The sequence below is a fragment of the Schistocerca americana genome, chromosome 3 (genome assembly GCF_021461395.2).
Source record: "Schistocerca americana isolate TAMUIC-IGC-003095 chromosome 3, iqSchAmer2.1, whole genome shotgun sequence".
NCBI classification, from domain to species: domain Eukaryota; kingdom Metazoa; phylum Arthropoda; class Insecta; order Orthoptera; family Acrididae; genus Schistocerca; species Schistocerca americana.
In genome coordinates, this window is record NC_060121.1 from 122,827,166 (window position 1) to 122,899,254 (window position 72,089).

Sequence of the window (72,089 nt, forward strand, 5' to 3'; positions counted from 1 at the left end):
TACGGGCGACAGGTAGACAAACCCTAATTCACTGCTCACTAATAGGGTGATCAGATAGTGTATGTTGGCCATTATCCCTCCATATTACCTGAGGAAATTCGCCACAGTCATGGAAGATTTCGAGAAGAGCGTCGTGGAGCGAGCCCATCTAAAACCATTTGTTTCTACCGTCACGTGGATGATACGTTTCTCGCTTGGCCAGATGGACTAGACAGCTTACCTGAATTACTCCGTGACATCGACTCGCTTCACCCCACCATACAGCTTATCGTGGAGGTCGTACAGCATGACGTTCTCCCTTTTCTTGACATCGTATGAAACGGGAAGCAGAAACCAAGCAGGGACAAAATGTTTACAGAAAACCTGCACACACTGATCTGTATTTACACGCCTCTAGTAGTCACCGCAAGGCGTTTTACGCCCACTAGTCCACAGGTCGCGATCCATGTGCAGCAGGACAGACTACCAACTGAGCTGAGGCATCTGGAGACGACAGTCAGACAGAATGGGTGCAACAACAAGCAGATAAGGCGTGCGTTTAAAAAGGTTGTACCGAGACAACAGAAGGAAGAAAACGAAGAGCGCAAGTCAGTAGCGTGTACAGCGTTTGTCGCAAATAACTCCAGAAAAGTTAGCAGAGTGTTGGAACGACAGTGTCAAATGTGTATTTCGCCCACCGCCCAAGATTTTAACACAGCTAGGTTCGGTAAAGGATGATCTAGGCCTTCACAAACTAGGGGTACACTAATTCCTGTGTGGCAAGGTATACAACGGGAAAACCGTACTCAGGCTAGAAGAGAAGTGCCTTGAACATACGCTGGAGTGACAAAAGTCATGGGACACTTTCTTTTGCTCAACGTAGTGCAGCAATTCGAAGACTCAACTAGTCGCTGAGAGTCAACTAGTCGCGTTGAGTCCCGTGCAGAAACACCGAACCACGCTTCCTCTAGAGCAGTGATAATTGCGGAAGTGTTGGCGGTGCGGGATTTTGTGTACGAACTGATCTCTCGATTGTGTACCATAAATGTTCGAAGGGATAAATGTCGGGCGATCAGCGCGTCAAAATCGTTCGCTTGAATTGTCCAGAACATTCTTCAAAACCAGTCGTGAACAGTGGCCCGGTGAAATGGCGCATTGTCATCCATAAAAATTCCGTTCTTGTTTGGGAACATGAAGTCCATGAATGGCTGCAAGTGGTCTCCAAGTAGCCGAACATGATCATTTCCAGTCAATGATCGACTCAGTTGGACCAGAGGACTCGGTCATTCCATATAAACACAGCCCACACCATTGTCAGCTTGCACAACGTATTGTTGACTACCTGGGCCAATGGCTTCGTGGGGTCTGCACCACACTCGAATCTTACCATCTTCTCTTACCAAGGCGCTGCAGATGATGTAGTAGTGCTCTTAGCAAAGGTACTCGCGTCGGTCGTCTGCTGTCGTAGCCCATTAACGCCAAATTTTGCCACACTGCACTAACGGTTACGTTCGTCGTACGTTCCACATTGATTTCTGCGGTTATTTCACTCAGTGTTACTTGTCTGTTACCTCTGACAACACTACGCAAACGCCGATTCTTTCGGTCTGTGGTAAGAGGTCGTGCATGAAATTTGCTCTTCTAGGCACACTCATGAGACTGTGGATCTCGCAATGTTGAATTCCCTAATGATTTTCGAAATGGAATGTCCCATGCGTCTAACTCCAACTATCATTCCGCGTTGAGAGCGTGTTAATTTCCGTCGTGTGGCCGTAATGACGTTAGAAATCTTTTCACATGATTCACCTGAGTACAAATGACAGCCCCTCCAATGCGCTGCCCTTTCATACCTTGTGTACGCGACACTACCACCATCTGTATATGTGCATATCGCTATCCCATTACTTTTGTCACGTTAGGGTACAACAAACCCAACTTTTGGGACTGCGCGATTAAAGAGGCCATTGAAATTAGGGCCGAAGAACGAAGACAGCGGGCTACAGCTGAGGCAGGCGTGGAACCCTGCACTGAGCTGAGAAGAAGCAAAACGTTCCCGTGCAGTGAAGTGCGCTGCCGGCGGCGGTAGCACGGAGGTCAGAGGCCACAGCTCGAAGCCGGGCGCCGCCACCCCCACCACCCACCGCGGCGGCCGCACAGACACCTACGGCAGCGGAGTGATGGCAGTGGAAACGGCCAATGTATACTGCAGACCGACTCGAGCAGAGCCGCAGTTATCAGGAACCACCCGGAAATCGTGGAGAACTTACCACCTGACCTGATCAGTCATCTGAGAATTCCCAAAGAATACCAAACACATTGTTTAAGAAAAAGCCATGCAACTTACAATTGGCAAACCTATTTTACTGGTTAAAAGGACACTTCCAAATCTGCAATATGAGCATGTTGTTGTGGTCTTCAGTCCGAAAACTGACTTGCTGCTGATTTGCTTGACGCTAGTCTGTACTGTGCAAGCCTCTTCATCTCTGCATAGCTGCAAAAAACTACATCCATTTGCATCGCATACTGTGGTCAAGTTTTCATCTTCCTCTACACAATTTTTACCCGTAACCTCCTTCCGATACCAAAATGACGTCCCTTGGTGCCTCAGGATGTATGCTATCAACTGACCCGTTTTTAATGAAATGTGCCGTAAATTTTTCTGCCCTAATGATTCAGTACCTCTTCATCAGTTATCCTGCCTACTCATCTAGTCTTCAACATTATGATGTAACAACACATTTCAAAAGCTTCTATTCTAGTTTTGTCTGAACTGTTTATTGACCACGTTTCACTCCCGTGCAAGGCTACACTCCTTACAAATACCTCTAAACAGGCATCTTACACTTAAACTCACACTGCCTGACTCAAAAAATGAAACCTCCAAGAAGGGAACCAGGAAACGAAATGAAACCTAATGGGTTGAAAGGAGATGTGATGTTATTTCAGCGATTGCAGTATCGAGTCAGATTTACTAAGAACGTAATATGAACACAGATATCAGTACGACATTCCTCCCACTCCGGCCTGGGTACGTGCGCTAATTCGCTTCCGAAGGGTGTCATAGAACCACTGTATCCTCTGAGGCAAACTGGCCCACAACAGTGGTAACTGGTCCTTGAAATCCTGATACTGGCACTGAGACGGAGCTGATGTCCAGGCTGGTCCCACACATGTTCTGCTGGGGACAAAACATGGATCTAGTTGGCCACAAGAGTAGCTCGACATAGCGTAGATAGTTGGTAGAGACATGTGTCATGTGTCGACGACCACTGTCCTGTTGAAAAATGACACCACAATTGTGTCACATGAGAGGTAACACATGAGCACGCAGGGTGGCCGTGGTGCCAGGAGTAACATCGCTGTGCCTTTCTAAAAAAAATTGGAAGAATGAGACCCCCTGCCCACGTCGCCGCCGCACTCGCTAACAATGGTAGTGCACAATCGCGACTCATCACAGAGCTCAATGCGACGTTATTAATCAACAGTTCATTTTTCCCGGTCCCGGCACCAATCCAAACGCAGTCGTTTGTGTTGTGGTGTTAACGGCAGGCTAATCATGGAACGGTAATTCCCTAATCCGACTGCTACTAGTCTCCGACCAATGGTGCGGAATAACACGGAGTCCATTGCTTGTTCACGGGATGTGGAGGGATGAAGATGTGCCTGGCGACACAATATGGCGATCCCGCGTTGTGGTGGTCAGATGTGTTTGATCGGCACCACGATAACGAGTATTCTTGCTCTCGCATTCCAGGCAGTCTACAATCGGGTCACCGTCATATCCTAATGGTCCCCAAATCCATATATTATACAATTCGACCACCCAGCCAAATGGAGTTTCATAAAGAGGGCCCTTTCAAACGCTGTCTGGTACTGATAACACTGTCTCACGAGTATGCTGCACCTCCGTGTCGTGCACAGTGATCACTGAATATACGAGTGTGTTTACACCCCTTATATAGCCCGCCAGGGCTGGTATCGACACTAAACACGAACAGCGCTAATGCACTATGGTGTCCTTGTGTGTGCGTGAATTTTCATTGACATCTGTCCATGTCTTCTGGGTGCTTTACTTTTTAGGCAGGCACTGTTTATTGGATGTTAACAAATCCCTCTGTTTCAGAACTGGGTTTCTTGCTAGTGCCGGTCTGCATTTTATACCTCTCGACTTCGGTCATCGTCAGTTGTTCTGCTGCCCAAATAACAAAACTCATCTACTAGTTTAATGTCTCGTTTCCATACCTGACTCCCTCATCACTGCCTATATTCTATCATCCTCGTTTTACTTTTGTCGACGTTTACAATCTCTTTTCAAGCTGTTACACATTCCATTCAACGGCCCTTTCAAATCCTTTGCAATGACTGTCGCAATTATTATGTCGTTAGAGAATTTCAGAGTTTTAATTCATTCTTCTTGAATTTTAATTTCCTTCGCAAATGTCTCCTCGTTTTAATTCACACCTTGCTCAGTGTACAAATCGAACAACACTGAGACAGGCTGCAATCCTGTCCGACTCCAGTCTCAGCTGCTGCTTCCATTTCATGTCCTTCGAGTCTTACATCTGACGTGTGATTTCTGTGCAAGTTGCAGATAGCTGTTCGGTCCCTGTATTTTACCCCAGCTGCCTTCAACATTTCTAAGAATTTATTCCAGTCAACAGTGCCAAAACTCTTCCCTAAATCTGCAAATACTATAAGCTGTAGGGTTTCCTTTTTTCAGTCCACATTATAACACGTAGTGAAGTGACAAAAGTCATGGGATACCTCCTAACACTCTATCGGACCTCCTTCTGCCCTGCGTACTGCAGCAAATCCGTGGCATGGACTCAACAAGTCGTTGTAAGTTCCCTGCCGAAATGATGAGCCACACCGTCTGCAAGCGGCCATAATTTCGAAAGTGTTTCAGATGCGGGATTTTCTACATGTCGGGCGACCTGGCAGGCCAAATCATTCACTCGAACTGTCCAGAATGTTCTGACATGGCGCACTGTCATCCATAAAAATTCTATCGTTGTTTGGCAACATGAAGTCTATGAATGGCTGCAAATGATCTCCAAGTAGCCGAAGATATAACATTTCCAGTCAATGATCGGTTACGTTGGACCCGGTCCATTGCATGTGAATACAGCCCGTGCGCTGTGAAGCTATACCATAAGCTTGCACAGTGTCTTGTTGGCATCTTCGATCCATGGCTTCGTGGGGTTTGCGCCGCAGTCGAACGCTAACATCAGTTCTTATCAATTGAAATCTGGACTCATCTGACCAAGCCACTGTTTCCCAGACGTCTAGGGTCCAACCGATATACACTACCGCCCATTCAAAATTGCTACACCACGAAGATGACGTGCTACAGACGCGAAATTTAACCGACAGGAAGAAAATGCTGTGATATGCAAATGATTAGCTTTTCAGAGCATTCACACAAGGTTGGCGCCGGTGGCGACACCTACAACGTGCTGACATGAGGAAAGTTTCCAACCGCTTTCTCATACACAAACAGCAGTTGACCGGCGTTGCCTGGTTAAACGTTGTTGTGATGCCTCGTGAAAGGACGAGAAACGCGTACCATCACGTTTCTGACTTTGATAAAGGTCGGATTTTAGCCGATCGCGATTGCAGTTTATCGTATCGCGACATTGCTGCTCGCGTTGGTCGAGACCCAATGACTGTTAGCAGAATATGGAATCGGTGGGTTCAGGAGGGTAATACGGAACGCCGTGCTGGATCCCAACGGCCTCGTATCACTAGCAGTCGAGATGACAGGCATCTTATCCGCATGGCTGTAACGAACCTGGGTACACGAATGGCAAAACGTCAATTTTTCGGATGAATCCAGGTTCTGGTTACAGCATCGTGATGGTGGCATCCGTGTTTGGCGACATCGCGGTGAACGGACATTGGAAGCGTGTATTCGTCATCACCATACTGGCGTATCACCCGGCCTGATGATATGAGGTGCCATTGGTTACACGTCCCGGTCACCTCTTGTTCGCATTTATGGCACTTTGAACAGTGGACGTTACATTTTAGATGTGTTACGACCCGTGGCTTTACCCTGCATTCGATCCCTGCGAAACCCTACATTTCAGCAGGATAATGCACGACCGCATGTTTCAGGTCCTGTACGGGCCTTTCTGGATACAGAAAATGTTCGACTGCTGCCCTGGCCAGCACATTCTCCAGATCTCTCACCAATTGAAAACGTCTGGTCAGTGGTGGCCGAGCAACTCGCTCATCACAATACACGTGTCACTACTCTTGATGAACTGTGGTATCGTGTTGAAGCTGCATGGGCAGCTGTACCTGTACATGTCATCCAAGCTCTGTTTGACTCAATGCCCAGGCGTATCAAGGCCGTTATTACGGCCAGAGGTGGTTGTTCTGGGTACTGTTTCCTGAGGATCTATGCACCCAAATTGCGTGAAAATGTAATCACATGTCAGTACTAGTATAATATATTTGTCCAATGAATACCCGTTTATCATATGCAATTCTTCTTGGTGTAGCAATTTTAATGGCCAGTAGTGTAGTCACCAGCCCAGGAAAGACGCTGCAGGCGATGTCGGGCTGTTAGCAGAGACATTGGCGCCTATTGTCTGCTGCAATAGCCCATTAACACCAAATGTCGTCGCACTGTGCTAACGGATACGTTCGTAGTACGTCCCACCTTGATTGTGCGGTTATTTCACGCACAGTTATTCGTCTGTTAGCACTGATACCTCTATGTAAACGCCGCTGCTCTCGGTCGTTAAGTGAAGGCCATTCGCTCCCAGCATTGTGCGTGGCGTGCCTGAAATTTGGTATTCTCGGCAAACTGTTGACACTGTGGATCGCAGAATACTGAACTTCCGAAATGGAATGTCGCATGCGTCTAGCTCCAACAGCCATTCCGCGATCAAAGTTTGTTAATTCCCATGGTGCGGGCGTCATCACATCGGAAACCTTTAAACCTGGCATTTGTGTACAAATGACAGCTCCTCCAACGCACTGTCCTATTACACATTGTGTACGCAGCACTTCCGCCATCTGTATATCGCTATCCCATGATTTTTGTCTCTTCAATGAAAGTCTTAGGCTCCGAACTGCATCGCGTGTTTTTACATTTCTTCGAAACTCAAACTGATCTTCTGATGGTCGACCTTCTGGTATGAACGTAATTTTATTTCGTATCAAGAAGTGCTGATGAGCTACGTATACTATTGAAGTCTATTGTATGTATTTTGTCCAAACAACCGACGAAGAATGTTAATGCGAGCTTCGTACTTGTGCTGGGCGTGACGGAAGGAGAACGTCAGTTTGTTGACAGTAAGTCGGCCGGGACCTCGCCCCTCCACGCCGTAGTGAATATCGGTGGATAACGAAAATACCAGCGGCTGTGGAGGACGTATCAGAGAGGAGGGCGGCGGACCGTGTCTGACGCGGGCCCCACAGCCAGATAAGCGACCCCTGACCGGCGCGGCGATAGCGCGGCCCGGCCGAGGCGTGAGGCGCGCGGACCGACACAGACAGTCCGCGAGTCCTCAGCTGCGAGCCGCCACGAGGGAGCCATGGGCACGGTAGGTGCTCTCTTTCTCTCTCCTACTTCCCTGCAACGCGTAGCGTTCTCGAGATTTCGGAAATGGGCGTCAACAACAAATGAGTAGAGTGGTCGAAAAGGGCTCACCCCAGAGGCGGTGGTTCCCAACATGGGGAAGAACAAAAGGGTCCAATTACGTTCCTGTCTGGAAACTAAATTGTTAAGTTGCTGCAGAAGTTCATAGCGTTGTTGTTTTGCATGTTGGTATTCCAGTTGCTACGGGTTCATTTATCAATTGTCAAAAAAGAAAAAGGGTTCAAAATGTGTGAGAATTCTTATGGGACTTGACTGCTAAGGCCATCAGTCCCTAAGCTTACACACTACTTAAGCTAAATCATCCTAAGGACAAACACACGCACCCATGCCCGAGGGAGGACTCGAACCTCCGCCAGGTTCAAATGGTTCAAATGGCTCTGAGCACTATGGGACTCAACTGCTGAGGTCATTAGTCCCCTAGAACTTAGAACTAATTAAACCTAACTAACCTAAGGACATCACAAACATCCATGCCCGAGGCAGGATTCGAACCTGCGACCGTAGTGGTCTTGCGGTTCCAGACTGCAGCGCCTTTAACCGCACGGCCACATCGACCGGCCCTCCGCCAGGACCAGCCGCACAGTCCATGACTGCAGCAACCCAGACCGCTCGGCTAATCCCGCGCGGCTATCGATTGTCATTTTTTATTTGTAATTCACTGTTGCCATTTGAGATTACGTATCATCGTTTTCTCATTTGGAGATACTGAGTGGAGCTGTGGACGCTAGGAAAAGGAGTGCCAAGTGCAGAAATCTGAGTATTTCCCACACATCCCTTTGTTTGAGTTCAAAAGAATGGGACAACAGCGGAGGCGGCCAGGAAGATTTCCCCGTGTGTGGGGTAATTCCATTGGACACAGCACGGCAAGAAAATTGATTTCTTTGATTGGCGACTCTATAGAGTGCTGGGTGCACAACGACTATATACCTTAAATTAGAGAGAAGGTCAACATTTGCCGTAATATTGATGGTTTATTGATAGCAGAATCGATTTTCGATCACATAGTGATCATCTTCAGTGCTGTGGTGTATAAATTAAACTCGTAGGCACTGGTGTCAAGTTATCAGTAACCAAAGCTTATGAAACGATTACAATAATTGTGATCGTTTCATAAGCTTTGGTTGCTGATTACTTGACACCAGTGCAATCACAATAATTGTAATCGTTTCCTAAGCTTTGGTTACTGATAACTTGACACAAGTGCCTATGAGTTTAATTTCTACACCACAACACTGAAGATGATCACCATGTGAGTGAAAATCGATTTTACTGTCAATAAACCATCAGTATTACGGCCCACGCTGACCTTCTCTGTAAATTGATTCCTTTTATTAAGGAGGATCGTTTTGACATAAGTGACGCTTCACGTTCACGAATACCTTCGGAGTCTGACGAAGATCGTTTAAAGGCATTAATCCAAAATGATGCACGTGAGCGTATTCGAGAAACGACAAACTTGATGAACTGTGATCATTCCATCATCGTGCGACATTCGCATGCAATTTCGAAAATCGGGCGCTTGGGTACCGCATGCTCTAATCCAAAATCACAAAGATCAGCGGGTGGCCAAATGTGCATCTCTGTTTGTTCATTGTGAATTAGCTCGTCAACAAGACCGACCATTCCTGTCCTGGGTTGCTACTGGTGGCGAGAAGTGGTTTCTTTATCCTAACATAAGGAAAATAAAGGAATAGTTGAGTTCAAACGAAGCAGCAACTTCCCTTGCAGAGACTTTCGCGCATCCACACAGGTAATGTTATGCTTCTGGTGGAACGGCGATGGCGTTGTGTGCTACGAATTGCTTCGCCGAGGTGTAATCGTCGCAGCTGACGTTTATTGTCAACAGCTGAGTTGACTTGCAGACGCAGTCGAAGAATAACGACCAGCAAGACTGCGTGAAGTGACACTACTCCAAGATAACGGCCGTCCGCATTCTGCTAGACTGATAGAAAAACCACTATACAGGAATTGGATTGGAAAGCCATTCCGCAGTCACCTTATTCGCCTGATCGCCTGATTCGCCCTCGGAACTTCCTTTCGCAATGAAAAATGTGCTCCGAACATGGCTCGATGACTTCTTCGCCTCAACACCACGTTGAGTTCTGCAGTCGCTGAATCTAAAAGTTACCCCATCGTTGGTAGACTGTTGTAAATAGTAAAGGAAAATATATTATTGATGACTGAAGCCTCTCTTATGAGTATCTGTGGTGTTCATTAAACTTATGGAAAAAAACGCTACGAACTTACCAGTATTTCGTAAGACTGTAATACTGATTACAAGTTGCCAACAATTAAAGTTCTTCTAATTTCAACGCATGAGACAATATGGTGAAGGTTATAGCTCGTGAAACGAATATATGAACTTCTTCGCCACATAGTCCACCACTGCATACGTACTTTGTACTTTGTGCCATGCATCTATGACAGTCAAATTGAGTCATATATATCACATTTGCTTATATATTTCATGAAAATGCATTCTACAAGTTGTAAGTAGTTCCTGCAATAGACTGGAAATTGGTTGGTTATTTATTTCACAATAGTAAAGGAACTAACTGAACAGTATTATTATTATTTCTTTCTTTTCTCAGACGTTATATCTGGTCAAAAATGGAAAGTGACGCAGACCTTGATCAAGCGTGACTTCCTTTTAACTGTACGGTATACGTTATATTGCATTTAGGAACTTTCGGGTAATTGAACATGTATCAATAATTACGGATTTCTGTAGTTGTATATATAAGTTTGGATGTAGCTGTATTGCATTGATGTACTGGTGGATATTGTGTGGTATGACTCCTGTAGTTGATAGTATAATTGGTATAATGTCAACTTTATCCTGATGCCACATGTCCTTGACTTCCTCAGCCAGTTGGATGTATTTTTCAATTTTTTCTCCTGTTTTCTTTTGTATATTTGTTGTATTGGGTATGGATATTTCGATTAGTTATGTTAATTTCTTCTTTTTATTGGTATGATGTCAGGTTTGTTATGTGGTGTTGTTTTATCTGTTATAATGGTTCTGTTCCAGTATAATTTGTATTCATCATTCTCCAGTACATTTTGTGGTGCATACTTGTATGTGGGAACGTGTTGTTTTATTAGTTTATGTTGTATGGCAAGTTGTTGATGTATTATTTTTGCTACATTGTCATGTCTTCTGGGGTATTCCGTATTTGCTAGTATTGTACATCCGCTTGTATGTGATCTACTGTTTCTATTTGTTGTTTGCAAAGTCTGCATTTATCTGTTGTGGCATTGGGATCTTTAATAAAATGCTTGCTGTAATATCTGGTGTTTATTGTTTGATCCTGTATTGCAATCATGAATCCTTCCATCTCACTGTATATATTGCCTTTTATTAGCCATGTGTTGGATGCGTCTTGATCGATGTGTGGCTGTGTTAGATGATACGGGTGCTTGCCATGTAGTGTTTTCATTTTCCAATTTACTTTCTTCGTATCTGTTGATGTTATGTAATCTAAAGGGTTGTAGAAGTGGTTATGAAATTGCAGTGGTGTAGCCGATGTATTTATATGAGTGATTGCTTTGTGTATTTTGCTAGTTTCTGCTCGTTCTAGAAAGACTTTTCTTAAATTTTCTACCTGTCCATAATGTAGGTTTTTTATGTCGATAAATCCCCTTCCTCCTTCATTTCTGCTTAATGTGAATCTTGCAGTTGCTGAATGTATGTGATATATTCTATATTTGTGGCATTGTGATCGTGTAAGTGTATTGAGTGCTTCTAGGTCTGTGTTACTCCATTTCACTACTACAAATGAGTAGGTCAATATTGGTATAGCATAAGTATTTATAGCTTTTGTCTTGTTTCTTGCTGTCAATTCTGTTTTCAGTATTTTTGTTAGTCTTTGTCTATATTTTTCTTTTAGTTCTTCTTCAATATTTGTATTATCTATTCCTATTTTTTGTCTGTATGCTAGATATTTATAGGCATCTGTTTTTTCCATCGCTTCTATGCAGTCGCTGTGGTTATCCAATATGTAATCATCTTGTTTAGTGTGTTTTCCCTTGACTATGCTATTTTTCTTGCATTTGTCTGTTCCAAAAGCCATATTTATATCATTGCTGAATACTTCTGTTATCTTTAGTAATTGGTTGAGTTGTTGATTTGTTGCTGCCAGTAGTTTTAGATCATCCATGTATAGCAAATGTGTGATTTTGTGTGTGTATGTTCCAGTAATATTGTATCCATAATTTGTATTATTTAGCATGTTGGATAGTGGGTTCAGAGCAAGGCAGAACTAGAAAGGACTTAATGAGTCTCCTTGGTATATTCCATGCTTAATCTGTATTGGCTGTGATGTGATATTATTTGAATTTGTTTGGATATTAAGTGTGGTTTTCCAATTTTTCATTACTATGTTTAGGAACTGTATCAATTTAGGATCTACTTTGTATATTTCCAATATTTGTAGTAACCATGAGTGGGGTACACTATCAAAAGCTTTTTGGTAATCAATGTATGCGTAGTGTAGCGACCTTTGTTTAGTTTTAGCTTGATATGTCACCTCTGCATCTATTATCAGTTGCTCTTTACATCCTCGTGCTCCTTTGCAACAGCCTTTTTGTTCTTCATTTATAATTTTGTTCTGTGTTGTATGTATCATTAATTTCTGTGTAATGACTGAAGTTAATATTTTGCATATTGTTGGAAGGCATGTTATGGGGCGATATTTAGCTGGGTTTGCTGTGTCTGCTTGATCTTTAGGTTTCAGATAAGTTATTCCATGTGTAAGTGTATCAGGGAATGTGTATGGGTCTGCAATGTAACTGTTAAATAATTTAGTTAGATGTGAATGTGTTGAGGTGAACTTCTTTAGCCAGAAATTTGCTATTTTATCTTTTCCAGGGGCTTTCCAATTGTGAGTAGAATTAATTGCTGGGGTGACTTCATGTTGCAAAATTATCACTTCGGGCATTTGTGGTATGTATCTGTTTCTGCTTGTATCCACCGTGCATGCCTGTTATGTTGTACCGGGTTTGACCATATGTTGCTCCAGAAGTGTTCCATGTCTGTTATGTTTGGTGAATTGTCTATTTTAATGTGTGTGTTATCTATTGTCTGATAAAATTTCTTTTGGTTTGTGTTGAATGTTTGGTTTTGTTTCCTTCTATTTTCACTTTTTTGTATCTTCTAAGTCGTTTGGCCAATGCTTGTAATTTCTGCTTCTTTTCATCTAATTGCTCTATCGCTTCTTGTTGTAAGATTTTACCTAACCTTTTTCGTTTTTTTTCTGACATTTCATTTCCTATAAATTGTGTTAGCTGTCTGATGTCTTTTCTCAGTTTTTCTATTCTGATCTGTAGCCTGTGTTGCCATGCTGGTTTTGTGGGTTTCTTCTGTGTGTTGGTTGGTTCTGATCTCTGCCTAGTGTTTATACTGAGTGTAGTGAATGCTTCTATATAAACCAGTAGTTGTAACTCTTGCATAGTTGTGTTTTCATTTATTTTGTTGTGTATGATTGTGTTGATAGTTGGTATTGTTGTTTCGACTTGTGGGTTATTTGGCGGTCTATGCAAGAATGGTTTAATGTCTGTATTTGTGTCTTTGTATTCTATATATGTCAGCTGAAATTTTTCTTCTATATCTAACATTGTTACTTCGAGTTCTATTTGTGCTTGTTCTGGTGGCTGTCTTAAGATTTCGTTTTCCTCTGATTGTTTAATTGATGCGTGTTGTTCTTTGTTTGTTTGCTCTGGGATGTTTGAGTCCATTACTGTATTTTCTTCTTCTTCTGATTGCACATTATTTTGTTCCAGTATTTGTTGTACTTGTTGTTTGATGTTTTCTAATTCTGACTGGGGTATCCTGTTATTTTTGATTATTACACGGATCTGATCAGCTAGTCGTTGTTCTGTTAAAAATTTTAATTCTGGGTATCTGATAATAAATTTTGTGTATACTTGTGATTTGTATCCAGTTGTATTGTTTCCTAGGTTTGTTGCTTGGTAGTAACAGAACATGAGGTGTCGATTAACTTCATCTGACCATCTCATCCTCTGTCTTTGTTTTCCTTCTAGGGTGGTTGCAGGAAGCATATCCTGCAAAACACTTCTATTTGGATTTAAATCATTTTCCAGTTGGCTAGCAGTGTCGTTACCATTGTTGGCGGGCATTGGGTTCAAACGTCGTCCCCGACCATGACGGCGCTTGTCCGAGGCTTCTTTAGTTCTGTCCTGAACCAACTAATCACAGTAAAAGGGGGGTTAGCCCTATTAGTGGTTTGTTCTTTTCGTCGCCTTTTACGACTGGCAGAACATACCGGAGGCCTATTCTTTTCCCGGGCCTCCACGGGAAGATTATTATTATTATTATTATTGTTATTGTTGTTGTTGTTGCTGCTACTGCTGTTGTTAGTGGCAATGGTCAGACAACAAAGCAGTGGCGGCCTGAATTCTTCCAGCTTCTGCCATTTCAGAAGTAAAGACTCCAGCAATCAAGTGATGTACAAAGTATGGTGCACACATTTCAACTTCTTTGACTGTAAATGGGGGTGCGAGGTATGGGTGAAGGAATTATCGATAGGGAGAGGAGAGATGCGTAGGAATTGTTTCGTAACAATTATCTACCTTCAATGTGGAAAGTTAGCTTTCTTTTTCGAGAAAAAGTTGTGGTGAGCACGTGAGAAGCGCTGAGAATTGCTTCATGATTCTGTAAAAAGGTTGTTAAAAACCAAGCAATATTAATTGTCTCATTGACTCACCAGTTCGTGATTTAGAAAAACACCAGAAAAGCAATATATTGTGTATCTCTCATCATTTCGGAAATAGAACCGTTCAAGGAAAATTCTTTTTAATTCTAAAGTTTAGTTACATGCTAAAATTAATGATGGGGCCGTACTAGCTAGTATCTGACTTCACGCAGGGATAATGCTCAGAGAAAGGTTGTGAACCACTGATGTAGCACTGCAGTCATGGACTGTGCGGCTAGTCCCAGCGTAGTTTCGAGTCCTCCCTCGGGCATGAGTGTGTGTGTTTGTCCTTAGGATAATTTACGTTAATTAATGTGTAAGCTTAGGGACTGATCACTTTAGCAGTTAAGTCCCATAAGATTTCACACACATTCGATGTAGCACATGCTTACGGGCCCGTCGCTAGTTAGTAACTCCGAAACTACATAGCGGTATTTCGAGGGAAAATTAACCATCAGTAATTTTCATATGAAAATACAGTTTCGTGTTACGCGCGCATAATTGTACAATGTTATAAATGAAAAGTACAAAATTGATAGTGTAGACCAATGGCCGTCAAACTGCAGGGGGCCCCATGCGACCCGCAGTTGTCAGCCGTATTTCGTAACAATATGCGTCTCTTAACAAACAGCCAAATAAAAAAAAAACGTTAACTAACATTAAGAGCTTCTAAGCAGTGTAGTTTTCTTGGTCAGTAACAAAAAAAAGAAAGTACTTACGGAGGAACAAATATTTCACGATGTGCCGAATTTCAATTGACGATGGTGAATTAGGCCGTGGCCGTAGTAAAATGGGTCATTTACCACAGGGGCAGAGGGGTAAGTAATGCGCTCCACTGCGGGGTTAGATGATATGCGAGGGTGAATGTTCCATTGTGCATCTAACTGCGTAGGCTTTCGCGGTCAAAGAAAGTAAACACGAAAGTTTTCTGTTAATGGCAACACATCATATTGTAAATAACTACTACCGGTGAAACCAATGTTTCGGCCACGGTTCCTGAGTTCCGTTTTTGTATCTATTGTTTGTCTTCCAAAGCTGACAGCTCAGTGGCGTGTGCGACTCGTACCGACCAGATGCTATGGTGATGACACGGAAGTTACCTGGATTTGTGAATGCATGTTATAGAGATGACCATCTTAAAATACGGTACATATTTGTGGGAAGGAAAATAAAATTAAATTAAGTGTGCTGTGATACAACGTAATGAGATGAAGAATAATGACATTCAAAGGATTTAATTGAGAGTTTTGATCGTGGTTCACACTGCAAAATGCATTTAAATGAAAATACAATTGCTGTTATTAGCCAATTAATCATCCGCTTGCACCGACTACAGATCAAAACTTCGTCAGAGACTTAACAATTCCACAACTTAGGGGTCGACGAGGGAGGCATAAATCTGAAGTAGGGAACACGACACAAAGTGTTCCGAATCGTGCCGAGTTTAAGCGATCATTACTTGGGCGATCGCTGTCAGCTTGTAGAGCCCCTTACTACGGCTGTTCTATTGGAGGCACATAACAAATTTATGTTAACAGTCAGAGCTCATATCGGTAGATATGCGGCTCCACATTGTCAGTACGGGTCTTGAGAAAAATAGATTGACGACCACTGATGTAGATCATCCACAATCTTGTGCTTTTAATTTATAAGTATGAGACTGTTCTACCAAGAAACGACAGAAGACTCATTTAGCACATTGTACTATTTTTAAAGCGCAGCAAAAAATAAATCATTAACATAAACTTGTGTGTATACTTCAACGTTTGAAGAATACGAGTATATTCGTGGTCATTCTACCTTTTTAAACCAATTTTTACGTATTTCCAATAGGCACAAGACTTTTATTGACTTTTTCAGTTCCAATGCGATATGAAGTGCATTATTACGGAGTTGACCACAATATTGCTGGCAGAAACTGTTCACTTACTTATTATTTTTGTTTACAGTGCGCACCTGAAAAAATCATTTACTGTTCCTCGACGCACCAAACGATGCAGACCACTGAACGAAACAATCAGATTACCATAATACTCGCGGTGTCTGACGACTATGTGTTTGTATTAAGTTTAAAGATAACCTAGCTCTATAGCAGCTGCTTTGTGATCCTTTTCACGTTACTTTCACTAACTTTAAGTTTATCCTGTGTCTACCTTTACAGTGTCTTTGTCTCCCCTGTTTCAGTGCTTTTATGTATTCATGTATGGTTCTTTTCAGTGTATAACCCACACGTATACGCCAGTGTGCGCATTTTTCCAGCCGAATGTCGCAATGCTTGGTTTCCAGCTTCCGCCTCTAAGAGCAACGTAGGTCAGGCCGTCTCAACTGGGTAAATTCTCCCCGCCCCCCGAACCCCTGCCTCCCCCGGAAGACACCCCGACGTTATTTAGCATTCCCTGCACTCCTGGTAAGACTTTAAAAATAAATATAAGTCTACTGATCAAGGAAATGAGTTGTTTCTTTTATTTTAAAATACAGGAGGTGGACAAAAATTCGAAAACATCAAATATGCGGCACATTACCGTGTCTAAAATGGTGTAGGAAACCTGATGGCATTCAAAACAGATTCTAGTTGAAATGGAGAAATACAGGTCTTGTATGGGTTTCAGGGAAATTTTATACCATTATTCATAAAAAATAGTGGCCAGTTCAGGTAACAATGGTGGAGGTGCGTTGCTACCATGCACGCTTCTCTCCAAAGGTGAGAAGGTCGGTAATGCTGAGAACTGGTGACTACGGTGGCAGAGGAGATGGGACACTTGAGCCTCGTGCTCCCAAAACCAGTCCTGGAGTATACGAGCTGTGTGAATAGGGGCCACGTCGAATTGGAACACAGCGTCATCATTGGGGAGCAAACGTTATAGCATGAGACAGACCTGATCAGTCAAAATGGGCACGCTATGGAATACCACGACATGGCTGCACAAATCATCAACGAACCGTCGCCATGTTTCACTCTTGGGACGTAAACTCGGCCAGAAGTTGAAAAGAGTGTGAAAAAAGACTCTTCCAACGAAATGACTTTCTTCCACTGCTGCATTGTCCAGGCTTATGGCTTCGGCACCACGTCTTCCTGTTATGAGCAGGACTGATGGATGAGTTGTTCTGGAAATCTAGCTTGTCCTGCTGTTCCCCACTTCTGGAGATCGCTTCACATTGTTTTGGTGCTGACAGTATTTGTAAGTGTGACATTCATTTCTGCGGTGACTTTTGCAGCTTTCATCCTCTTATTTTTTTCGTCACAATTGTCTTCAGTGACTGTTTGTCACAGCGCCACCTGCAGGCTTGGATAGCGTCTCCATTTATGTTGAAGCATGCATTTCTCGCAGAGTCTCCATATTTGGTCAACACTTATAAGTAAGCTTTTTACCTGCAAATGCGAGCTGTTAGTCAAATTATTTATCATTTATTGTCACCTTCCGTGTGTCTCGCAGTTAATAATGAACATGTCATGGCACCTGAAGCGTTTTCGGTAGAAAATTCTGTCTTATGAGTGCAATTCTTTAATTCTGTTACACAAACGACATATACAATAAAGAACGCATGATTAAAGGCAGTCAGAAAACACGAATGTCATTTAAAAATCAGTTTCTCGGTATATGCCACAATGAACATCATTAATGTTAGAAGTATCTTCAGTTTTCCTAGGTTACCTTCCGCTCATCATTATGCCTGTTAACCTTTTTTTTAATACGTCTGAGATACAGCAACTTATATTGTGCCTTTAATTGAAATTCTACAATAGCTTTATTTGGCACTGTTTCAACTTATGACCTTCATATTTCTACACACTTAGGTTGAATGTGCAAAACCAGTGGGGTTCTGGTACATTTTTTAAATAATTAGGCCCTAAGTTAATTAATATAATAACAAAAAGTAAATATGTACAACGGATAACGCTATCCATGCACACAAAACCAACGCGTGTAACCTGAAGGCTGTATCTGCGTGCTATTTGCATCTCAGATCAAAAATGGCTCTAAGCACTATGGGACTTAACATCTGAGGTCATCAGTCTCCTAGACTTAGAACTACGTAAACCTAACTAACCTAAGGACATCACACACATCCATGCCCGAGGCAGGAATCTAACCTGCGACCATAGCAGCAGTGCGGTTCTGGACTGAAGTGCCTAGAACTGATCATCCACAGTGGCCGGCCATCTCAGATCAGAATTTTACTTTTCATTACAGAAAAATGAAACAAAGGGGCAAAAGCAGTTTAAAATTTTGTATAATTGGCGTTTATTCATTGAAAAATGAACTCTTTCCGTTTACAACTACGTTCATAATATCAATTAAAATACCTGATTGGTTTCCTACTCTAGTTCACATTTGTCGCACTATTGTGGAACAGTATCTATAAAATTACTCTCATTACCAAAGTACACCCATGCTTTTTCATGCAATTGTACACTGACAAATTTACGTACACACCCACATTATCTGAAATGCCACAGGGCAACCCAAGAAATTTCGAAGGTTATTTACAGAGATGCTGAACCCTTTTTTTAATTTTAAAGTATTACAGTAACAACATCAAACAAAAAACATTTGAATCAAGCCAATAACTGTATGAAGATTATTAGAAAAGCCTATGAATCATGATATTAATTCACTCTCTTTACTCCTTCTATCACAAAAAATTTACAGGATGCACTCATGGCACCACTTGAGCAAGGCACGCCAAAAATGCACTGGACAACAGATCATGCAAGGAAATTCCTTAAAAAAATTACTAAGCAACATAGAATACTCCTGAAAATATCCTTCCATATTCCCAAACATCTGACACCAATATCTACCAACTTTGCTGCTTCTTACCCTATTCACACGGGAGCAGCACGACGTCCACATCCACTCTTTCGTATGTCCCAGCCAGCAGTGCCTGCAACATGGCACCTGGCCGAACTCAACATCCCTTACTTCAAATCTTTTGCACTCATTGGCTGATGGACCAGCCTGCGCCCTCCACACACCACCAATCTGATCTCTTCTGGGTTTTTCCAGCCACCCCTGATGTGAACCTTGCTAGTTTCTTCTGCGAAAATCCTACTGCTGCTTCCTACTATCTTTGGACCAACCTACACCTTTCTATAGCCGATTTCATCTTGCACACATACACGCAAAGAAAACAGAAAGGACTAGGTAGTGTGACACAATGTGCAATTTATCAAATAAAAACACCTATCTAGTCCCATTTCTAAGTTCAATAGTTGGGGTACTGAATAAATATGTCTCAAGAGAGAGTTTAGGCAATGAAGTGAACCACTGGTTCTGCTTCAGTTTCTACTTTTAGATTTATAAGATCTTAAATGCAGAGAGACTTAATTTCATACAGGAAGTAATATCATCGTATTTCGACTATGTAACTGATCTGCCTTGATGAGATTTCGTCAGAAAGATAACATCACACAGCACAGAGGAGCTTTCTTTCCTTTTGCAGACTATTTTTTTCTGTAGCTATAATTTACAAATTGCAAACTCATACCTGTAAAATCGGAACAGCAACGCCTCACTGGTGCAAATTTTCTACTTGTCTTCTGAAATATTTGTTTCTACCGATATTTTATTTAGATTAGTACAATTTTTAAAATTCTCATTCTTCATTTCAATCACTCCTTATAGGGTCTTTACTAAGCTCTTCATTACTACCCAAGGTGAGTGAACTACTTCCTTTCCCCATTTTAATATTTCTGTCACAGCAAAATCTGTAATTCCCTTATGGGGGAGGGGAGAAGGAGGTGGGAGGTTTCTCAGAAGGACTAATTATCCCTATATGGTCATAAGTCAACCCCCAGGGGGTCATAAATTAATTAACAGAAAAATAATTTTCCCCTGAATGTATGCAACCCACATAAATAAAATGTGGCAGAAACCCCTTTGCGCTACTTCTCTCAATTTCCTTAAAACGTTTGCAATCGGCCATTTTGAAATGCAGCTCCAGACTGTAAAATTCTTATCTTGGCTCTATATCTTACAAATTTGTTCAATCCCACTGAACTACTTCGCAGAAGACATAGACATATTCCTTTCTGCAGTGTCTCAAAATTTCTGTCTTCAGTTATTTATATTCATGAAAGTCTATTTTCCTTGTTTTGTATTTATATCTACTAGATCAGTCAACAAAGACCAAAAAAGATCGATTGGGAGAAAATATTCGTCTGGTTACAAGTTTTTGTGCAGTGATAGGATGGATGAATAACATACCAAAAATCCCCAGCGGTAGGATCTTAGTGTGGTGGTGGGTCCCCAAGGGGGTTGGCGGGAGGGCGTTCCTGGAATAACTCGAGAACCACTGGTCGTAGTAGAAATTTAACTACATTACATGTCCTACAAAAAAGGATCTATTCATTTTGGTCTCTAGGACTAATATTGAAGCGTTCCAGCGATGGACAAATCGCAAATTATTAAACTATTGTTTTAGTATTATAAAATTATTGTTTATTGTTAAATGAAATGGATAAGAACAAACATTAATTTTGTTTACCTCATCTGAGTACAGTAGGACAGTATTAGGGGGAGGGGTTTACAGGCCAGAGGGGAAGGATGTGAAAGGTGGAAGCACAACAGAAGGTAGTCACCGGATTGTGGTCATGCACTTTCCTGCTTCCTACATCTGCTCCCCACTCTCTCTATCCTATTATGTCACAAGAAGCAATTAATGGGTGTTCCACAGTTTTATGTTGTTCCTTCTGCAACTTGCCTTACTGGTGGCATAGTGCTCACACACGTGCAGGGGGTGTTTATTTTTCACAATGTACCTTATCACTACATGAAATACAGTAATGAGTTACGAGTAACAGTAATGCAAGAAAGGCATATGGATCGATTCTGTGTTAATTCTCTGCACAGTGTTCTACACTGTTCGACGGGATATAAATTTTCATGTCATCCTGAACAATAGCTGTAGCGCTCTTCTGGGAAAGGTATTTTCCTTCACCACGAGCGCTGCTCGATTTTCAGTGTACAGAGAGACTATACAGTACTTCTTGTCCATTTCTCTTAAGTGAATAGACAAATATCTTCACTAAACAAGGCTAGTACTTATTTGCAGTTGTCAAGTACGCTATTATGTAATAATACTCAAAATATTTGGCAATGTCTGTTTCATTCTCTCATCAATGGCTGGAATAATTTTCACAGTACGAAATGCATCACCCCAGCCTCAGTTCTCTCAACATCTGCGGAGGCCCAGAACCTTACATTGGCTTGCTCTGCAACAGAAGTAGATCATTCAAGTGTTACGAAACTTAAGACATTTAAACATCAGTCAAGCAATGCATTACAGCATATTCAGCTCTAGACCGCTTCACGGTACCGACCATGTTCAAGTCTAGAACAGGACACACACACACACCTTGCAGAATATTGTATGGATAAATGATAAGTGCCTCGACACAGCGCAGTCCACTCTACAAATGCCACCCTGAATGGAAGATATTTGCAATCTACCTTTAACACATCTAATGTTGAGGGAAGTGCAGTAAGTTTCTGGTCATTCATTAATTCAGCACCAACTGGCGGTGGGTGTGCTCAGTAGCCTCAGTGCAGCGCCTTCGCTATGCCAGTTGACGTACTATTTCAAAAGTTCTATCTTTCTTTGAATACACCACACTATGCGTATAGCGTATAGCAGAAAGGCCACATTGTTAACTTTGATTTGTGGGTATACAGCAGGGATGTACAGACTAGCGTGAGCTGCAAACCTCCCAGTGTGACTACGTTGAGGGCCGCAATTTAAGAAATAAAATGCCATGAGTCAACTTATTTGGAACACCCCTGCCCCGACACTTAATTCATGACATCATTGTCTGAGCAGTGCTTTACCAGTTCTTATTATATGTTTGTTTCTCGCTTCTGTCGGTATTGTTATTAAAGTAGCGCTAATCGCTTTTCCCATTTTCTATAACAATGCAATATTTCGAACCCATGCAAATATTACAGATAAAATTACTCCTTTTTAATAGAAGGTTTATTTAAACACGAAAAATTTTAGCACTGCTTCTATGGCTAACTGGTATTTCGGTTACTAGAAAAAAATCCTGTTTAACCGAGAGCAAAAAAAGTACCGAAAAATACCAGTTATTTAGAACTAAAATAACAGTTACAGTTTTAGCAGGTGGGGTATTTTCATCCCTAATGCCAAACAGACTGGGCTCAGAAGAACTAAATTCTACAAAGGCACACTATCTGCTTTTCATGGGCGAATGAAACATAAGGTTTAGAAGATTATAAGAATGATCGCTTAGTGGCAAGCGATCATCAGACTGCAGGTCGCATGCGGCTCGCTGGCTGTGCACCCACAGTATAGCCCGCACAGTATACGGTGGCAAATGCGCTGTGACCAGTTTTCCTCCAAAGCACTGGGCGAGTTCATTCGTTTGTTTGGAAGGAGAGGCCAACAAGTGTGTTCCACATGTCAGCCGGTCAGCAATGACAGAATCGAGGCACATCCCCTTAAATCTTTCTCAAACGATTTTACAGAAACTATTCGGTAAAATAATGTCATTTTTACTTAATTTATAGCTTGATATGTCAGGTCTATGACGATGTGCCCATCATTTTGTTGATGGTCATAGTTAATGTGATATTTACCTGAAAGTTAGACACTACACGAAGTTCGGGAAAGTTTATAATGAAAAACAGTGGTCGCTATGATTTTGTGGTTGTTGCATATTACATAATATATTGTTGCATATGAAATTTATCTAACATACTGAATTTTTCTTTAGACTTGGGTAGAGGTATCTGTCACCAATTCCGAGAAAACTGATCTGGCGTGGCATACTCATTTGCGATCGCGCCGCACCAGCGACGAAGCCAGAGTGAAATATCCAAAACATTTCTCATAATTCATAAACGGTTTCAGATATCGAAATGAGACTTTGGCAAATGATAGCATGCATTGAGGAGTGTATTTCACCACATCGTTATTATGTAAAACTTCATTATCTGTCGTGTTATTCCACTAACTGCAGACTTTTTCGATGAAACAATGTAATTTTAAGGGTCACCGATAGCTGGTGAGACGAAAAATGCTATGGATTTTGAACAACATAAAGATATTACATGTTTTTTTTGTACTGAGGATGCACTTTTTCATAAGCTACTGACCTTACTTTTCCTCAGTTCCTCACTTAATAAAGTTAATAAACCATTGTTTCAGAATTCTCTCACAATTGTATGTGCACAACATGTTAGCGAGATGCAACTGTGTAAACTCCACTGTGTTTTGCCAAAAGAAGCAAATTTTAACATGGCAACCAGAGAAATGTGTAGGTTTTACTGAATATTCGCCACTCATGACGCTTCTCTGAAAGTTACAAATAGTTAACAAGCCAAGTGGAAATAAATAGCTGCATTTTCGGCGGAATTCTTTTTAGATACTAACCAAAGCAGAGGTGATAGTAGAGCTTTTTGAGTGCCCAAGTGTGGGCATGGAGGGGGCCCACTTAATATTTACAAAAAATGTGAGTGTAGGCTTCACTTCAGAATGGCACTTCCCCTCTAGCGCTCGGCATTTCCCGCATTACCCCTCCAATGCCTGCCCGTAGCCCCCAATGCGACCGCTCTCCTCAAGCCTGCCCTGCCGTCTGCGGATCTACAGGCCACGGCATTCTGTGCAGACTGTGAACAGGGTGCAAAACGTAGCACACACAGTTCACAGTTCTGGCAGCAACAATGGCCGCATCTAGCCTGACAGTGTAACAAGTCGAACTGAGACTGGATGACATATGGGTGCATCATGGGTGCTTCAACACTTTGGCACAGTTCACCAGTCGTAGTGGTGCTGCAGAGAACTGGGCCATCAGGATGAAAAGGGGTGGAGCAATTGACTGAGCTTGGGTTACACATTTTACATAAGACATTTATTGAAACTTTTATTAAATATAACATTAACCCACTACAGCATGCCAAAGCCAACTTACATGGTCTCACAGCTAAAAGAAATAGGAACTTAAGAAGAAACCAAAATTACTTAAAACACTTAAGCCTTCAAATACATGAATCGCTTCAGAAAACAGTTCAGCAAATAACCTCGCATCAAGACAGCTTTCACCAAAATATCTTTCAACCATTTAAACAGTTTTTCCAATAAGAGTGAATTCAGAACACTTTCAGTATTAGAAAAAGGAGAGGCTGGCGCCCAATGCAACAGTCAAAAAATCCTATCTGAAGAAAGAATAAACGTCCTTCAGACAAATATACTTTGGTTAAGACAGGCCTCCAAGTGCGTCTTAATTGTAAAAGGTTAAACTAACCAGTACACAGATACAACCTTAACTAGCATAGGAAAGTCCTGATCACATGGTTCTCTTCGGCACATTATTATGCAAACGTAGGGAATAAAGTTGCTTAGAGAGTGTTACAGCAATCGTAAGGAAAATTATTTTTCAACAGAGCCGCCTAATATTAGAAAACGCTATTATAACGGATACAGTACATTCATCATAACATAAGGCATGAACAACTTTATTTCTGTTTACTGCATGCTGCACTAGCGTCACTCTGCTCCCCATACATGACATGAATTTAGCCAATCGATTCTTTCAGGTAATAAATGTAAAGGGAATCGAAGGGCAGCAGATTATAATTAATAGCCAACAATCGCCGTTTTTAAAATCAAGGCAGTTCGATATTTATTCCTCTCACTATAATTTATGGCCAGCCTAAATATCAGTACACATTACCGTAACTGACAGTCAAGTGCAGCTCGGATTCAGAAAATAGCAAGCAGAAATGTCAGTGCCTGAAGACACACTCTGTGTGCTTTAATAGAGGTACATAGGCTGTCGATGGACTCAATATAGCTTAGTTCCATCAATACGGAACTCAGTAAATACGGCCATACCTCCTAGCACGAAAAACAAACATAGCCCAGGCTCGCTACACATACCACAAATGCAAACTCTTAAATCGTGCACGCCCAGTAAGGTACACAATTCCGATATACAGTCTTTCAGAGCATAAACTTAAGGGCAAACGCCAAACCAGCTACAGACGTTTTGTTTACGAGGAGATTGCCCGCTCCGTACTGTCACTGTCCCCTTCCTCCTACCCGGCCCACAGATGAACACTCCTGGCAGCGATCTCGTAAACTGCAGAAGGTGGAACCACAGCCAACTTAGGTCATACGTTATAACAGTACCAACCATGGCCCAATGGGAGGCGAACGGTGCCATACCATTCAATCGGCAACCCACGACCGGTGGATGAGAGATATGGAGGACGCAATGGCCAGAGTAGCAGCTGGACACGTTCTGCACCAACGTGGGTGAGGACAGCATGGACGACATGAGGTCTTATGTTACCTCGTTGAAAGATGACGCCGTGGTGACCTGGTGGATAGGACACAAGCCTTAATACGTCAGAGATGTAACGCCTACTGCTCAAATTACTGCCTGTGCGAGCCAAAGGTGATCGTACTGTGTAACCAAGAGCTGCCCATCGCATCACGCCAGGCTCTAGACCCATTTTACAACGAAGACGAATACATCTATCAACGTTCTTTCCCCTCGGAGCTTTGACACACGGATACGTCCATCGTGATGATGCACACCAAGCGGGCAGTTGTCAGATTATATGACGCTGTGCCGCTCGTTCGTCGAGGGAAGCAACAACAGTGGTCGCCACGCTGGTTGTTTGTGATGATTCAGGCGCCTTTTTTCAGTCTGTGTGGATAACTGCCTTTCCTGCATCAAGGCAGGTGATGTGGCTATACAGTATGCACAGCCGAGCGAACAGTATGTGTATCCTCGCGAGCGCTATTCACGTAGGGATTGAGCATTGCCTTTCAGAATCCATCCACTCCACATTCGGATCACAGAGTGGGATCCTGGGACACGCCAATACCAGTACCGTGGAACGATAAAGATACTGCAGGCTTCAAACGCAACGGTCTTGCAATGTCGAATTCTGACGCGTGATGGTAGACGTTTCTCAGATATAACCAACACGCAAAAGCAATTTCTGAAAGAACAACCCAGTGTGCAGTATTCTGTTATACGCGGAATTTAGGTGGCGTTACTCCTACCTAATTTGTGCTGTTGCGCTGAACTGCTAATCATTTGCATATCCAAGCATATAGTACACTTCGTACACTAAAAGTATGCTTATCTATCCTTCCAGCTATACACCGAGGTGACTGAAGTCGTGGGATAGCGACATGCACATATACAGATGTTGGAAGTATCGTACACAAGGTATAAAAGGAGAGTGCACTCTGGTGATTTCCGCACGACGGGAGTTAGGAGACTTTGAATGCAGAGTGGTAGCTGGAGTTAGACGCATGGGACATTCCATTTAGGAAATCTGTAGGGAAGTCAGTATTCTGCGATCCACAGTATTAAGAGTTTGCCGAGTATACCAAATTTCAGGCATACCATGGACAATGCGGTGAGTGAATAGCCTTCACTTAAAGACCGACAGCAGAGGCGTTTGCGTAGAGTTGAAGTGCTAACAGGCGATCAAGTTGCGTGAAATAACCACAGAAATCAATGTGGAACTTACGACGAACGTACTCGTTAGAGCAGTGCGTGGAAGTTTGGCGTTAATGAGTTATGGCAGCAGGCGACCGACGCGAGTGCCTTTGCTAATAGCACGATATCGCATGAAGCGGCTCTCCTGGGCTCGTTACCATATCGGTTGGACCCTGGACGACCACAAAACCGTGGCCTGGTCAGATGAGTCCCAATTTCACCTCAGCTGATTGCAGAGTTCGAGTGTGGTACAGATCCCACGAACCCATGGACCCAAGTTGTCAACAAGACACTGTGCAAACTGGTGGAGAATCCAAAATGGTGTGGGGTGGGTGTACATGGAATGGACTGGGTCCTCTGGTCAAGCTGAACCAACTGAGACCATTCGAAGCCATTCATGCACTTAATGTTCCAAAATAACGATGGAATTTTTATGGATGGCAATGAGCCATGTCACTAGGCCACAATTGTTCACGACTGGTTTGAAGAACATTCTGGACAACTCCAGTGAATGATTTTGCCACCCAGATCGCCCGACATGAAGCCCATCAAATATTTATGAGACATGATGAAGAGGTCAGTTTGTACACAACCTGGCAACACTTCTGCAACTATGTACGGCTATAGAGGCAGCATGGCTAGAATATTTCTGCAGGGAACTTCCAGTGACATGCTGAATCCATGCCACGTCGAGTGCATGCACTACACCGGGCAAAAGGAGGCCGACACGATATTAAGAGGTATCCCATGAGTTTTGTCACATCAGTGCGTAGTGCCAGATGGTAGGCTCAGGACCAAACTTAGAATATATCTGTTTTCATGGAAGGAGTTAGTTTTAGGCTAAAAAAAGTTCAGAACCAATTATTGCACAAAGACAATTTTTTATCCACACTTGGTGCTCTATAATACTCTTGTTTGACATAGATCCATACGAACCCCTCCTCTCCCATATTCGCTGCTGCATGTCGCCAAAGCAGCAGCGGTGCAGTTTTATCATGTGCCTCATACTACAGTGTAATATGGCACTGCAGCATCACAGCTGATGATTCATGCAGGCTATAGCGAAAATCTTCTACAGTCAGTTATAACTGTACATCAAGCGCAGCTTTCTTTATGACGCATTAGCCTCTACATATTGATATTGTTGTATGTGCCTCGTTTATTCTGATGGGGCTTAATTTAACTATTGTGCAGATGATCCTCTTGAAAAACGATGGTATTATTTAGAAGGAATTCTCATAAACGACTCACATATCGAAAATCTATCTTCAGGAAATGATAACGATTTAGCAACATTCCTGGTTATTCATCCTCAGATGCCGTGTAACTGTGAAAATGGCATTCCCCATATGCGATAGGGTCTGTTTGCCTCAGTGAATAATTACCAGTAACAATGATTCCCGTGCGGCTGGTCCCGGAGGAGGTTCGAGTCCTCCCTTGGGCATGGGTGTGTGTGTGTGTTTGTCCTTAGGATAATTTAGGTTAAGTAGTGTGTAAGCTTAGGGACTGATGATCTTAGTCCGCAGCCCGTGGTCGTGCGGTAGCGTTCTCGCTTCCCACGCCCGGGTTCCCGGGTTCGATTCCCAGCGGGGTCAGGGATTTTCTCTGCCTCGTGATGACTGGGTGTTGTGTGATGTCCTTAGGTTAGTTAGGTTTAAGTAGTTCTACGTTCTAGGGGACTGATGCCCATAGATGTTAAGTCCCATAGTGCTCAGAGCCATTTGAACCATTTGATGATCTTAGCAGATAAGTCCCATAAGATTTCACACACATTTGAACATTTTGAACAATGATTCCCAAGAATGTGTCAGTGAATAAAGATGAATGCAGAACATGGAGAAGGATATGTGCACTGCTGGACTAACATTGCAAAGCCTCTGCTGTTCACAGGGACAGACAGTACCACAACACAGAAAAATGCAGTCCTACATCCGGTCACTGTATCATCTGAATGCTCCATAAATTGTAATACTGAATGGCTCGACCGGCCAGCTAAAAGGAGACCCACAATGAGGTTCTTTTCAAACTCTGTCTCACAAGAGTACAAAGTATCTCTTATATCTCACAGTGGTCACTCAACATTTGATGCTGTTCATATCCTGTATATATTCTGCCAGACTTGGTAACAACACTTAACATGTTTATTCTAATTATTCAGTTTATTATTATAAATTTAAAAAGATGGGGTGTGGCTGGAAAATAGTTTGAATAAATCCAAACAGTTTATTGAAAATAAAACTACGAATGTCGAGAATTCTTCAAATTAGCGCCTATGGGCGTCAATACATTTTCTGCAGTGATTATGTCAGCACTGATAGGCTTCCTGGAACATGTTGACGAGAACCTCCTTCAGACACGTCGTCGTGGCGGCTTTCACAGCGTATACAGTCCCAAAACGATGGCTCTTTAAGCTTGTCTTTATTCGAGGAAACAAGTGCACTGGTGCCAGACTGGTATTTTATGGTGGCCCGGGCAGCACTGCCACACTGTGCCTGGCCAAGAACTCGCTAACAATGAAGATGGTGTGAAGAACGCGTGTTGTGATGATGGAGTCTACAGTTACCACTGGTCTTCTCCCTGACGTGGAGCACCTGGTTTTGGAGCCTTTCAAGGACTTACAAGTAAAATTGGCTGTTGACAGTTTGTCCCTTTGGCAGAAACTCCCAGTGTACAATGGCTGTGGAATCAAAAATGAGGTTGAGCATCACCTTTTTTGGCCTCGGAGGAGCCTTCGTGTGCCACTCTGCACTTTGTGTTTTTGATTTAATGGCGTTTCGCTGTTCATTGAATCGTGGCATTTTGATCTCCTGGTGTGTCACTCGAACCCAGGTACACACTACGAGCAATCAGCACTGGGCAATGGCTAGCAGTCAACTAACTGCCTGGACTGGGCAGTGGTCCCGGCAGAGGTTCGAGTCCTCCCTCGGGCATGGGTGTGTGTGTTTGTCCTTAGGATAATTTAGGTTAAGTAGTGTGTAAGCTTAGGGACTGATGACTTTAGCAGTTAAGTCCCATAAGATTTCACACACATTTGAACATTTGAACTAACTGCCAAGGCCCTCCCCAGGCCCCTTTTACACCACCAGACGTAACACTGCAACGTTTTGGGTTGGCAGAAACAAACAATCATTTGACTTACTTTCCGGACAAGCAATATATACATATACGTATAATATATGTATATATTGCTTGATTTGTAAAAAAGAAAAAAAAGGTTCCAGTAGACCAGTAGAGTGACCATCTGGATGGGGGTTTTTCAAATTTATACTTCTTAAAGCGTTATTTTAATCCTTTCCTGAGCATTTTAAAGATATGAATATGATAATTGTACTGGTTAAAAATGAAATTCCCATGTGCGCCAGCAATGTTTTATTACATCTTTTATTAATTAAGTTAAATATTATTTTTCAATTTGCGATTTGTTACAAAAAGGAAATTTCAGTAAGGTAACCACACTTAAATTTGATCTATAAGATACTGAACTATAAGATATTGAAAAACGGAAAAATGTTTTAACTTACAGTTACAAAACTGTCAAAAGATTTGAAAGGTTTTCGTTTGACATCTCTCCTCTCTCTTTCCGTGCTGTTTGTGTCCATATTGGAGTGCTGTCCACGAAGAAACCTCGATTCCACGTAGTTTGAAGGGTGGAAACGAGTCAGTGATGGGCCACTCGACTTCATAAAATGCAGTGAAGCAACAGTTTTTGTTAAAAGAAAGGCTCTTCCCTCACTAATGATGAGATTCATGTGAGAAAACCCTCTTCCACATTGACTAGATGACACTGTAATTATCTTCATGGTATAAGCAAATTTGTGGGCTGCTTTGTGTTGTTTTCACAATTCCTATCAAAATTCTCACAATTGCGAAAACATACAAAATGCTTGAATTGTATCTTCTTTGTTCAACTGAAAGCGAATTACAAGTGACTCAAGATGTTTTTCCCGAAAATTATTGTCTCTGATGTCTTCGGGTCAAATGCTTGTGTCAACTATATGACTATGCAGTCTGAACAGGCCACAGTTCAAAAAAATGGTTCAAATGGCTCTGAGCACTATGGGACTCAACTGCTAAGGTCATTAGTCCCCTAGAACTTAGAACTAGTTAAACCTAACTAACCTAAGGACATCACAAACATCCATGCCCGAGGCAGGATTCGAACCTGCGACCATAGCGGTCTTGCGGTTCCAGACTGCAGCGCCTTTAACCGCACGGCCACTTCGGCCGGCAACAGGCCACAGTCATTCACAGTGCCCGCCACTGCGTACATTTAGAAAAGCACAGTCTAGTATCACACAAAATTGGCATAGTTTTAATCGCTTCAGTGACCATAAAAGTTCTATCGTACCGCATATCAAAATCTGCTGTTCTGATTTTTTCTGCATACTGTCACAAGTCAAGCACTGTATATATATAGAGTGGTCCACTTAAACTTTCCAGCCCAAATATCACTGGCACGTCAACAGATGTTGAAAAACAGCTTTCACGGGTGTGAATGTAAGGCTGAGGCTCATGAAAGTAAATAGTATGAGACATTCTAAAACGTAATCAAGTATTATTTTCAACGCAAACTTATGGTTTTTTAGATAGAAACCCCATATTATTTCTTGTGCAGTTAACAACACGGAAAATCACAAAGGAATGGCGTTGGTTGCAACGCAAATGCGTCAGTGACATTCCGAGAAACTGCAAAGTGAAGTTGACACTTGAAATAGACGAAACGCGCCGCTGATGGATATCCCGAAGTGGACTGGAAGGAATACAGATATCCAGTCAGAAAACCACGTACAACTGCCATTAACCCTTCTGTTAGATATTTTGTTAGCCATTAATTGCGTTTACCATGACCTGTGATCTTCAGTTTTTCGTAACAGTTTTGTCCATTCTAGTACTGTATTAAGCATCAAATAAAGCACAAAGGAATAAATATTTCCTTTATTTCTCGTCGTTTGTGACTGGACATTTGTTTTGTTTCCATCCCGCTTCATAGGAGTGTAAACAGCAGTAAGTACAGAGTTCGTTGCATCGTAGTATTGTATTGTATTGTATGTTAACCGGGGGTCTAGAAACGACGGAGAGGCTCCGTCCCCGCCGCAGCCGCAGTGGTCCACAACTCCACAACGACTACCACAGTCCACTTAACCCCTCCGTCGCCCCACACTGAACCCAGCGTTATTGTGCGGTTCGGCCCGTGGTGTCCCCCCCCCCCCCCCCCCCCCCCCCCCCGGGGAACGTCTCACACCAGGCGAGTGTAAACCTTATGTTTGCGTGGTAGAGTAATGGTGGTGTAAGCGTGCGTGGAGAACTTGTTTGCGCAGCAATCGCTGACATATGTAACTGAGGCGGAATAAGGGGAACCAGACTGCATTCGCCGAGGCAGATGGAAAACCGCCTAAAAACCATCCACAGACTGGCCAGTTCACTGGACCTCGACACAAATCCGTCAGGAGGATCCATGCCAGGGACCAGGCGCTCCTTCCCGCCTGGAAATCCGTGCGTTAGACAGTACGGCCATGCATCGTAGTACATCAATTATAACGTGATTACGAGCAATGTGGGGTTCAAATCTGCATCTCGGGCTGTACGAGGTGCATTCAAGTTCTAAGGCCTCCAATTTTTTTTTTCTCCGGACTGGAAAGAGATAGAAACATGCGCATTGTTTTAAAATGAGGCCGCGTTCATTGTCAATACGTCCCAGAGATGGCAGCACTGTACGGCAGATGGAATTTTACCGCTAGCGGCGAGAATGAGAACTGTTTTAAATACTTAAAATGGCGACGTTTTCCTTACTGGAACGGCGTGCAATCATTCGTTTTCTGAATTTGCGTGGTGTGAAACCAATTGAAATTCATCGACAGTTGAAGGAGACATGTGGTGATGGAGTTACGGATGTGTCGAAAGTGCGTTCATGGGTGCGACAGTTTAATGAAGGCAGAACATTGTGTGACAACAAACCGAAACAACCTCAGGCTCGCACAAGCCGGTCTGACGACAAGATCGTGAAAGTGGAGAGAATTGTTTTGGGGGATCGCCGAATGACTGTTGAACAGATCGCCTCCAGAGTTGGCATTTCTGTGGGTTCTGTGCACACAATCCTGCATGACGACCTGAAAATGCGAAAAGTGTCATCCAGGTGGGTGCCACGAATGCTGACGGACGACCACATGGCTGCCCGTACGGCATGTTGCCAAGCAATGTTGACGCGCAATGACAGCGTGAATGGGACTTTCTTTTCATCGGTTGTGACAATGGATGAGACGTGGATGCCATTTTTCAATCCAGAAACAAAGAGCCAGTCAGCTCAATGGAAGCACGCAGATTTACCGCCACCAAAAAATTTCGGGTAACCGCCAGTGCTGAAAAAATGATGGTGTCCATGTTCTGGGACAGCGAGGGTGTAATACTTACCCATTGCGTTCCAAAGGGCACTACGGTAACAGGTGCATCCTACGAAAATGTTTTGAGGAACAAACTCCTTCCTGCACTGCAACAAAAATGTCCGGGAAGGGCTGCGCGTGTGCTGTTTCACCAAGACAACGCACCCGCACATCGAGCTAACGTTACGCAACAGTTTCTTCGTGATAACAACTTTGAAGTGATTCCTCATGCTCCCTACTCATCTGACCTGGCTCCTAGTGACTTTTCGCTTTTTCCAACAATGAAAGACACTCTCCATGGCCGCACATTCACCAGCCATGCTGCTATTGTCTCAGCGATTTTCCAGTGGTCAAAACAGACTCCTAAAGAAGCGTTCGCCGATGCCATGGAATCATGGCGTCATCGTTGTGAAAAATGTGTACGTCTGCAGGGCGATTACGTCGAGAAGTAACGCCAGTTTCATCGATTTCGGGTGAGTAGTTAATTAGAAAAAAAAATTGGAGGCCGTAGAACTTGAATGCACCTCGTACAATAGCGGCGCGGTTTGTTTATTCAAATGTCAACTTCACTTTGCAATTTCTCAAACTGTAATTGAAGTATTACAATGCACCCAAAACCATTCTTTTTGTAATTTTTCATGTTATTGATTGCGTGATAAATAAAATGGGCTGTCTATTTTTGAAAAAAGAATTTGAGCTGAAAATATTATTTACTTACATTTTAAAATGTCTCAAAGTATTTTCCTTCATGAGCCCCTGCCTTACATTCACACCCGTCAGAGTCGTTTATCAATATCTGTTGTTTTCCAGAGATATTTGCGTTGAAACGTTTGCATGGACCATTCTATATGATTAAAATCGTAGACAGCTGTGCAATGTTACCCGCCAGGGTAGCCGAGCGCGCTAACGCCCTGCTTCCTAGACTCGGGTAGGCGCGCCGGCCCCGGATCGAATCCGCCCGGCGGGTTAACGACGAGGGCCGGTGTGCCGTCAGCCTGGATGTGGTTTTTAGGTGGTTTTCCACATCCCGCTAGGTGAATACTGGGCTGGTTCCCACGTTCCGTCTCAGTCACATGCGACGCAGACATTTGAAACACATCGGCACTATTTCACGATTTACACTAGCTGCAGACAGTTGTGGTACACTGGTTCCATCCCGGAGGGTACAGGGTGGTGGTGGGAAGGGCATACGGCCATCCCTAACACTAACACTGCCAAATCCGTTGTAAGCACGCCGACCCTGCGATAGCTGCGGGACTGTGGCGTAAGCGAAAGAAAGAAAGGAAGAAAGACAGCTGTGCAATGTTACAAGTTGCAAAGATGGCGAATTACATTCTGGGGAGGGACAGGAGTCAGAGACAATCGAACTGGGACGCTTCCCCTCCCCTACAACCGAACCCTAGATTAGCTCTTGATGTTGCAACAATACCGCCGTTGGACATTTGGCCCTCCAAGAAACCGCATTTCAGCGAGGGTCAGCAAGCAGGCAGGCCACCATCTTTTTATGTGTTCTCTTTGCAGGCGTGTCGGTGGTTCGCGGCGCTAGTGACGCTGTGTGCAGTGTCGCCTCTGAACGGCGCGGCCGTCGGCAGCACCTGCGCGGGCAACGTGACGGACTGCCGGTGGCGCGGCGGCGGCGCGGAGCAGCAGCAGCGGCCGGGCGCGTGCGCGCTGAACGGCACGCAGGCGGACTGCCAGCTGCGCGGCCTCAGCTCCGTGCCGGCCGACCTACCCCCGGGCACGCGCGTGCTGCACCTGGACGCCAACGAGCTGGGCGCGCTGCGCGGCGGCTCGCTGGCGCACCTGCCGCGGCTGCGCGCGCTGCACGCCAAGCTGTGCCGCCTGCGCGCGCTGCCGCCCGGCCTGTTCGCCGGCCTGCCGCACCTCGGACACGTCGACCTCGCCTTCAACCTCATCAGCCACGTCGAGCCGGATACGTTCAGCGGCAATCCCCGCCTGCAGACTGTCAGTTTCGCTTTCAATAACCTGGCCAACATCACGTCGGAGACTTTCCGGTAAGCGTCACCCTAGTTACACTAATGAGCCAAAACATTATGACCACTACCCACCGCGAGGTCGAATGCCATCTGGTGGTGTTGCGGTTACGTGATACAGGAAGCATAAACATATAAGTGGAGCAAAGGCGAAGGGGGAAAACATTCAGCGACGATATGGGTCATAAAGAGGGAAACCCACTGACGTACCAGTATGCGGCTTTGACAAACGGCAGATTGTTATAGCTTGACGCTGGGAACAAGCCTCTCGAAATGGCGAACTTAATCGGTCACTCGCGTGCCACTGTGCTGAGGATAATTATATGGAAAGTGGTTGTTGGACAATAGAAGTACCATCCTCCACACCTACAAATCCTTGATCCATCCCATCCTCTGCTATGTCTGTCCCTATTGGATATCCGACCCCCCTCCCACCCCCCCCCCCCAAATTCTATAAATCCGTCTAGATCCTCGAGCGCCATGCACTCCTCCTCACCTTCCGCATACACCTCCCGTCCCCCACGCAGATCCTCAATGACCTGATTCCAATCTCCCATCTGCTCCTTTTCCGAGTCCTCTACACTTCCTGCAGACTTGATCCCACTTATCCCCTGGTTGCTCCTCTGTTCTCCATCCCCACCCGTTGCCACGCCTTCACCATTGCATCCCACCCAACCTTCACCTCTACACCCTTCATCTCCTTTCCCAAAATGGCTTCTGTCAACTACCCCTCCTGGATGATGCCCTCTCTCCATCCATTTATCCCTCCTATCAACTTTGATCCTCATCTCCCTGTCTCTACCTCTGTCCTTCTACTCATACTGGGCTCCCCCTCCCCCCACCCTTCCATAGTGTTTTTCTCCATCTACCCTCTCTTTGCCTCCATTGTCTCCCCCCCCCCAAGTTCTTTTGCTTCCCCACTCCTTCTCTTGTCCTCCCTGCCCCACTTTCTATGTGTCCTCTCCCTCCATTGCCTTCCCCCATTAATCCTTTTTGATCTCTTCCCTCACTTTTTTCCCCTCATCTGCTTAGGTCCTTCCCCTCCCCCATTTTGCCTTAGGCTGTGTTGTGTCATCTTTCTATCTACTCTATAGTTCAGTGTTTACGTGAGCATTCAGTGTTGTACATACCCTATTTTAACTGTTGCGAACAGAAACCAGACTGTCGCCGAGTTAATTCTGCCTGTCTACTTACTGTGTATCTTCATTAGCATCGTCAACCCCGTGTTTTTATATTTCCACAACTTTCCGCCATTTTTACAGTTTTTAAAAGATCACCGTTTTATCACCTGTTTTTATTCTTTGTTGTCTGCTCATTATGTTTCTTAACTCTTCTGTAGGCTGTAGAGTGGTATATTAAGCTGTTGCCAGCTTCTCCCCCCCCCCCCCACCCCAGGAGGGATCGAAATTCAATAAAGTAAAAAAAAAAGAGGCAATGGAACTACAAGTAAGCGACAATGTGTCGATGTCCATGCACTGCGGGCTTGCCTACTCTGTAAAGCACGATAGGTGGTCACTTAGGGTAAATTTGATGACGAACTGAAATTCTGGTAAAGGCACAAGTGTTTCAGAGCACATTGTTGAGCGGACATTGTCAAACTTCGTGCTCCACATCAGACAACCTCTTCAGGTTCCTCCCATGTTGTCAGTTACGACAGCAGTGGACAAGGGGTGGTCCTAAGTTGTCAGCAGATCAATGGAAATGTGTTGCCTGGTTGGAAGTGTTGTGTACCACTTAGTACACAGTGGTAAGGAGACGGGCACTACAGAGTGGTGCAGCAACTGTCATCGTAGAAAAGCTGGACAGGAGCAGAAATGAACAGCGAGCAAGTTAACACAAAAAACAGATTTACTTACCTTGTATATCTCCAAGCAAGTAAAGACTCGTTAGAAATATTGAAGCGAGAAATGAAGTCCAGCTCTCAGTGTCAACGAGGAGGAGGGTTCCTACACTATAGCAAGATGCGGGAGACACGACTAGGTGGCATTTACATAGCATCACCTAGTTTTTTTTTTTTTTTTGGTCATCAGTCTACTACTGGTTTGATGCGGCCCGCCACGAATTCCTTTCCTGTGCTAACCTCTTCATCTCAGAGTAGCACTTGCAACCTACCTCCTCAATTATTTGCTTGACGTATTCCAATCTCTGTCTTCCTCTACAGTTTTTGCCCTCTACAGCTCCCTCTAGTACCATGGAAGTCATTCCCTCATGTCTTAGCAGATGTCCTATCATCTTGTCCCTTCTCCTTATCAGTGTTTTCCACATATTCCTTTCCTCTCCGATTCTGCGCAGAACCTCCTCATTACTTACCTTATCAGTCCACCTAATTTTCAACATTCGTCTATAGCACCACATCTCAAATGCTTCGATTCTCACAGTCCATGTTTCACTACCATACAATGCTGTACTCCAGACGTACATCCTCAGAAATTTCTTCCTCAAATTAAGGCCGGTATTTGATATTAGTAGACTTCTCTTGGCCAGAAATGCCTTTTTTTGCCATAGCGAGTCTGCTTTTGATGTCCTCCTTGCTCCGTCCGTCATTGGTTATTTTACTGCTTAGGTAGCAGAATTCCTTAACTTCATTGACTTCGTGATCATCAATCCTGATGTTAAGTTTCTCGCTGTTCTCATTTCTACTACGTATCATTACCTTCGTCTTTCTCCGATTTACTCTCAAACCATACTGTGTACCCATTAGACTGTTCATTCCGTTCAGCAGATCATTTAATTCTTCTTCACTTTCATTCAGGATAGCAATGTCATCAGCGAATCGTATCATTGATATCCTTTCACCTTGTATTTTAATTCCACTCCTGAACCTTTCTTTTATTTCCATCATTGCTTCCTCGATGTACAGATTGAAGAGTAGGGGCGAAAGGCTACAGCCTTGTCTGACACCCTTCTTAATACGAGCACTTCGTTCTTGATCGTCCACTCTTATTATTCCCTCTTGGTTGTTGTACATATTGTATATGACCCGTCTCTCCCTATAGCTTACCCCTACTTTTTTCAGAATCTCGAACAGCTTGCACCATTTTATATTGTCGAACGCTTTTTCCAGGTCGACAAATCCTATGAAAGTGTCTTGATTTTTCTTTAGCCTTGCTTCCATTATTAGCCGTAACGTCAGAATTGCCTCTCTCGTCCCTTTACTTTTCCTAAAGCCAAACTGATCGTCACCTAGCGCATTCTCAATTTTATTTTCCATTCTTCTGTATATTATTCTTGCAAGCAGCTTCGATGCATGAGCTTTTAAGCTGACTGTGCGATAATTCTCGCAGTTGTCAGCTCTTGCCGTCTTCGGAATTGTGTGAATGATGCTTTTCCGAAAGTCAGATGGTATATCGCCAGACTCATATATTCTACACACCAACGTGAATAGTCGTTTTGTTGCCACTTCCCCCAATGATTTTAGAAATTCTGATGGAATGTTATCTATCCCTTCTGCCTTATTTGACCGTAAGTCCTCCAAAGCTCTTTTAAATTCCGATTCTAATACTGGATCCCCTATCTCTTCTAAATCGACTCCTGTTTCTTCTTCTATCACATCAGACAAATCTTCACCCTCATAGAGGCTTTCAATGTATTCTTTCCACCTATCAGCTCTCCCCTCTGCATTTAACAGTGGAATTCCCGTTGCACTCTTAATGTGATCACCGTTGCTTTTAACGTCAACAAAGGTTGTTTTGACTTTCCTGTATGCTGAGTCTCTTTCCTTCCGACAATCGTATCTTTTTCGATGTCTTCACATTTTTCCTGCAGCCATTTTGTCTTAGCTTCCTTGCACTTCCTATTTATTTCATTCCTCAGCGACTTGTATTTCTGTATTCCTGATTTTCACGGAACATTTTTGTACTTCCTCCTTTCATCAATCAACTGAAGTATTTCTTCTGTTACCCATGGTTTCTTCGCACCTACCTTCTTTGTACCTATGTTTTCCTTCCCAACTTCTGTGATGGCCCTTTTTAGAGATGTCCATTCCTCTTCAACTGTACTGCCTACTGCGCTATTCCTTATTGCTGTATCTATAGCATTAGAGAACTTCAAACGCATCTCGTCATTCCTTAGTACTTCCGTATCCCACTTCTTTGCGTATTGATTCTTCCTGGCTAATGTCTTGAACTTCAGCCTACTCTTCATCACTATTATATTGTGATCTGAGTCTATATCTGCTCCTGGGTACGCCTTACAATCCAGTATCTGATTTCGGAATCTCTGTCTGACCATGATGTAATTTAATTGAAATCTTCCCGTGTCTCCCGGCCTTTTCCAAGTATACCCCCTCCTCTTGTGATTCTTGAACAGGGTATTCGCTATTACTAGCTGAAACTTGTTACAGAACTCAATTAGTCTTTCTCCTCTTTCATTCCTTGTCCCAAGCCCATATTCTCCTGTAACCTTTTCTTCTACTCCTTCCCCTACAACTGCATTCCAGTCGCCCATGACTATTAGATTTTCGTCCCCCTTTACATACTGCATTACCCTTTCAATATCCTCATACACTTTCTCTATCTGTTCATCTTCAGCTTGCGACGTCGGCATGTATACCTGAACTATCGTTGTCGGTGTTGGTCTGCTGTCGATTCTGATTAGAACAACCCGGTCACTGAACTGTTCACAGGCCACTTGCCTGGAGCTTGGGTTAGTCTCAATATTCTGCAGAACCTCGTCCTCCAAATCTGGTGTACGCACAGCCCGCCACCAACCTACATTTTCGTCTGTCTGAAAGGACTCATGATCTCGCGAACGTCCAAAAAGGTCTTGAAATACTGCGTGACCTGGTTGGTGTCTGTGAGGGTACTTGTTTCGGTATAGCTGTGCTGCTTCTCGACCGCTTTCGTCTACTTGGCCGTACACAAACTCCATCTCGGCTTGTTCCCGACGTGAATACCGCATCATCCTGCTGCTTGCAGTACGCTGCTTCAATCACTCAGCCTGCAACACACATGGAACACACGGCACGTGGTCAGAGGTACCTTTATTCGTCAGCGCCATCTATAGGTTAAGTAAGCTAACTGAAAGATTCCTGTTGTTGGCTAATGTATATACTGGATGATTTCGTGATGATGTTACAAACTTTCAGAGTGCTGGGGAATAGTGAATGTATCAACGGACCCTGGTTCGGAAACGACCGAGTCTTAAGTTGTAAACGAAAATCGTTTACAAACCGGTGGAATACTTGTACCACTGCTGTTGTTCCTATAATTGTAGCGTAGGCAACATTCAGGGGTGGTAGTACGGATCAAAACAAGAAAAGATCTCCAGTAAATATGAGCTCTAAAATGCATACCTTAAGAACCATGCGTACTTGTTCAGTAGCAGAGACATGTTTCACAACCCATATTTACTAGATATTTTTTCCCTGTTTTGGCCTATGCTACCTCCTCCAACTATATGGAAACCAAAGAGTTTGCAGTAGAAGAGATGTGTTTCAGAGTGCGGAAAATGAACAAGTGCTCGTGGCTCTTAAGATATGCATACCTTAAGAGCTTCACAAGGCATTTTTTTTCTACCACCTCTGAAAGTTGCCTACCGTAAAATCTTAGCAACAGCGGCATCGTACATACATACCACTGCCAGAGGTATTAGAACGATTTTCGCTTACAACCAACAAAAGGACGATGCTCTACGAGTCGGGGTGTGGAAAGTCAGAAGCCTGAACGTGGTACGGAAGCTAGAAAATGTTAAAAGGGAAACGCTAAGGCTCAATCTAGATGTAGTGGGGGTCATTGAAGTGATATGGAAGGAAGACAAGGATTACTGGTCAGATGAGTATAGGATAATCTCAACAGCATCAGAAAATGGTATAAAGGGAGTAGGATTCCTTATAAATAGGAAGGTAAAGCAAAGAGTGTGTTTCTGTAAAAAATTCAGTGACAGGGGTAACAGGGTTGTTTCCATCAGAATCGACAACGAACCAACACCGACGACGATAGTTCAGTTATGTAGGCCACGTCGCAAGCTGAAGATGAAAAGGTAGAGAAAGTATATGAGGATATTGAACAAATTCGGTTCTAGTGGCAGGAGTAGAAGAAAGGGTTATGGGAGAATTTGGGCTTGGTACTAGGAATGAGAGAGGCGAAATACTAACTGAGTTCTGTAGTAAAATTCAACTACTAATAGTGAATACTCAGTTCAAGGATCACAAGAGGAGGAGGTATACTTGGAAAAGGTCAGGAGGTACGGGAAGATTTCAGTTAGATTACTTCATGGCCAGAAATCAGATATTGGATTGTAAGGCATATCCAGGAGTAGTAGTGATGAAGAGTAGGCTGAAATTGTAGAGATTAGTTAAGAAGAATCAGTATGCAAAGATGTGGGATACGGAAGTACTAAAGAATGAAGAGACACGCTTGAAGTTCTCTAAGGCTTTAGATACTGCAATAAGAAATAGCTTATTAGATAGTACAGTTGAAGAGAAATGGACATCTCTAAAAAGGGTAATGACAAAATTGGAAAGGAAAACATAGGTCAAAGAAGGGAACTGCAAAGGAACCATGGGTAACAGAAGAAATACTTCAGCTGATCGATGAAAGAAGGAAGTACAAAAACGTTTACGAAAATTCAGGAATAATAAATATAAGTCGGCGAGGAATGAAATAAATAGGAAGCGAAGGGAAGCTAAGATAAAATGGCTGCATGTAACATTTGAAGAAACTGAAAAAGAAATGATTGTTGGAAGGACTGACTCAGCATATAGGAAATCAAGGCATCCTTTGGTGAAATTAAACGATTGATTTATTGATTGAGGGGAATTAAGGGATTAATGGCGAGGTCATCAGTCCTGCGATTCAAAAGTTATGTACGTAAGATAGAGGCGACCGCTAAAAGTGGGCGGATCCAGTCAGAGAGGTCAAACTAAAGTGAGGAAGCTAAAAACACACAAGGTAGAAGGCATACAGAGGGTATGGAAAATCTAAAAACAGGAAAAACAGGCATAAAAGAGCGGTCGTTCTAAGGGAGAGTGACTATGGGCCCCAGACCCAGAAAACGCGAAGAGAGGCCCCAACCACAACCATCCTGCCCCTGCACCAGGAGTAAAGCAAAACCTTATAGCTGAAAATGAAACCCACTTCCATCTAGGAAACTGAGGATCAGTTCAACAGTTCGTCAATCGTCTGCTAATATTAAAGACAATAAATCTGAAAGGCTATCTTAGTATATGGGATACCGTCAGTGTGGCTCCACAACCACATTATGGGGGTGGCTCGTTACGCATGAGCAAACAATGGGTGAGCCTAGTATAACCGATGCATAGACGGCGATAGACAGTGGATTCCTTCCGAGAGGGGCAACAGGAAGAGCGCCAAACTGTGTAACACACCCGGGGGTACAAATGGTGGGGGTCCCTTAACTGGTATAGGTGCTTGCTGCTTCTTGACCGTGCGCCCTGTCCACACCACGCACCTGATAATCCTGCAGTGGTAGTACAGTTCTGCTCCACACTGCTGCTGGCTTGCCTGAAATTATGTATGTAATATGCAAGCAAGTTAGTGGAGCCACTCAACGTCAAAGCACAACACTGTCCTATGTCTGGTATGAACTTTTATATTCTGAAACGATATGAAAATCACAGGTTGCACTGTTTACACACTAACAAGGAGAGGCCGCCAATTGTGAAATTCAGATTCGATTCATACTGCGCATAATAAAAGCTCATGGCCAGAGGTGTAATGTGGCAAAGCACCAAGATGCACTTCTCAGCCGTTGTCGAGAAAATCGACAGTTAAAAGAAACCGTTGCCGTGAAATACTCTCTACGATGAGTAATATTCTACAGCGTGGTGGTGCAGCGGTAAGAGCTCGGGTTCGTAATCCGAAGGTTGCCGGATCGAATCTCGCGCCATGCAACCTTTTTTTTTAGTATTTGTTTTTTGTAATTCATATATATATATATATATATATATATATATATATATATATATATATATATATATATATATAATTCCCGGCATCAGTTGCAACAATTATGCGTATAATAAGTTGTTGAAAGTCGTTTGTCGTGGAAAAACTGGCGACTTCGAACATCATTAAGTTTTCCGCAAACAAAGTTGTATTTCACAAATGTTATTAATTGTCTTCATAATGTTAACCACGTATAGTTAACAGAAGACGTAGAAACGAATACGTATAGCGTAAGTCAAACGTTCGAATTAGAATAGAGACCCCACGAACACAAACTTGCTGTGGCAGGTATGAAATATAAACTCCGTTACTCGCTCGTTACACTTGAAGGACAGATGTTGAATGGGCCGAAACGAGCCGCCCCATAACAGCGTAGTTGCCTGCTAACTTCGAAAGAAGGTAGATGCGGCCCCTAGCGCAACTTATAACATCGTCGAAAATCAGTGCGGACGGGACAGCTTTGGTACACCCTGTTAAACAAACGGAAAAATGGAGGCGGTACAATTGGAGAGCGATCCGCCTTCACCAACATGCATAAGCAATTCATTAATAGTTTATATATATATATATTTGAATTGCAAAAAACTAATAATAAAAAAATATTGCATGGCGCGAGATTCGATCCGGCGACCTTCGGATTACGAACCCCAGCGCTTACCGCTGCGCTGTAGAAAACCATTAATCGTACAGAGTATTTCACCGCAACGGTTTCTTTTAACTGTCGATTTTCTCGACAACGGCTGAGAAGTGCATCTTGGTGCTTTGCCACATTACACCTCTGGCCATGAGCTTTTATTATGCGCAGTATGAATCGAATCTGAATTTCACAATTGGCGGCCTCCCCTTGTAAGTCAGAAGTGTTTAAGCCAACTTCTAGATAATTATCTGTTCATAATATCACTTGTACGAGCGTACGCGTAACCGAACACGGCACGATTGTTGATGATGCGGAAGCCGAATGACCGAACGAAAGTTCTTACGCTTGCCACGGGTACACAGATTTCGTTTGGTACCAGTCCTCTTTGACACTAGTAATGATACAACACTGCTCATGAAGTTAAATTACAGTTCACACTTCACAATTGTACGAGCGTGCGCGTAACCGTCGCGGCGCGATGATGCGGAAACGCGATGATCGAACGCACGTTCTCACGCTCGCTACAAGACACTGGCACTTGATTGCACCTTTTTATGGTAACAATTTTTACTGATTCACATTAGTTTATTCGGAGAGACCAAACACGATGCGGATGATTGATGGCGTGCGACACGCAACAAGAGGATACACAAATACGCTATCGGTGGCATTGCTCATTTTTAATTACTTCTTGACGCACTTTCCTCTGAATTACTTCCATATTTAATCACCTTACTGTAATAGCGCTTGTAGTAACACTTGAACTTCCATAATAACAATGCCTCTCACATGCAGACCTACCCCCAACAAAACAGTTCTATGTCCCGTCTCGACCCTGCAGACGCTGCTGCCCGCAAAGATACTCCGCAACCAATCCAGCCATATGACAGTACGCTTGCAACTGTAGTAGTCTCCTTTATTGTGCAAAGTTTATTACTGAGAGCAGTAGCGCACCAGATTTCATTCTACTTCTGGGCAAAGAGGGATTTCATGAATATATGCATATCTGCGCCAGGAATCATGAAAGAGGATGCTGAGTAAGTATCTGCCTCTCTAGCCAAACGGTCAGCTAGTATATTCCCTGTGATGCCCACATGATTTGGAACCCAGGGAAAGACAGTAGAGCAGACGGCACGGCCAAGGACAGAAAGAAGATCATGGATAGCGAAGACCAAAGGGTAAAGAAAGCAGCATCGGTCTATAGCCTGCAAGCTGCTAATTGAGTCGGTACATTTTAAAACTCTGTGGAGGGAGGCCTTAGAAACAAAATGGAGGGCCCTATTAATGGCTAGCAGCTCTGCTTGAATACTCTATATGATCCTCGCAGTAAACGGTGTTTCGTGTCAGCAGGAGGCGTAAAAGTGTATCCCACTTTATCTATCGTTATAGAACCATCAGTGTAGAGGACGGAAGCTCCCTGAGACTCTTCGCGGATGAAATGCACAAGACGACGGAATATCATAGGAACGACAGAAACCTTAGGACCCTGGAGTAGATCGGTCATAATATATGGTCCAGGCGACATCCAAGGGGGTGTGTGGGAGGAAACACATTGGACACTTTTCCAGTGAGTGGAGATGAAGATTTTGACAGAGGGAAGCGACACACATTCCAACTGGAAATCTTACCCGAGCGTGGGTATGAGGAGGGAGATATCCATCGTTTGTAAATAGGACAGGGTGCAAGGGTTGGTCAGGGAGCCGGTCAATGGCGATTGCGTAAGAAACCAGGCGTTGTCTCCGTCGTATTTGTAGAGGGGGAATCCCTGCCTCTGCGAGGAGGCTGTTGACAGGACGAATGCGAAAGGCACCAATAGCCAGGCACACCCCATAATGATGAAGAGTGTCAAGTAGTTTCAGAGTGGAAGGAGCCGTTGAACCATAAACCTGAAAACCATAATCGAGTCAGGACAAAGTCAAAGCATGGTGTGCACCCCAAGGTGTGTTTGCCAGGACATGGAGAGCATTAAGATTCCGCATACAGACACTCTTCAGGTGGCGAACATAGGGCAGCACGTCAGGTTCTCATCAAAAATAAGGCCCAAGAAACGGGGCTGTGCTACACCATCTAGGTGCTGGTTGCCCAAATAAAGTTATGGATATGGGTGTACTCTGGGTCAACTACAAAAATGCATAATCCGCGTTTTGGAGGGAGAAAAACAGTAAGCCCTGGGAAAGGGCTCATGCAGAGGCCCATCAGATGGCGCCTTGGAGCTGGCGGTCAGCAGATGCTACCGATTGGGAGCTGCCCACACGGAAAAAGCGTCGATATACAATGACGGGGTAATCATAGGAATTCTGGACTACTCATACAATTGTTTAACTGCAGTCGCACATGGAATCAGGAATAAGGGAACTTCAAAATGGTATCACAAGAGTAAAAATTAAATACAAACTCCTTACTGGTACCATCTTCCTTCCAGAGGTTTTAGTATAGTACTGTCAGCGTAAGAATTTAGAGCGGCAGACAAGATGGCGCAACAAGCGTGACGCGTAAGTGACACATTTCGTTAGTCTACTTGTAACAAACGAACTGACCGTCACGTTTCAACAGTATTTAGAAGGCAATACATAGAACCTTGTCATCTTATTCACTTTTTTCTAAGTACTAAATAACGCCTTAACAAATATATTTTCCTCTTTCGTATTTAGACAAATGGTAGTCTTTCTTTCGTCCTGGTATTGTAAGATATTAATAATCTTTCACTTTCAGATATCTGGCCTCTTTTGTGAAACAACAGTCGTAGGAAAAATATCCAAGTCATCATGTAATCTTTGCAACGTGTCACAAACGAAAAGAAAGAAAGAAAAACTAAGAAGACACGAAAGCTCAAATTCCTGTACTATAATACGAATGAGCTCAGCGAGAAAAGGTAAACTTCGATGTTAGTAGATGGCGCCACTGTCCGACCAGCAATGCCAACATTAAAACATTTCTGAGAAACCTTGACGCTGACGACAAATTCTGTCGCATTCCGTTCTATTCCTTTGATGGCCTGTATAAATGCCACCATCCTTCCTGTTCCATTCCATCGATTGTGAACTGATCTTAAAATATAAATAAAAGACCCAACGTAATCAGCCACGAAACTTGAAGTTTTCATTGAGAACATGTTTGCGAGACTTTGATATCAGGTATAAGCACAGAGTATAGCTCAGGGGTGTTGCTCCTGGGAAAACCGACCATGTTCCAATATTACTCTGCTCTCGGGAAAATCAACGATGTCGAAATGTCTATGTCGCTGACTTTGCTAGGAGCGATGTACCTGAGTTAAATACCATTTTGAACTGTATATATTTTCCAAACTGAGAGCTAACTCAATATTTGTTTAATGCAGACACCTTATGCATAAAAACATATTGATGTGTCCAACTTCTGAGTTTGTTGCTTTTGTGTAGTTTCTAAACATAAAAATTCTAACAATTCTTGTATCGCTTCTGGGCTAAATTAATAACACTTGGACGAAATCAGTGAAGGCAGGCATTTATGATCATCATGGATGTAACTCAAAATGGGTGTATTTTCCAGATGAAAAACAAGCGTGAAAATATTATAAAACATCTGGCATTTTCAATATTTTTTTTAACATTTGACATAAATAAGACGCCATACAAAGCAACATACCGATAATTTACTACAGTAAGATAAATAACATGAAGTGATTATGTGACAGTCATAAATTCAAGAAACGTCATCATCTCCAATACCACTGTCTGTCTCAATACTAGGGCTCAGAAAGATTTTCATAAAAACTGCAGAAATCCTCTGGTATATATCCCACCATCCACCTGATGTAAGATTCCTGTGGTTTCTTTTTAGTCCGAATGAATGGTCACTAATCGGTTAATAAACTTGTTGACAATTACAAGTTCCTTGGTTTGTGAATCATATTGAATGTCCACATACTTTCTAGGCGAAAATTTAACGTTCTGCCGGGTGACATCGGTCTTTCCCATGGACTTCGCGGTCAAGAAACTTTTCTCGTAATATTATTTCCTCCAATGATCATTACACGAAATGTGCGGGTTCGAATCTTGTCACTTGAAACTTAGCACATTATTGTTTGATTACAGGAATTCTGGAACACACACGCTGAAATATTTCTTGGGCTTCTTGTGTAGCAACCTCTCGGCCATTGGAAAGAAAGGAGTGGTAGCTAACGAGAAGAAATGCTTCATTTTACTAAAGTGCCCACAGTCAGTTCGAGCTAGACAAAATCAATTTATTGTGTCGTGGTTCTAGCCAGAGCAACCATCAGAGCAAATGAAAACATTTTCGTGTACAAGACGACGATTATTATTTGAACAATATATACAAATGTCATTGGCTCATTTCTTTGATTCCCCTCAATCATAGAAAAAGAACGCAGACTTGTGATGCCATCTAATGACTGGTACAGAAACCTCATGAGTCGCTGTCTCATGTTTCTTCATTCATCGCTGTTTGCTATGGGCTTATACCCATATTCCCAGTTGCTCGCTCACTTGTATGTGAATTTTTATTCTTGTCATTTCCAGTTTCAGGTTTCCTAGCTTGCCGCTCCTCAGAACTGTTCGTAAATTCCATGTTGCGGTTTGCTTTCTTCCATTTTTCTTAACATTTATTTCGTTGGAAGCGCAACCTTCTGCAGTCGCCTCGCAGAGATGCGAATGAGAGAGTATTCCGGAATCTTTTACGAAAGTAAGCTTCATATTCGTTGCTCAAGCGAAACGACACTGCTGTTTTTTGGGATATCCTGCAGATATTTAATGTGATGGTTTCCCCTTGCCTTCCACATCCCATGCTGCTGACTCATGACGAGTTTTTCCGCTTTTAGGAGGGATTTCTCGTGCCAAGGGTTAGAACGTACTCTTCGGCCTCTACGTGCTCATCCGCCCTCTGAAGTGGCCATTGGTACTTTGTAGAGTGGGTTTCCTTATCCTGGGAATCATTTGGTTCTTGTGCTCGTCATCAGATATCCAGTGGAATGCTCATAAAAAGCTAAGCGACGCTATTTTCACTATAGCTCGACAAGTCAACCGATATACATAAGAAATGCCACATACTGAGTTACATAAGATTTATTGATGAGGATTTGATTGCTGAACGTGCTGAACTGCCCTCAACGTCAACTGGTTCAAGTGTGTATAATTCTATATCCACCACCTCCGAACAAAATGGGCCGTCCTGGAAAAGTTGTCTTTCTGTTTACACGGAAGGTGCACCAGCAATGAATGGATGATTCCAAGGATTTGTTGCAAGACTGAAACAAGTCCAACACACTGGTTCACATGTCGTGACGTTCTGCCTCTGTATACTCTTTCAACGTACGTCTCCAGAATCACCACCGACCTTTCTTTGGAGGAAGAAGATCAGCTCGCAGAACTTCAGAGAGTCCGAACACTTTACCCGGAATATGGTGAATTACTATTTATCAAGTTTTAGATGTTAGCGAAGAAAGTGTACCTAGTAGCAGAAGTGAAAGCAGTTAATATCTTGTTACATTTTCCCACCACCTATTTGTGTGAGTTGGAATTTTCCGCACCAACCAACATAAAAACCGAGAAACGGAGAGATTTCCCTCAGATGAACCAGAAATGTGTGTGTGTTTTGTCTTCAATTCCACCACGAAATGAACTTTTGTGTAAAAAACGACAGGCTCAAGTTTCTCACTGATAACTCAAATTTGTAAGGCGTAAACTAATAAATAGCCTATAAATAAGTTAAAGTTTTGGGATATTACTATATATTGTTGTTCTTTTTTTCAAAAATAAATATTCAGCGAAACTACTTCAATTACTCCCGTCAGCAATCTCATAAACCCTCAGGAGTACGGTGGCACACCTAGCTAATCTCGTGGCATAGTACTGCATCGCGGCACAGCCCCTGGGAACCACTGGACTACGCCATAGTTGACAAACCCCTGAAAACAGTAACTGTACGTAGCGGCACAAAGTGGAATAACGACATGAAACTAACCATAAAAAATTATTAAAATAACAATACAATTTTTATATAGCAATTCGGAAATCAGACTGGAAAATATAAAATAATTCTAAATTTTTAATAGCTATCAAAATATTTGTATAATTTAAAACGAAGAACGCTGGGTTCATGCTGTAGATTATAGTATGGAAGGGAATTAATTACATGTGCATCAATTAATGATTGCATGCGCCCCACGAGTTTCGTTTTAAATCGTGCAAGTATTTTCATAGCTATTAAAAATTCTCAGTCACAAATCATCAGACCTGCATGCATAGAGTTACGAATCTGTATGGGCTAGGCGAAATTATTTTATAATTTTTAGTCCGATTTTAAAAACCCGGCACATTAAAATTTCTTTTTATTTAAATAATTGGTTTCCGAATGATTTCGTGATGCCTTCAGCTGCCATTCTCTTTATTCCATGTACGATTTTAAATTAAGGCTTTAGGTCATTTTCTAGTATCTAAAACGGAAGGATTATACAGGGTTATTACAAATGATTGAAGCGATTTCACAGCTCTACAATAACTTTATTATTTGAGATATTTTCACAATGCTTTGCACACACATACAAAAACTCAAAAAGTTTTTTTAGGCATTCACAAATGTTCGATATGTGCCCCTTTAGTGATTCGGCAGACATCAAGCCGATAATGAAGTTCCTCCCACACTCGGCGCAGCATGTCCCCATCAATGAGTTCAAAAGCATTGTTGAGCTGACGTTTCTTGGTAGAGGAAGTTTAAACACTGAATCTTTCACATAACCCCACAGAAAGAAATCGAATGGGGTTAAGTCGGGAGAGCGTGGAGTCCATGACACGAATTGCTGATCATGATCTCCACCACGACCGACCCATCGGTTTTCCAATCTCCTGTTTAAGAAATGCCAAACATCATGATGGAAGTGCGATGGAGCACCATCCTGTTGAAAGATGAAGTCGGTGCTGTCGGTCTCCAGTTGTGGCATGAGCCAATTTTCCAGCATGTCCAGATACACGTGTCCTGTAACGTTTTTTTCGCAGAAGAAAAAGGGGCCGTGAGATTGCACAAAACACGTTAACTTTTGGTGAATTGCGAATTTGCTGCACGAATGCGTGAGGATTCTTTACCGCCCAGGCTCGCACATTGTGTCTGTTCACTTCACCATTAAGAAAAAATGTTGCTTCATCACTGAAAACAAGTTTCGCACTGAACGCATCCTCTTCCATGAGCTGTTGCAACCACGCCGAAAATTCAAAGCGTTTGACTTTGTCATTGGGTGTCAGGCTTGTAGCAATTGTAAACGGTAAGGCTTCTGGTTTAGCCTTTTCCGTAAGATTTTCTAAACCGTCGGCTGTGGTACGTTTAGCTCCCTGCTTGCTTTATTCGTCGACTTCCGCGGGCTACGCGTGAAACTTGCGCGCACGCGTTCAACCGTTTCTTCGCTCACTGCAGGCCGACCCGCTGATTTCCCCTTACAGAGGCATCCAGAAGCTTTAAACTGCGCATACCATCGCCGAATGGAGTTAGCAGTTGGTGGATCTTAGTTGAACTTCGTCCTGAAATGTCGTTGCACTGTTATGACTGACTGATGTGAGTGCATTTCAAGCACGGCATACGCTTTCTCGGCTCCTGACGCCCTTTTGTCTCACTGCGCTCTCGAGCGCTCTGGCGGCAGAAACCTGAAGTGCGGCTTCAGCCGAACAAAACTTTATGAGTTTTTCTACGTATCTGTAGTGTGTCGTGACCATATGTCAATGAATGGAGCTACAGTGAATTTATGAAATCGCTTCAATCATTTGTAATAGCCCTGTACATTGACACATACATGGCAATTGTGATTTTGGAACGTCATATCTGTAGATTTCCTAGGCGCACTATAACTTACTTTATGGATGATTTTTTAGTAGTAAATTATGCCATGTATGTCATTGCTCCTGTGACTCCATGTTATGCTCATAAAATAAGTGAGATAAGTGTTATGCTACTTTAGGAGCGCACTACTTAGATCAGTTGTTGCAAAGATCTCATATACACTATGTTTCCGGACACCCCCAAAAACATACGTTTTTCATATTAAGCACGCCACCTACTGCCGTATCAGCGACCTCAGTGGTCATTAGACATCGTGAAAGAGCAGAACGGGGCGCTCCGCGGAACTCACGGACTTCGAACATGGTCAGGTGATTGGGTGTCACTTGTGTCATATGTCTGTACGCGAGATTTCCACACTCCTAAACATCCTTAAGTCCACTATTTCCGATGTGATAGTGAAGAGAAAACGTGAAGGGACACGTACAGCACAAAAGCGTGCAGGCCGACCTCGTCTGTTGACTGACAAGAGACTGCCGACAGTTGAAGAGGGCCGTAATATGCAATAGGCAGACATCTATCCAGACCATCACACAGAAATTCCAAACTGCATCAGGATCCACTGCAAGTACTATGACAGTTAGCTGGGAGGTGAGAAAACTCGAATTTCATGCTCGAGCGGCTGCTCATAAGCCACACGTCACTCCGGTAAATGCCGAACGACGCCTCGCTTGGTGTAAGGAGAGTAAACATTGGACGACTGAACAGTGGAAAAATGTTGTGTGGAGTGACGAATCACGGTACACAATGTGGAGATCCGATGGGTGGGTTTGGGTATGGCGAATGCCCGGTGAACGTCATCTGCCACTTTGTGTAGTGGCAACAGTAAAATTCGGAGGCGGTGTTTTTATGCTGTGGTTGTGTTTTTCATGGAGGGGGTTTGCATCCCTTGTTTCGTGTGGCACTATCACATCACAGGCCTACATTGATGTTTTAAGCACCTTCTTGCTTCGCACTGTTGAAGAGGAGCAGTTCGGGGATGACGATTGCCTCTTTCAACACTATGAAGCACCTGTTCATAATGCACGGCCTGTGGAGGAGTGGTTACACGACAATAACAACCCTGTAATGGACTGGCCTGCACAGAGTCCTGACCTGATTCCTATACAATACCTTTGGGATGTTCGTGTCACACCTCACGGACCGACATCGATACCTCTGCTCAGTGCAGCACTCCGTGAATAACGGGCTGCCATTCCCCAAGAAACCTTCCAGCACCTGATAGAACGTATGCCTGCGAGAGTGGAAGCTGTCATCAAGGCTAAGGGTGGGCCAACATCATACTAAATTCCAGCATTAACGATGGAGGGCGCCACGGACTTGTAAGTAATATTCAGCCATGTGTCCGGATACTTTGGATCACATAGTGTATAAGGTCCATGTTTCAACGTACTTAACACTAGGAAGATTATAATTATTTTACAGAAATGTGTTAATTAACCTCGAAAATTAACTGTCTGAAATTGTACAATCGTACAACAAATAAAGAGAATGGCAGCTGAAGGCACCACGAAATCATTCAAAAAATCCATCGCAGCTGCAGACGATATCGGATTGAAAATTACAGAATTGTCTTCCGGTTTTTTGTCTTGTGTGTGTGAAAATTTTCAGTGGTTTTTAAAAAATTGATGAGATTGTGAAAGAGACATGTGTTAAATGCCGTGTCTTTTCACCTGAAATACACTTGTGCGAATCTTAAAGAAAAAAGAAAATTTCACATTAAATCTCTTTGTCAAGTAACATAGCTCGATGAAACTTGGTTCACACATTGAAAGAACTGTTACAGTATAATACAGAACTGAAACAAATACACAATGAGGCGAACAGAAATGATACTTTTGTTGAGAGTCAATAATCACACTGAAGTCACCGCGCTCTGTGGTGGCCCCCTGGACACTGCAAAAGGCGCATCATGGTTCTTAACAGGCTGTGTGTCCGCCCCCGGTAGCTGAGTGGTCAGCGCGACAATGTGTCAATCCTACGGGCCCGGGTTCGACTCCCGGCTGGGTCGGAGATTTTCTCCGCTCAGGGACTGGGTGTTGTGTTGTCCTATCATCATCATTTCATCGCCTTCGACGCGCAAGTCGCCGAAGTGGCGTCAAATCGAAAGACTTGCACCAGGCGAGCGGTCTACCTGACGGGAAGTCCTCGTCACACGACACTTTTTTTTACGGGATATGTGATCACGACGGACGGCAATTCACGCTCTGCAGTGTGGTCCCATGATGGCCACAAATTTGGCGAGAATTCTTGTGGTAAAGCGTCACATTTCTCCAGCAGTACAGCTGACAACTGCAAGATGATCACTGGTGCACGGGGACGAGCTGCATTACGTCCTCTCAACACACTTCACAAGTGCTCGATGCGGTTAAGTCAGGGGAACGGGCGAGATCAGCCCATTCGCCGAATATCCTCTCGTTCCAAGAGCTCCTCCACCTGTGCCGTTCGATGCGGATGTGCAATGTCATCCATAAAAATAAAGTCAGCGCCGAATGCTTCCCTGAAAAGACGCACGTAAGGAAGGAATACAGCGTCATAATAACGTCCAGATATTTACGCGCCATCAATTATGCTATCTCAAGACACACACATAGTTTCTAACTGTAAAACTTTTGTTGTGTTAAACTTTTAACATAATAGTATACCTCTTGATAAGCAGATCATGGCTAAACTAAAACTCCATGAAGACCAAACGGTACCGACCTGCCGTCATGTCATCCTCAGCTCATATGCATCACTGGATGCGGATATGGAGGGGCATGTGGTCAGCACACCGCTCTCTCCGCCGTATGTCAGTTTCCGAGACCGGAGCCGCTACTTCTCAATCGACAGTATTTTAAATTCTTAGATTCTGCCAGGAATTACGGGAACTATTGAAAGTCAAATATTTCTTGGCCCTGGAAGCCATTATAGGCAACTTGCAAAAGCAACCTGGTTCTGGGATAGTCGTTTAGTAATACAGATGGTACGTAAGGTGGCGCCGTAGCGACCACAGCCGATCAAACAATACGCCTGTCTTCTCGGGCGCTACTCACGTGGAGCTTTTGTGGTTCGGCATAACGTTGAGCAAAATCCTCCTGTATGCATAAATTCCATATTCCCTGGATAGTTGTGGTATGCCGACTAATCAGCAAAGGCGAAGTATAAACAGCGGTCTCGATACACCATAACCTACAATTCTACCACAGCTTCCTGACGCATGCTGGTAATTGTTTCCCCTTTTTACACGAGACATAAATGGAGCTTCTCACAAACTAACGATACTTAAATCGATATCTGAATGAGAAATATGCTGCTTAATCTTTTTTTATATACAGAATGTTTGTGGCGTCACTCCTATCTCATTTGCACAATTGCGTTGAAATGTTAATCATTTGCGTGTGCTAGCATGTAATACAATTTGTACCAAACTGATGCTTGTAGCATGCTATCATCGTGATGCTATGCCGCAATGGCAAGCAGCATATAAAGATTCTCTCTTTTGTGTCACCTTGTATTTGCAGCTCCGTTTTCTTTCCTTTTTTTATTGTTATACAGCGTCATAGGTAACACATACATTATATTTTTTGTTTGTTTTTTATTTTATTTACAGGCATAATTCCTTGCTGAAACATCTTGACTTGAGCTTCAACGAGCTTAATACTCTGCCCGAAGATGCGTTCGTGCACCTTCCTTACCTGGAGCAGCTGCTACTGCCAGGGAATGGCCTGCAAGTTCTTCCCGATCGACTATTTGTCTCCAACACCAGGATCTCCTCCCTGGACGTTTCTCACAACGCGCTAACAACTTTGGGGACAACGACATTCAGAAGACTCAAGCATCTGAAAGTTCTCAAGGCATCGGACAACAAGCTGGTCCAGCTCCAACCCACTTTATTTGAAGCTAACTTTCTACTGTCAGAAATCTTCGTCCACAATAACAAGTTGACTTCGCTGAGTTCTCAGTTGCTGAACGCAACTCAGATCTCTCTGCTGTCACTTAACGACAACCCGTGGCACTGCGACTGCGCGCTCAAGACCTTCCTGGAGGAGGTCCACAGCCGCGGGGCGTCCGTCGTTGCTGCAACAGAGTGCGCCACGCCGCCAGCCATGGCTAAGAGGGATGTCATCCTGCTGTTCCACGACCAGATTGCTTGCAACGTCACTGCCCAGCAGGGAGATACGTCTACACCTGTTATAGTGACTGAGTCTCAGTAAGAGTTAAGCATTACCTCATTGTACAGTTACTATTTCATATTGCACTTATATTTATTATCAAGCTAGTGAAATGTGTTAACAGTGACTTGCACAATATTACAAGGTACTGAATGATATGTGCGGAGTTCATTTGCAAATGATCGTATGTAATACTCTGAACTATAATAATGAATTTATTTTTGTACAGTAGCCAATTGTCTGGTTGTCATTACTCGCGAGATGTAATTTGTATGTTCAAATACTAATCCCATGTTCTGTCAAGTACGAAACTTTCTGAGATATATCTATTACAGTTTACAACATTAAGAAGCTTTGTAAGAAGTTTTGTCATTCAAGTTTTTTCCAACAGGCAAATGATCTAGAACCTGTGAGGAAACTTTACGAGGTATAGTGAAACGTCCCCTTAGAAAAATTATACGTGACTGTGCTTAAACTGACACACAGTATTTTTTAGCGCAACGCAATCTGACTTTCAATAACCCCTACAAAAGAATTCCCCTGACTAACATTAACCTATACCTTTCACAAATCACTTACCTTACAAAAATCTTCGTTACTCGAACTGCTGCAATACAGCGAGCGCCACTACTGCCAGCTAAATAAAAGTCTCAAACTACGGAAGGCACTAACTACTGACAGGCATAGTTAGCAAATGAAAGATTTTAATAGAGAACAAACAATGTATTTACCTTAATAGTCATAATATATATAGCAGTTCATGACATCCATTCTTACAAATGTACTGTTTCTGATGGACACACCTCCAGATTATCCATTCTCAAAAACCCTCTATCTCACTTCCCCACATCCACCACTGCTGGCGGCTCACCTCCAACTGCGCAACGCTACGCGCTGTTAACATCCAGCTGCCCAACACTACAATAGCCAACAACAATGCAAACCAGCCACAGACTGCACACAGCACAGCCAGTGATTTTCATACAGAGCGCTACGAGGCGTTACCAATAAAAAAACCTAAACAGCCTACTTACAATAGTCATCAAGTTTTAATTATTACCTGGAAAAAATCGAACTGGGAACACGAAGCTTGGTGTTGGTATTAAACCTTCTTGACATATTCACTCTTCAACGCGACGAAACCCGCCTCCTTAGACGAGGTGGCTAACGCCGCTTGTGTCGTCGTGCTCGAATGGGAGGTAAGCTGGTTCGAATCCTGTTGGTGGACTTCATTTTCATAAGCGGAGGAGACATGGTGGCAAGCGCCTGATCACTGAACTTTGCGTCAGTACCCTGGGTTAAATTGCAAACTTCTCCGCAATGAGCTGTGTTTCATGAAATGAGGACGTGTGACCACTGATGCCATTCGTTGATACTGATGATGGTGATGGTATTTGGTTTGTGGGGCGCTCAACTGCGCAATTATCAACGCCCGTACAAATTCTCAATCCTTACGCAGTCCACACTTGCCACTTTCACGAATGATGAGGAAATGATACGGAAGACACAAACACCCAGTCCCCGAGCGTAGATAATCCCCAACCCGGCTGGGAATCGACCCGGGACCCCGTGATCCAGAGGCAGCAACGCTAGCCACTGGACCACGAGCTGCGGACTCGCGCTGTTCGGGAGGAATAGCTACGTGCTGGCACCCGATTTCACCCTCTCCCTTTTCTCGTCATCGCTGTACACCACAAACGGAACACCACACAATATGCATACCCATTAAACTCACCTACACTCTACAAAAACACATACGAGGTTGAGTCAAATGAAAACCTTAAATTTGTAATAACAAATCGAAATTTCGCGCCGTTATCCTGTAAGTTGGTAAGCGTGCTACAAACAGCGTGCAGAATGCCCTGTAGGTGGCAGCATAGTGCAGATGCACACATACCGTCGCAGTATCAGTATAAAGATGGCCGCCACACTTGCGACTTGCACCAGGGAAGAACAGCGTTCTGTTATTCGGTTTTTGCATAGTGAAGGTGTGAAACCTATTGAAATTCATCGACGAATCAAGGTTCAGTACGGTGATGCATGTTTGTCACAGCAGCAAGTCTACGAATGGAGTAGCAAGTTCGCAATTGGTGTGACTCAGTGGAAGATGCTCCTCGTCCAGGTCATGCGCAGACTCCACAGAACATTGCAGCAGTTGAAGCCATAGTGAAGGAAAACCGCCTAGTGACACTGAATGACACTGCAGCACGTTTACAAATTAGTCATGGGTCGGCACACCGCATTGTGCATGATGTGCTCCAGTTTCATAAAGTGTCTGCAAGATGGGTGCCACGGCAGCTGACTCCTGAAATGAGAGAACGACGTGTTGATGCTCGTGAATAACTTCTTCGGCGCTTTGAACGAGAAGGTGATGGCTTCCTTGCAAGAATCGTTACTGAGGACGAAACCTGGGTTCACTTCCACCTGCTGGAAACGAAGAGAGCGAGAAAGGAATTGCGCTATTCCTCATCACCAAAACCAAAGAAGTTTCGAACACAAACATAAACAGGGAAGGTTATGCTGACTCTCTTTTGGAACGAAAATGGCGTCATGTTGGAGCATTACATGACTAGAGGGACCACTGTCACCAGTGCATCACACACAGATCTCCTACAAAATCATCTGCGGCCCGCAATCAAATCAAAGCGATGCGGATTGCTGTCAGCAGGTGTCCTTTTGCAACATGACAATGCAAGGCCCCCCCTGCCCGTACAACAGTTGCAACAATCACAGACCTGCATTTTGAGTGTCTTCCTCATCCACCATACTCACCAGACCTTGCCCCAAGTGATTTCCATATACCTGGACCACTCAAAGACGCAATGGGAGGAAGAAGTTCCGTTCTGATGAAGAGGTACGCCACACAGTGCATGAGTGGTTGCACGGATTAACAAAAGAATTTCTTCTAAAGGAATTTATGCACTTTGTAAGCGCTGGAGGACTTGCATTGAGTGTGGGGGAGATTATGTTTAAAAGTGATACAGCTTTGTATCATGTCTGCACAATAAATAATATTTTAAAAAATATTTAAGGTTTTCATTTGACTCACCCTTTACACAACTCTCACGCATTCACAGAGAAAGGTGCCATTGTCCGCGACAGAAGACTTTACGACTGGGTAGCTGACTCCTTGTGGTCTCCCAACCAACAATGTCGTACAGGAGTTGGACAAAAATATGAAAACACGAGAGAAATGTATCTTAAACATAAATGCAGATGCTAGAGAAGCCTGCAGGTAGCACTGCTGTATCTGACCACGAAAATGTTCAATGTGTTTCAAGTGTCAGTTGTGGGCAGGACAGAGTGCTGTGTAGCTGTGAGTACATTATGTCAGACATAAGGGAATTTGAACTCTTACTAGTGCACGTGTGGTGGGTGGCTTTGTAACCAAGGCAGTCGAAGTGTTCAGTGTTCCAAGAGGCACCATATTGAAGATTTATACCGCATACAGGGAAAACGGAAACACATGATCCGCTAAGTCTGCAGCTCGTGGTCTAGTGGCTAGCGTAGCTGCCTCTGGATCATGGGGTCCTGGGTTCGATTCCCGGCCAGGTTAGGGATTTTCTCTGCATGGGAACTGGGTGTTTGTGTTGTCCTCATCATTTCATCACCATCATCATCATCATCACCATTCCTGACAGTGGCTAGGTTGGACTGTGTAAAAAGATTGGACTGTGTCAACAATTGGACCTATGTACGGGCGCTGATGACCGCACGTTTGAACGCCCCACAAACCAAACATCATCATCATCCGCTAAGTCACAGCGCGGACGAAAGTGTGTCTTGAGTGATCGTGACAGACGGTCACAAAAAAGGATTGTGATGAAGAATAAGAGGGCGACAGTTGCTACAGCCACTGCGAACCGCTCTCAGCATCAAAACAACATGAAGGGAGCCCCATAAGCTGGGGATTACAGGACGGGCTGGAATTAAAAAAACCCTCATCAGAGTCGCAAATGACCGTAACAGGAACTCGTGATGCGGAAAAGTTGGATTATGAAACAATGGAAGAAAGTCATTTGGTCCTGTGAGTCTTGTTTCACGTTGTTTTCGAGTTCTGGCCGAGTTTACGCCCCATGAGTGAAACATTGCAGGGTTCGGTGATGATTTTGACAGCCATGCCGTGGTATTTCACAGGCCCCCATGGTTACGCTGCACGGTAGCGTTTACTCCCACGATTACTTGACCATTTTGGCTGATCAGATTCATCCCTTGGTACAATTTATGTTACCCAATAGTGACGTTGTGTTCCAAGATGACAGGGTCAATGTTCACACACAGCACATCATCCGGGGCCATTTACAGCAGTATTCAATGTAGTAGAAAGCACGTAGATTTGAGGCCATGTTCGGAGCGCATTTACATCTGGAAAGAAGTTCCTGGAGTGTTCGATAGAGAGCGGAAAATGTGAAATCTGATGGCACAGGGTCAGGTGGTTGAGGGGGCTGCAGAATGATTTCCCAGCCCTACTCCTGTATGATGTTTTTTTGTCGGTCTACCAGAATGCGGGCGGGCTTTATCGTGTAATAGCATCACTTCACGCAGTCTTGCTGGCCATCGTTCTTGGACTGCATCTGCAAGACGTATCAGTTGTTGACAACAAATATCAACAGTGATGGTTAAACCTCGGGGAAGCAGTTCGTAGTACACCACACCGTCGCTGTTCCACCAAATGCATAACATTACGTTTTGTGGATGCGTACAGTATTTGTACGGGTAGTTGCTGTTTTGTTTGGGCTCAGTCACTCCTTTCTTTCCCTTATGTTAGCATAAAGACACCATTTCTCGCCACCAGTAACAATCCAGGATAGGAATGGCTGGTGTTGTTCACGAGTCAATTGATAACGAGCAAGCAGAGATGCACGGACGGCCATCCGCTGACTTTTGTGATTTTGGAGCATGCGGTACCCATGCTCCCAATTTTTGAAACGTCCTCATTACATGCAAATGTCAGACGGTGTTGGAATGACCACTGTTCATCACATTTGTCAGTTCTAGAGTGCAACGACGTGCGTCATTGTGGATGAATGCGTTTAAATGCTCTTCATCAAACCCCAAAGGTCTTCCTGAACGTGCAGAGTCACTTGTGATAAATGCGATCCTCCTTAAAACGAGGAAACCTTTTTCTTGCCACTCACTTTCAAGTAGCATTATTCTCATACAAGGTACAAATGTGTCTGGCTGCCTCCGCTGGTGTTGTCCCCCCTCTATTGAGTTCCGAGAGAAGAATATGTCGGAAATGTTCTGATTTCTCTCCTTGGCACTCCTTTTTCTAGCGTTCACAGCTCCACTCACTACCTCCAAATCAGAAAACGATGATATGTTAACTCAAATAGCAACAGTGAACTACAAATAAAAAATGACTATCGATAAATAAACACATAGTAACCGGGATGCCAACCTACAAAACATGAATGCTACGAAATTACACACATTCGTACTAAAACGGTGCAGCTCGAAAATCACCTTGTCACCAATCTGAAAATCGCAGCCACGCAATGGCTTTGTAATCCGAGGAAAGAGAAAGGTTTCGCTGGGTGCCAGAGAAGCAACGCGTGTGACTATGTACGCGCAGAGTGGTCTAACGGACTTCTTCCTGTGACGCTTCGTCCTGACTGCCTCCCGTAAGGAGATTTCGGTAGTACCCTCCTGCGACAATTTGCCCCTTAAGAGCATAATCTGTTAGCACCACATCTTACAAGGGTCATCTTGCCGGGTGACGGCTGACTTTTCGCATTTTTCGGCTGCCGTGACTCCACATGTTTCCACTGCTTGCCTTGCTCCTTTGTATCTGCTTCATAGTGATATACCCAGCACTCGTCTATAAGTGATTAAGCGGCTAAAGCAGTCGTCTAGATCTGTCTCACACAGCTTAAACACTTCTGACGCCGAGTGTGAGTAGTTGCGGAACCCTGCTGGCGCCTAGCTTCGTCTTATTCAAAATGTGTTGCACTTTCACCAGCTCAGGGTGGACTAATGCAGTGGTGTTCCTTCTGAAATGCAGAAAGTGGATTACCGCACGAGACATCACTTTGTCAATGGGATACGCCGTTTTGTTTTGGTTCACCTAGCGACGCGCTACGGTACTGCGGCGCAGGGAGTTCAGTGTTGTACTAGGACTTCAGATATGCTCTAAACAGAAAGTATTGACATCGTAACTTTATTTTTTTGAAGTGATACTTAAAACTTTATGATTACCTTAAAATGTTGTATTTGTGGGGATCCACAGCCTCCAAGTACTTAATAAACGTAAACATGGTCCGTAGTAGGCTGTAATGCTATGTTTACCTAATTGTGCAATTAGTTAATTTCAGTTCTAGGCGCTACAATCTGGAACCGCGTGACCGCTACGGTCGCAGGTTCAAATCCTGCCTCGGGCATGGATGTGTGTGATGTCCTTAGGTTAGTTAGGTTTAAGTAGTTCTAAGTTCTAGGGCACTGATGACCTCAGAAGTTAAGTCCCATAGTGCTCAGAGCCATTTGAACCAGTTAATTTCGACTAGGCGTCGTTGTCAAGCACATTTGTAACATACGTATTTACTGTCATTTTCAAATCACTTTTAATTACAAATGCGCTTGCAAATGACACTCAATCGAAATTAGCTAATCGCACGATTAAGTAAACAACGAATTACAGCCTATTACGGACTATGTTTACATTTATTTTATGATTAACGCTCGTATGTTGTCTTGTTCGGAGCATCTGCCGTAATTAGCTTAGTATTAAGTGTCTGCCTCGTCCTGGTACCCAAAGAGTTGGTAAACAGCAAATAACTTTAATGCTGAATTAACAGCATCTTGGGGTAGAAGGGATTAGGAATATCATAAAATACCTGGCACTCTGCTATAGGTCGTGAGGCGCATTTCCTCTGGTGTTTCGGCTGATACGAGGGTAAGTTCAAAAATGGTTCAAATGGCTCTGAGCACTATGGGAATTAACATCTGTGGTCATCAGTCCCCGAGAACTTAGAACTACTTAAACCTAACTAACCTAAGGTCATCACACACATCCATGCCCGAGGCAGGATTCGAACCTGTGACTGTAGTGGTCACGCGGTTCCAGACTGAAGCGGCTAGCACCGCACGGCCACACCGGCCGGCAGGAAAGTAAGTTCCGATCGGTCGCTAAATGGAAACCACAGTGAAAATCAGAAACATTTTATTAGCAAGAGTTAGCTACATTTTCCAGGTACCTTCTCTACATAGTGGCCACTCCGACTTAGACATCTGTCCGAGCGTTATACCAAACTTCCAAAACCATCGTCATAGAAGGCAGCCACCTGTGCTTTCTGATAATTCTTTACGCTGGTCTATAGCACTCAGTCTACGCCCAAGTGTTGTCTTCATATCCACTGTTTCATGTGAACAGAGATGATACTCAGGACGAGCCAATGAGGGCTGTGTTGTGGGTGATCGAACACTTCCCATCGAAAAGGCTGCAGCAGTGTCTTTACTGCCCCTGGAGAGTGTGGCTGAGAATTGCTACAAGGAAGGAAGTGCGTGGCAGTTGTGTCAGGTGGGCTGCAGTCATTAAGGCGAAGCCTCTCAGTGGGCCCTCCTACTTGGCGGGAGACGTCGTTGTTCTGGGCACCTTTACTCGCTCTCAGCGCGCTCACAACTGAAAAGAACGTCTTGATGATATCTACGGTCATACTAAAGACACTACCCAACACATCTGCACAAAGCTTCATCAGGTTTTCACTGTGGTGTCCATTTCGCGACCGATCGGAACTTACTAGTCATTCCAGACAAGTCTTTCATGTGACGTCTAGTGTCCACAGAAAGCTTTGGTTTGTTTGCCATTACAAACAAAATGATTTTTTAGAGCGGAATTTTACGTGCCCAGAGTGGTCTCAAATTAGTCTAGTGCCATATTCCGTTTATTGGTGTGTATTAACAGGAACAGTTAAAAGTGAAGAATAATCAGCACTTCAGCAGAGACCGAACTGCGCTTCTGCATAGCAATAGCAGTCAGTGCTGACCAGGGAGCAGGGAGGAGCTGTTGCTGCTGGGGTACTCGTTATTCCTCGTGTTTTACTGTCCCTGTGAATGTCACATTTGTAAAAGTAATATAGCACTGAACTAATGTAGGACCGCTCCATCGAATGGGAACGTAAAATTCCGCTATAAAAATCATTTTGTTTGTAACGGGAAACAAACCGACGCTCTCTATCCATGCTGGGCTTAGCATGAAAGACGTGATGGGCAGTATTTGTTTGGGCAGAGAAGAAATTTCAGATATCTGCCGAAACACCATAGAAAATGCGCCTGAAGATTCTTAGGGGTGACACCCTGTACACTGAAGAATAATAACGCTCCTGGGGAAGAGCATTGCAGAACTCTTGAAGCATACTAACGGGGACACGATAATCGAACTGACATATTATAAATAAAATTTGGGATGAACAGCAGCTTCCAGAATGGTAGACACTAATGTATCATATAGCAAGAAAGAAGGTTAGTCAGAGCTGGAAACTACAGAAGAATATCGTTAACCAGTGACCTATTAGATATTGTGAAACGCATTGCTGAACAGAGTGTAAAAGCAAATAAATCCATATACTGGCTAATACAAAGAGCAGATTATGAGCGGAAATAATCTGAAACTGGTAATCGAATGACAAATACAGAGGTGCATGAAATTTCTACCCACTGACAAAGACATCACGAAGATTTGGTACATGGACTAATACTGTTGCCAATTTTTGAGAAAATGAGTTTGGATTGGAAACAAAGTCAGTCGAACAAACAGACCTTAAACAGCAGCACATTCAGAGGAAGACTTTCGGGGTCAGAGAGGTCGACGGAAGTAGTACGGTACTAGGAACACCACCTATATTTTGATATCAAATTGATATGCAAAATAATTAAATTGATCAATTAATTACCCCCTCCACAACCACGTCCAATCCCCCTCCCAGTCGACGACATGTGTTTTCGTCAGCCTGCACGTGGATCCCCATACGCTCCCCATCCCTCCCCTTCCCCCACAGACCCTATTGGTGGGAATTTCGAATTTTGGCTGCAGTTCCGAATTTCCGCGGGAATTTCGAATTTAGGCGGAAATCTCCTTGTCCCAGGCCTGTGCTGACGACCCACCCCACCCTCCACCCGGGCATTGGCGGGAAATTAACGTGGCGGTGCCCTTTCCAGGACTTGAACCCTGGTCCTCCTGGGAGGAAAGCCCAAGTGGATCCCCCAACACATGGAAACTTCCCAGACGCAGGAGAGGAAGGTTAAGTTAGTGTACTTCGTTTATTTTAGTTGGGAAATTGATGTAAAGGTCGGTCCTAATTCCCTAATTAATCATAACACACATCGGTCCTAATTACACATCTGTATGCATAGTGCTGTACAAGGACTGCCTAAAATCGCAATACACCCCAAAAATTCACGACGCCATACAATAATCTCACAATATCACTCGAAACTAGTAACATACAAACTCAAACTCTGCCCTTCACCTACAAGCTGGCAGGAGGAAGACTGGGTTGTAAGTTACAATCTTTTTCTTTTTTTGTGGGAAATATATTCAATTGATGAGATACTGGTGTTGGATGGAAAGGTATTTAATAATTGTATTAGCTGTAAGCATACAGCTGAGGACTGTATCTATCACTGTTTGACGTCAGAGTTTGCTACATATGCCTGCTCGACAATCAACCTGCAGCTCAGGGAATCAAAGCCAATACACACTACCACAACTGATAGAAAAAATACATCACTCTTCTAATCACACTTCGAAAATATCGTGAAAAAAACCAGCACTCGTAATGAATGGGTCATAATGCAACACATGTACTGGAGAAACTCGTCGTCCCAAAAGACTGCAGAGGGGACGTTAGTGAGCACTCTTTGGCGGACACTCACAAACTAACCAACTTACTCCCCTTCCGTTCGTCATCCCTCCCTCTCTCCCTCGCTACGCCGCTGTGGCTGAGTGGTTATAGGCGCTTCAGTCTGCAACCGAGCGACTGCTACGGTCGCAGGTTCGAATCCTACCTCGGGCATGGATGTATGTCATGTACGAGGTGCATTCAAGTTCTAAGGCCTCCAATTTTTTTTCTCCGGACTGGAAAGAGATAGAAACATGCGCATTGTTTTAAAATGAGGCCGCGTTCATTGTCAATACATCCCAGAGATGGCAGCACCATACGGCAGGTGGAATTTTACCGCCAGCGGCGAGAATGAGAACTGTTTTAAATACTTAAAATGGCGACGTTTTCCTTACTTGAACAACGTGCAATCATTCGTTTTCTGAATTTGCATGGTGTGAAACCAATTGAAATTCATCAACAGTTGAAGGAGACATGTGGTGATGGAGTTATGGATGTGTCGAAAGTGCGTTCGTGGGTGCGACAGTTTAATGAAGGCAGAACATCATGTGTCAACAAACCGAAACTACCTCGGGCTCGCACAAGTCGATCTGACGACATGATCGAGAAAGTGGAGAGAATTGTTTTGGAGGATCGCCGAATGACTGTTGAACAGATCGCCTCCAGAGTTGGCATTTCTGTGGGTTCTGTGCACACAATCCTGCATGACGACCTGAAAATGCGAAAAGTGTCATCCAGGTGGGTGCCACGAATGCTGACGGACGACTACATGGCTGCCCATGTGGCATGTTGCCAAGGAATGTTGACGCGCAACGACAGCATGAATGGGACTTTCTTTTCGTCGGTTGTGACAATGGATGAGACGTGGATGCCATTTTTCAATCCAGAAACAAAGCGCCAGTCAGCTCAATGGAAGCACACAGATTCACCCGCACCAAAAGATTTCGGGTAACCGCCAGTACTGAAAAAAATGATGGTGTCCATGTTCTGGGACAGCGAGGGCGTAATACTTACCCATTGCGTTCCAAAGGGCACTACGATAACAGGTGCATCCTACGAAAATGTTTTGAACATCAAATTCCTTCCTGCACTGCAACAAAAACGTCCGGAAAGAGCTGCGCGTGTGCTGTTTCACCAAGACAACGCACCCGCACATCGAGCTAACGTTACGTAACAGTTTCTTCGTGATAACAACTTTGAAGTGATTCCTCAAACTCCCTACTCATCTGACCTGGCTCCTAGTGACTTTTGGCTTTTTCCAACAATGAAAGACACTCTCCGCGGCCGCACATTCACCAGCTGTGCTGCTATTGCCTCAGCGATTTTCCAGTGGTCAAAACAGACTCCTAAAGAAGCCTTCCCCGCTGCCATGGAATCATGGCGTCAGCGTTGTGAATAATGTGTACGTCTGCAGGGCAATTACGTCGAGAAGTAACGCCAGTTTCATCGATTTCGGGTGAGTAGTTAATTAGAAAAAAAATCGGAGGCCTTAGAACTTGAATGCACCTCGTACTTAGGTTAGTTAGGTTTAACTAGTTCTAAGTCTAGGGGACTGATGACCTCAGATGTTAAGTCCCACAGTGCTTAGAGTAATCTGAACCTCCCTCCCTCCCTCTCCTTACCTTAGGTAGTGATAGAGGCCTGGTCTATCTTGCAGCTGGTGGTCCACAAAGAGATCTTTCTGGTGGCATTGATATACTGTCTCCAGTCTGCGGAAATCACAGACAGATAACAGGTAAGAAGAGAACGTTTCATGCAATCTGTTAAATGTATTTCTCGGAAAGACTATACCCCTCTGGAACAACAATGAAATTCAGATAGCTTTTTCAAACGCCAGCTGGTGCCACTGCCCCCTGCTTTGCGATATATCGCACCTCCAGCATGGCACGACATCGCTGCAATCGATGACTGCCTTGAGGCGATGGTCCTTTGCCAACACAAAGGCATGTATAGTCAGCTAAACAATAGGAGATAAAAGGAGGCCACAAGTGCAACTTGTATGTCTAAAATACAGTGACACAGATCCGCCCCTACACGCCGCCCCCCTCCCATAACCAGAGGGAGACCTCTCACAGACGAGGCACCCCCGCAATGCCGCCAATAGATCTGTCATTCCGTGATGGAGAACACTTTTATTTAACATCAATGCAACTCATAATCGAGCATCTTTTAAAGAGGAAAACACTATCGCGATGATAATAAATGTTCTCTTCCACGAAAAAGGCGCAGTCCACTTTCTTTCAGTTTATGAGCAAAATCGGCAAAGTTTTTACGTTCCACTGCAGGATACAATTCGCATCTAATTATTTTGCGATATCCAGCGAAGTGCACCAAGACCGATTACAGGTGATCAGAGGCCTACACACGTCTACCCTGCATAAAATTGGGAAAAAACTATCTGTATTATGATTAATTATGTACCGATCTTCACATCAATTTCCCAACTAAAATAAACGAAGTACACTAACTTAACCTTTCCCTCTTGCTTCTGGCCAGTTCCAATGCGTTGGGGGGTGCACTTGGGCTCTCCTTCCAGGAGGACCGGTGTTCGAGTCCTGGAAAGGGCACCACCATTTTTAATTTTCCACCAATTCCCAGGTGGGGGGGCGGGGGGGGGGGGGGGGAGGGCGGGGGATGGGACTTCAGCACAACCCTGGAACTAAGAGGTTCCCGCCAAAATTTGAAATTCGCGCCAAAATGGGAAATTCCCGCAGAAAATTCGAAAATTCCCATCAGTAGGTTACGTGGGAGTGAGAGAGGCAGAGGGGGAGGGGGAGTAATGGGAAGAGTGTGGGAACCCACGTGTAGGTTGACAAAAACACATGACGTCATGCGGGGGGGGGGGGAGCGTGGTTGGGGAGACAGTAATTAATTGATCAATTTAATTAATTTACATATCAATTTGAAATAAAAATGGGATGGCGGCACCAGTACGCTACTACTGATGGAGCGACCCTCCCATTTGCCCCTTTAATTGTGTACTTCACAAGGTGATCAGAAGATGGATTCATATAAAATGAAAGGAGTGGCTGCAATACGACTGAGATGCTAGAAAACGGAGTATGGGTAGACTGTGTGGCATTCGCAGACGATATCGGGATGTCGGAACCATTAGAAGAGGCAGCTAATCAAACCTCGCAACTACAGAGCCAAGCGGTTAAAACAGGCCTTCAGATCTGTGTCAGAAAGACACAGTATATGATCGTCCAAACATGAAGGCAGTTTCTAGATCAGTGGTCACCAAATTATTTTGCTCAAGACCCTATACTGAAACTGTGGGGCAGCAACTCGTGCCGCATATGTGCGGCTCTTATTACTAAATGGAAACCTACATAAATATCTGTGTTATGAGCCCCTAATAGACAGGCTACACTAGGGGCACCATAAGTTGGCGATCAGCTCCCAAGCATTGATCGAAAAAGTCAGTACCATTCGGAACAGTATGCGTCGACTGTTCTCTGCTTCAGTTCGTTGTCTCCCTCAGTGACCCCAAAATTGTGGCACTGTAATTGACTGACGGTATTATTGTCTGTGTGGACGATTAAATGATTAATAACAGAAATTGTACTTATAGATAATGCATTATGCAATATGGGTCACGACCACCAAAACTAAAGGTTTTGATGTCATTTTTCTTCTGCTCATTGCGTTCGACTACAACAGCCTTAATTAATTTAATGTTCTTTGCTAAAAATAAGTAGCACATTTGGAGATGACCACCTCTGTAAGACGCAATCGCCAGTCTGTATTACTCCCGTGTCAAACTTTGCACCATAGCTGCTGATCAAAACGAGTCGCGTACGTTTGTGAGTTGGAGACCGCCGCTGCCGGTAGAGGCCCGGGAACGTGGTGTCGTAGCATCGCCAGTGGTGGTGATGGAAGACAGTAAAACATTCCACCTCCAACGTCCTCTAACCTCGCAGTGGGCACCTACTTACCACTCTACCTCTAAAGCAAACAAACAACTTTACTTAGCTCACTGCCGAACCCACCAAAGGCGATTAAAATTATGCACATCTTGAAATTTAACTGTCTCTGTAGGTATTCTTATTTGTTAAAACTTCGCTATTAAGAAGCTCTTGATGTTAGCTGATATTTTTTGGGTTCTGCTGTTAGTTGTTAGATGTCTGTTAGGATAAATTACGGCTGAGGTGTACGGGCCGCATCAACACTTGACTAAGGACGCATGCGAATAAACAGAATGAATTTAGCATACAAACTATCTATGAACATCTGCAATAAGAACATCTTTCGATGAATATGAAATTGAGACATTACCATACAGCGGTCCCCACTGAAGCTGTATACACAGCAGAAAGTACGGAACTAGTAAGGAGCACTTAAGAGGCTGGAACCTGTGAGACGAAGGATCCTCAGGTGGATATAAGGACCTTGAGGAACAGGAGACGACCAATGAAGAAGACGAGTGAACCAAGAACCATACACATAGGCAGAGAGAATCCCGGACACCATGAGGAAAAGAACGAGCATGATCTTCTAACACATCCATCGCATGGCTCATAAGAGGTTCATAAATCAGATAACGCAATTTCTTGTGAATAAGAAGAGCAAATATGCTGGATACATGAGGTAAAAACAGATCGAGAAGAAATGGAAATACAGGAAACAGAGATTTACAACACATAGAGTTCCAAATAAAAAAATCAATCTGTTACTGGTTTCCAGGACAGAATTACATCCAGAGCTACAACAACTATGGATGGGAGAGTCACGAAGCTTGCCGAGTATGGGAATGAAAGGGTACTGGAAAGGGATAAAGACCAAAAGAAACGAAGCTCACCAGAATTAACTTGGCTCAGATTCTAAATTCTGCAGGACTGCTATGTACAATTGCAGAGTATGAACGATCCTGTTATGTGTAAACATTAAGCTGAATTAGGCTACCAGGTTCTAGCTCATCTCCTCTAGTTCGTCACAGCTCAGTCCAGTAGCGACACTTCGAAATGCGTCGCTTCTCTCAGACAGTTCCACTCACTCAGACCCTCCCCATGCTCAAGGTACAGAGATTCTGTGGTAAAATCGATCCACACGTCTGAAATAATTTTTTTCTAGAGACCTCTTTACTTTCCTCTCGTAGCTGAACCGAATTCATGAGCACTGCTTCTGATAGAAAACTTTATTGCGAATGCGCTTTGACCGCGTCTTTTTGTAGTATTATTGATATCGTGCAGACTAGTCATTTCAAACAATGAAGCCGGCCGCGGTGGTCTAGCGGTTCTGGGCGCTCAGTCCGGAACCGCGCGACTGCTACGGTCGCAGGTTCGAATCCTGCTTCGAGCATGGATGTGTGTGATGTCCTTAGGTTAGTTAGGTTTAAGTAGTTCTAAGTTCTAGGGGACTGATGACCACAGATGTTAAGTCCCATAGTGCTCGGAGCCATTTGAGCCATTTGAATCAAACAATGAAACTCTGTTCGGGTAAATCTCAGGCTGCTTTTAAATAGTGTTGTCCCTGGCAGCAATAAGGAACATGAGAGGATTTCTCTTACTGTCTTGTTATTTCAACAGGACATATGCATTCTACAAAGCAACTCTAACAGGATTTAAAAAAAGATTTTCTTGTAATATTTCCTCGTTTTTTTTTGCGAGTTGCTGGGTCGTTAGTTAAGTGCTGATGTACTTTACCTACTCCGCACATTGGGCTGTATAAACCACGACGTGTACTGGCTTCATCACCTCTCGGTGTATTTTGTTATCTGCTTACAATACAGCATTGTGAATATTGGTCAAGACAGACACCTCTATCTTATCATTCCATCGTATTATTATTACTCGTTACCACTGAAAAGCAACGATTTACCCCTTCTTTTGTTTCTTATGGTGAAATGATGGAAGTATGTCTCTTCCGGACAACTGCACAGTCATTTACATATCAGCTCTCTGAATAACAAGTAAGTCAGCGAGTTGAGGAGGTGCGTAGTAATTATTTGAAATGAGAGTTTGAAACACCACACTTATCCACTTTGGACTCATATAGCTTTATATAGTAAGCTTTCGTCAATTGTTATATATCTGCCTGGCGCGCACAAGCTTTAGAACTGGTTTTAGACGCGTTCCAAGAAAGGTCAAATTTTGTTCAGCTTCAGTTGTCGATGGGTCACGGCGTCACAGACACAACTGTTTTAATACTGGAGGAAATTTTTCATCGTATGAAATCGAGAAAAACTGTCGAGCTATCGACATAGTGAATATCGTGTGTTTGTCCGTTACATTTGTTAATTTGGCTTCATCTCAATGTTTTGAAGTTAATGCAACTGCGATAAAGTTTCGCATTTCGTCGTTGGCACTGAGAAACTATGTTGCTGTTTACAGTATCTGTTTGTCTGTATGTCAATGATGTTCATCAAGTCATCGTCAGTGAACTAATCCATAGAAAGTAAGACATCACCCACACATTTATTCACTAGATGAACGGCAAAGTTACCTATGAACAGGCACCTCGTAGGATTTGGTTGGAACATAGCAAACGTATTTATTGCATATCGCTGACCATCACTTAAAAACAACCATATGATGGATTGTCATTACTTACAGTCTCCAACGAAGTAATCACATTTTTCA

The 72,089-nt window shown here is 43.6% G+C and overlaps 1 protein-coding gene across 1 annotated transcript; it reads left to right on the top strand.

The window, feature by feature from the left end:
* The first annotated feature begins 7,431 nt into the window (after positions 1 to 7,431).
* Positions 7,432 to 56,151, top strand: LOC124607285 (protein slit-like). Its single transcript, XM_047139566.1, has 3 exons — positions 7,432 to 7,535; positions 34,684 to 35,177; positions 55,111 to 56,151. Exons 1-3 carry the CDS (start codon positions 7,527 to 7,529, stop codon positions 55,712 to 55,714), a joined length of 1,107 nt encoding a protein of 368 aa, XP_046995522.1. The 5' UTR covers positions 7,432 to 7,526; the 3' UTR covers positions 55,715 to 56,151.
* The last annotated feature ends 15,938 nt before the right edge of the window (positions 56,152 to 72,089 follow it).

Excerpts from the sequence above, each read along its gene's own strand:
- LOC124607285 (XM_047139566.1), top strand. Across the intron at positions 35,178-55,110 it reads ATCACGTCGGAGACTTTCCG|GCATAATTCCTTGCTGAAAC; the intron begins GTAAGCGTCACC and ends TTTTATTTACAG.